The sequence below is a fragment of the Hyperolius riggenbachi genome, chromosome 11 (assembly GCF_040937935.1).
Source record: "Hyperolius riggenbachi isolate aHypRig1 chromosome 11, aHypRig1.pri, whole genome shotgun sequence".
In the NCBI taxonomy this organism is placed as follows: domain Eukaryota; kingdom Metazoa; phylum Chordata; class Amphibia; order Anura; family Hyperoliidae; genus Hyperolius; species Hyperolius riggenbachi.
In genome coordinates this window covers 139,320,120-139,392,208 of record NC_090656.1, presented here as the reverse complement: position 1 = coordinate 139,392,208, position 72,089 = coordinate 139,320,120, and positions in this window count along the sequence as shown.

The following is a 72,089-nucleotide window of genomic DNA, read 5'->3' as shown; positions in this document are numbered from 1 at the left end:
TGACAGAGTACTTTGGCTAATCCAATTGGCTAAAAGTAAATCACATTTTGGCCAATAGGATTGTAAGCCGGCCCACCATGGCAAGGTAGACTCTTAGGGCGGGTTGGGAGAAGGGAGTGTGAGAGGTATTGGGGATGGCGGTTTTGGTGAAGGAAAAAATAAATAGGTGGTCATCATGGGTACCACTCTTAAACCCCCAAGTGAAAAGTCTGGAAACACGATGACCACCTGATAAATAAATGGGATCCATCTGGTTCCCTTTAGGCCTGGTTCAACATTGGGATTGCAAAAGGCAAATCGCAATCGCCTATGGAGTGTGATTGCATTTTTACCAAACAATTGTGGCTCCATGTTGCAGTGATTACGTTTTTCGAGTCTCATTCCACAGAATGACAACGGCACTCTAACTGCCACTGAAATGTTGCACGCAGTGCACCGTTGCGATATAAGCACACTTCAGGCACTGCAAGGATTTACCACAGTGCTTTGCTGAATACCGACTATTAGCAAAGAGCAGAAACGCTCCCCACCAAAAGCACACCAAGTGTGAACTGGCCCTTGAGAGAATTTGATTGGTGCCTAATACAAGATGTCCCTAATTAGTTGATCTCCCTCTAAGATAGTTTATTATATTCTTTTTTGGCAGAGTACTTTGGCTAATTCAATTGGCTAAAAGTAAATCACATTTTGGCCAATAGGATTGTAAGCCGGTCCACCATGGCAAGGTAGACTCTTAGGGCGGGTTGGGGGAAGGGAGTGTGAGAGGTATTGGGGATGGCAGTTTTGAAGAGGGATAAGGGGGATAGGTGGTCATCATGGGTACCACTCTTACACCCCCAAGTGAAAAGTCTGGAAACACGATGACCACCTGATAATTAGTTGGGATCCATCTGGTTCCCCTTAGGCCTGGTTCAACATTGGGATCACAAAAGGCAAATCGCAGTCGCCTATGGAGTGTGATTGCATTTTTACCAAGCAATTGTGGCTCCATGTTGCAGTGATTACGTTTTTCTAGTCTCATTCCACAGAATGAGAACGGCACTCTAACTGCCACTGAAACGTTGCACGCAGTGCACCTTTGTGATATAAGCACACTTCAGGCACTGCAAGGATTTACCACAGTGCTTTGCTGAATACCGACTATCAGCAAAGAGCAGAAACGCTCCCCACCAAAAGCACACCAAGTGTGAATTGGCCCTTGAGAGAATTTGATTGGTGATTACAAATTGTTGCAACCTGCAGTGTAGAACTCAGGGGCATATTTAAAATGATTTAAATATACCCCCAAGTTCTACTTATGGCCTCCTCCTCCCCACAGCCATACCAATCCTCACCAAAAAGTTACAAAGCACAAAAGCGCAAACAAAACAAAAAAGATGCAGGCCGACAATCGTAATTCTGGAAAATACCAATTGCACTAGCAAAAACCCGGCAATGCAATTTACATGTTCATGGCCTTGCTGTTGCTATTGCAAAATGGGCATGATACACTTTTTGAATATAAACATGCCTAATACAAGAGGTCCCTAATTAGTTGATCTCCCTCTAAGATAGTTTTATTATATTATTTTTTGACAGAGTACTTTGGCTAATCCAATTGGCTAAAAGTAAATCACATTTTGGCCAATAGGATTGTAAGCCGGCCCACCATGGCAAGGTAGACTCTTAGGGCGGGTTGGGAGAAGGGAGTGTGAGAGGTATTGGGGATGGCGGTTTTGGTGAAGGAAGAAATAAATAGGTGGTCATCATGGGTACCACTCTTAAACCCCCAAGTGAAAAGTCTGGAAACACGATGACCACCTGATAAATAATTGGGATCCATCTGGTTCCCTTTAGGCCTGGTTCAACATTGGGATCGCAAAAGGCAAATGGCAATCGCCTATGGAGTGTGATTGCATTTTTACCAAGCAATTGTGGCTCCATGTTGCAGTGATTACGTTTTTCTAGTCTCATTCCACAGAATGAGAACGGCACTCTAACTGCCACTGAAATATTCAACGCAGTGCACCTTTGCGATATAAGCACACTTCAGGCACTGCAAGGATTTACCACAGTGCTTTGCTGAATACCGGCTATCAGCAAAGAGCAGAAACGCTCCCCACCAAAAGCACACCAAGTGTGAACTGGCCCTGGAGAGAATATGATTGGTGCCTAATACAAGAGGTCCCTAATTAGTTGATCTCCCTCTAAGATAGTTTATTATATTCTTTTTTGGCAGAGTACTTTGGCTAATCCAATTGGCTAAAAGTAAATCACATTTTCGCCAATAGGATTGTAAGCCGGCCCACCATGGCAAGGTAGACTCTTAGGGCGGGTTGGGGGAAGGTAGTGTGAGAGGTATTGGGGATGGCAGTTTTGAAGAGGGATAAGGGGGATAGGTGGTCATCATGGGTACCACTCTTACACCCCCAAGTGAAAAGTCTGGAAACATGATGACCACCTGATAATTAGTTGGGATCCATCTGGTTCCCCTTAGGCCTGGTTCAACATTGGGATCGCAAAAGGCAAATCCCAATCGCCTATGGAGTGTGATTGCATTTTTACCAAGCAATTGTGGCTCCATGTTGCAGTGATTACGTTTTTCTAGTCTCATTCCACAGAATGAGAACGGCACTCTAACTGCCACTGAAATGTTGCACACAGTGCACCTTTGCGATATAAGCACACTTCAGGCACTGCAAGGATTTACCACAGTGCTTTGCTGAATACCGGCTATCAGCAAAGAGCAGAAACGCTCCCCACCAAAAGCACACCAAGTGTGAACTGGCCCTTGAGAGAATTTGATTGGTGATTACAAATTGTTGCAACCTGCAGTGTAGAACTCAGGGGCATATTTAAAATGATTTAAATATACACCCAAGTTCTACTTATGGCCTCCTCCTCCCCACAGCCATACCAATCCTCACCAAAAAGTTACAAAGCACAAAAGCGCAAACAAAACAAAAAATATGCAGTCCAACAATCGTAATTCTGGAAAATACCAATTGCACTAGCAAAAACCCGGCAATACAATTTACATGTTCATGGCCTTACTGTTGCTATTGCAAAATGGGCATGATACACTTTTTGAATATAAACATGCCTAATACAAGAGGTCCCTAATTAGTTGATCTCCCTCTAAGATAGTTTTATTATATTATTTTTTGGCAGAGTACTTTGGCTAATCCAATTGGCTAAAAGTAAATCACATTTTGGCCAATAGGATTTTAAGCCGGCCCACCATGGCAAGGTAGACTCTTAGGGCGGGTTGGGAGAAGGGAGTGTGAGAAGTATTGGGGATGGCGGTTTTGGTAAAGGAAAAAATAAATAGGTGGTCATCATGGGTACCACTCTTAAACTCCCAAGTGAAAAGTCTGGAAACACGATGACCACCTGATAAATAATTGGGATCCATCTGGTTCCCTTTAGGCCTGGTTCAACATTGGGATCGCAAAAGGCAAATCGCAATCGCCTATGGAGTGTGATTGCATTTTTATCAAGCAATTGTGGCTCCATGTTGCAGTGATTACGTTTTTCTAGTCTCATTCCACAGAATGAGAACGGCACTCTAACTGCCACTGAAATGTTGCACGCAGTGCACCTTTGCGATATAAGCACACTTCAGGCACTGCAAGGATTTACCACAGTGCTTTGCTGAATACCGGCTATCAGCAAAGAGCAGAAACGGTCCCCACCAAAAGCACACCACGTGTGAACTGGCCCTTGAGAGAATATGATTGGTGCCTAATACAAGAGGTCCCTAATTAGTTGATCTCCCTCTAAGATAGTTTATTATATTCTTTTTTGGCAGAGTACTTTAGCTAATCCAATTGGCTAAAAGTAAATCACATTTTGGCCAATAGGATTGTAAGCCGGTCCACCATGGCAAGGTAGACTCTTAGGGCGGGTTGGGGGAAGGGAGTGTGATAGGTATTGGGGATGACGGTTTTGAAGAGGGATAAGGGGGATAGGTGGTCATCATGGGTACCACTCCTACACCCCGAAGTGAAAAGTCTGGAAACACGATGACCACCTGATAAATAATTGGGATTCATCTGGTTCCCTTTAGGCCTGGTTCAACATTGGGATCGCAAAAGGCAAATCGCAATCGCCTATGGAGTGTGATTGCATTTTTACCAAACAATTGTGGCTCCATGTTGCAGTGATTACGTTTTTCGAGTCTCATTCCACAGAATGAGAACGGCACTCTAACTGCCACTGAAATGTTGCACGCAGTGCACCGTTGCGATATAAGCACACTTCAGGCACTGCAAGGATTTACCACAGTGCTTTGCTGAATACCGGCTATCAGCAAAGAGCAGAAACGCTTCCCACCAAAAGCACACCACGTGTGAACTGGCCCTTGAGAGAATTTGATTGGTGATTACAAATTGTTGCAACCTGCAGTGTAGAACTCAGGGGCATATTTAAAATGATTTAAATATACCCCCAAGTTCTACTTATGGCCTCCTCCTCCCCACAGCCATACCAATCCTCACCAAAAAGTTACAAAGCACAAAAGCGCAAACAAAACAAAAAAGATGCAGGCCAACAATCGTAATTCTGGAAAATACCAATTGCACTAGCAAAAACCCGGCAATACAATTTACATGTTCATGGCCTTACTGTTGCTATTGCAAAATGGGCATGATACACTTTTTGAATATAAACATGCCTAATAGAAGAGGTCCCTAATTAGTTGATCTCCCTCTAAGATAGTTTTATTATATTATTTTTTGGCAGAGTACTTTGGCTAATCCAATTGGCTAAAAGTAAATCACATTTTGGCCAATAGGATTGTAAGCCGGCCCACCATGGCAAGGTAGACTGTTAGGGCGGGTTTGGAGAAGGGAGTGTGAGAGGTATTGGGGATGGCTGTTTTGGTGAAGGAAAAATTAAATAGGTGGTCATCATGGGTACCACTCTTGAACCCCCAAGTGAAAAGTCTGGAAACACGATGACCACCTGATAAATAAATGGGATCCATCTGGTTCCCTTTAGGCCTGGTTCAACATTGGGATCGCAAAAGGCAAATCGCAATCGCCTATGGAGTGTGATTGCATTTTTACCAAACAATTGTGGCTCCATGTTGCAGTGATTACGTTTTTCGAGTCTCATTCCACAGAATGACAACGGCACTCTAACTGCCACTGAAATGTTGCACGCAGTGCACCGTTGCGATATAAGCACACTTCAGGCACTGCAAGGATTTACCACAGTGCTTTGCTGAATACCGGCTATCAGCAAAGAGCAGAAACGCTCCCCACCAAAAGCACACCAAGTGTGAACTGGCCCTTGAGAGAATTTGATTGGTGCCTAATACAAGATGTCCCTAATTAGTTGATCTCCCTCTAAGATAGTTTATTATATTCTTTTTTGGCAGAGTACTTTAGCTAATCCAATTGGCTAAAAGTAAATCACATTTTGGCCAATAGGATTGTAAGCCGGTCCACCATGGCAAGGTAGACTCTTAGGGCGGGTTGGGGGAAGGGAGTGTGAGAGGTATTGGGGATGGCAGTTTTGAAGAGGGATAAGGGGGATAGGTGGTCATCATGGGTACCACTCTTACACCCCCAAGTGAAAAGTCTGGAAACACGATGACCACCTGATAATTAGTTGGGATCCATCTGGTTCCCCTTAGGCCTGGTTCAACATTGGGATCACAAAAGGCAAATCGCAGTCGCCTATGGAGTGTGATTGCATTTTTACCAAGCAATTGTGGCTCCATGTTGCAGTGATTACGTTTTTCTAGTCTCATTCCACAGAATGAGAACGGCACTCTAACTGCCACTGAAACGTTGCACGCAGTGCACCTTTGTGATATAAGCACACTTCAGGCACTGCAAGGATTTACCACAGTGCTTTGCTGAATACCGGCTATCAGCAAAGAGCAGAAACGCTCCCCACCAAAAGCACACCAAGTGTGAATTGGCCCTTGAGAGAATTTGATTGGTGATTACAAATTGTTGCAACCTGCAGTGTAGAACTCAGGGGCATATTTAAAATGATTTAAATATACCCCCAAGTTCTACTTATGGCCTCCTCCTCCCCACAGCCATACCAATCCTCACCAAAAAGTTACAAAGCACAAAAGCGCAAACAAAACAAAAAAGATGCAGGCCGACAATCGTAATTCTGGAAAATACCAATTGCACTAGCAAAAACCCGGCAATGCAATTTACATGTTCATGGCCTTGCTGTTGCTATTGCAAAATGGGCATGATACACTTTTTGAATATAAACATGCCTAATACAAGAGGTCCCTAATTAGTTGATCTCCCTCTAAGATAGTTTTATTATATTATTTTTTGACAGAGTACTTTGGCTAATCCAATTGGCTAAAAGTAAATCACATTTTGGCCAATAGGATTGTAAGCCGGCCCACCATGGCAAGGTAGACTCTTAGGGCGGGTTGGGAGAAGGGAGTGTGAGAGGTATTGGGGATGGCGGTTTTGGTGAAGGAAAAAATAAATAGGTGGTCATCATGGGTACCACTCTTAAACCCCCAAGTGAAAAGTCTGGAAACACGATGACCACCTGATAAATAAATGGGATCCATCTGGTTCCCTTTAGGCCTGGTTCAACATTGGGATCGCAAAAGGCAAATCGCAATCGCCTATGGAGTGTGATTGCATTTTTACCAAACAATTGTGGCTCCATGTTGCAGTGATTACGTTTTTCGAGTCTCATTCCACAGAATGACAACGGCACTCTAACTGCCACTGAAATATTCAACGCAGTGCACCTTTGCGATATAAGCACACTTCAGGCACTGCAAGGATTTACCACAGTGCTTTGCTGAATACCGGCTATCAGCAAAGAGCAGAAACGCTCCCCACCAAAAGCACACCAAGTGTGAACTGGCCCTGGAGAGAATTTGATTGGTGCCTAATACAAGATGTCCCTAATTAGTTGATCTCCCTCTAAGATAGTTTATTATATTCTTTTTTGGCAGAGTACTTTGGCTAATTCAATTGGCTAAAAGTAAATCACATTTTGGCCAATAGGATTTTAAGCCGGCCCACCATGGCAAGGTAGACTCTTAGGGCGGGTTGGGAGAAGGGAGTGTGAGAGGTATTGGGGATGGCGGTTTTGGTAAAGGAAAAAATAAATAGGTGGTCATCATGGGTACCACTCTTAAACTCCCAAGTGAAAAGTCTGGAAACACGATGACCACCTGATAAATAATTGGGATCCATCTGGTTCCCTTTAGGCCTGGTTCAACATTGGGATCGCAAAAGGCAAATCGCAATCGCCTATGGAGTGTGATTGCATTTTTATCAAGCAATTGTGGCTCCATGTTGCAGTGATTACGTTTTTCTAGTCTCATTCCACAGAATGAGAACGGCACTCTAACTGCCACTGAAATGTTGCACGCAGTGCACCTTTGCGATATAAGCACACTTCAGGCACTGCAAGGATTTACCACAGTGCTTTGCTGAATACCGGCTATCAGCAAAGAGCAGAAACGGTCCCCACCAAAAGCACACCACGTGTGAACTGGCCCTTGAGAGAATATGATTGGTGCCTAATACAAGAGGTCCCTAATTAGTTGATCTCCCTCTAAGATAGTTTATTATATTCTTTTTTGGCAGAGTACTTTAGCTAATCCAATTGGCTAAAAGTAAATCACATTTTAGCCAATAGGATTGTAAGCCGGTCCACCATGGCAAGGTAGACTCTTAGGGCGGGTTGGGGGAAGGGAGTGTGATAGGTATTGGGGATGACGGTTTTGAAGAGGGATAAGGGGGATAGGTGGTCATCATGGGTACCACTCCTACACCCCGAAGTGAAAAGTCTGGAAACACGATGACCACCTGATAAATAATTGGGATTCATCTGGTTCCCTTTAGGCCTGGTTCAACATTGGGATCGCAAAAGGCAAATCGCAATCGCCTATGGAGTGTGATTGCATTTTTACCAAACAATTGTGGCTCCATGTTGCAGTGATTACGTTTTTCTAGTCTCATTCCACAGAATGAGAACGGCACTCTAACTGCCACTGAAATGTTGCACGCAGTGCACCGTTGCGATATAAGCACACTTCAGGCACTGCAAGGATTTACCACAGTGCTTTGCTGAATACCGGCTATCAGCAAAGAGCAGAAACGCTCCCCACCAAAAGCACACCACGTGTGAACTGGCCCTTGAGAGAATTTGATTGGTGATTACAAATTTTTGCAACCTGCAGTGTAGAACTCAGGGGCATATTTAAAATGATTTAAATATACCCCCAAGTTCTACTTATGGCCTCCTCCTCCCCACAGCCATACCAATCCTCACCAAAAAGTTACAAAGCACAAAAGCGCAAACAAAACAAAAAAGATGCAGGCCAACAATCGTAATTCTGGAAAATACCAATTGCACTAGCAAAAACCCGGCAATACAATTTACATGTTCATGGCCTTACTGTTGCTATTGCAAAATGGGCATGATACACTTTTTGAATATAAACATGCCTAATAGAAGAGGTCCCTAATTAGTTGATCTCCCTCTAAGATAGTTTTATTATATTATTTTTTGGCAGAGTACTTTGGCTAATCCAATTGGCTAAAAGTAAATCACATTTTGGCCAATAGGATTGTAAGCCGGCCCACCATGGCAAGGTAGACTCTTAGGGCGGGTTGGGAGAAGGGAGTGTGAGAGGTATTGGGGATGGCGGTTTTGGTGAAGGAAAAAATAAATAGGTGGTCATCATGGGTACCACTCTTAAACCCCCAAGTGAAAAGTCTGGAAACACGATGACCACCTGATAAATAATTGGGATCCATCTGGTTCCCTTTAGGCCTGGTTCAACATTGGGATCGCAAAAGGCAAATCGCAATCGCCTATGGAGTGTGATTGCATTTTTACCAAGCAATTGTGGCTCCATGTTGCAGTGATTACGTTTTTCTAGTCTCATTCCACAGAATGAGAACGGCACTCTAACTGCCACTGAAATGTTGCACGCAGTGCACCTTTGCGATATAAGCACACTTCAGGCACTGCAAGGATTTACCACAGTGCCTTGCTGAATACCGGCTATCAGCAAAGAGCAGAAACGCTCCCCACCAAAAGCACACCAAGTGTGAACTGGCCCTTGGAGAGAATATGATTGGTGCCTAATACAAGAGGTCCCTAATTAGTTGATCTCCCTCTAAGATAGTTTATTATATTCTTTTTTGGCAGAGTACTTTAGCTAATCCAATTGGCTAAAAGTAAATCACATTTTGGCCAATAGGATTGTAAGCCGGTCCACCATGGCAAGGTAGACTCTTAGGGCGGGTTGGGGGAAGGGAGTGTGAGAGGTATTGGGGATGGCGGTTTTGAAGAGGGATAAGGGGGATAGGTGGTCATCATGGGTACCACTCCTACACCCCCAAGTGAAAAGTCTGGAAACACGATGACCACCTGATAAATAATTGGGATCCATCTGGTTCCCTTTAGGCCTGGTTCAACATTGGGATCGCAAAAGGCAAATCGCAATCACCTATGGAGTGTGATTGCATTTTTACCAAACAATTGTGGCTCCATGTTGCAGTGATTACGTTTTTCTAGTCTCATTCCACAGAATGAGAACGGCACTCTAACTGCCACTGAAACGTTGCACGCAGTGCACCTTTGTGATATAAGCACACTTCAGGCACTGCAAGGATTTACCACAGTGCTTTGCTGAATACCGACTATCAGCAAAGAGCAGAAACGCTCCCCACCAAAAGCACACCAAGTGTGAATTGGCCCTTGAGAGAATTTGATTGGTGATTACAAATTGTTGCAACCTGCAGTGTAGAACTCAGGGGCATATTTAAAATGATTTAAATATACCCCCAAGTTCTACTTATGGCCTCCTCCTCCCCACAGCCATACCAATCCTCACCAAAAAGTTACAAAGCACAAAAGCGCAAACAAAACAAAAAAGATGCAGGCCGACAATCGTAATTCTGGAAAATACCAATTGCACTAGCAAAAACCCGGCAATGCAATTTACATGTTCATGGCCTTGCTGTTGCTATTGCAAAATGGGCATGATACACTTTTTGAATATAAACATGCCTAATACAAGAGGTCCCTAATTAGTTGATCTCCCTCTAAGATAGTTTTATTATATTATTTTTTGACAGAGTACTTTGGCTAATCCAATTGGCTAAAAGTAAATCACATTTTGGCCAATAGGATTGTAAGCCGGCCCACCATGGCAAGGTAGACTCTTAGGGCGGGTTGGGAGAAGGGAGTGTGAGAGGTATTGGGGATGGCGGTTTTGGTGAAGGAAGAAATAAATAGGTGGTCATCATGGGTACCACTCTTAAACCCCCAAGTGAAAAGTCTGGAAACACGATGACCACCTGATAAATAATTGGGATCCATCTGGTTCCCTTTAGGCCTGGTTCAACATTGGGATCGCAAAAGGCAAATGGCAATCGCCTATGGAGTGTGATTGCATTTTTACCAAGCAATTGTGGCTCCATGTTGCAGTGATTACGTTTTTCTAGTCTCATTCCACAGAATGAGAACGGCACTCTAACTGCCACTGAAATATTCAACGCAGTGCACCTTTGCGATATAAGCACACTTCAGGCACTGCAAGGATTTACCACAGTGCTTTGCTGAATACCGGCTATCAGCAAAGAGCAGAAACGCTCCCCACCAAAAGCACACCATGTGTGAACTGGCCCTGGAGAGAATATGATTGGTGCCTAATACAAGAGGTCCCTAATTAGTTGATCTCCCTCTAAGATAGTTTATTATATTCTTTTTTGGCAGAGTACTTTGGCTAATCCAATTGGCTAAAAGTAAATCACATTTTCGCCAATAGGATTGTAAGCCGGCCCACCATGGCAAGGTAGACTCTTAGGGCGGGTTGGGGGAAGGTAGTGTGAGAGGTATTGGGGATGGCAGTTTTGAAGAGGGATAAGGGGGATAGGTGGTCATCATGGGTACCACTCTTACACCCCCAAGTGAAAAGTCTGGAAACATGATGACCACCTGATAATTAGTTGGGATCCATCTGGTTCCCCTTAGGCCTGGTTCAACATTGGGATCGCAAAAGGCAAATCCCAATCGCCTATGGAGTGTGATTGCATTTTTACCAAGCAATTGTGGCTCCATGTTGCAGTGATTACGTTTTTCTAGTCTCATTCCACAGAATGAGAACGGCACTCTAACTGCCACTGAAATGTTGCACACAGTGCACCTTTGCGATATAAGCACACTTCAGGCACTGCAAGGATTTACCACAGTGCTTTGCTGAATACCGGCTATCAGCAAAGAGCAGAAACGCTCCCCACCAAAAGCACACCAAGTGTGAACTGGCCCTTGAGAGAATTTGATTGGTGATTACAAATTGTTGCAACCTGCAGTGTAGAACTCAGGGGCATATTTAAAATGATTTAAATATGCACCCAAGTTCTACTTATGGCCTCCTCCTCCCCACAGCCATACCAATCCTCACCAAAAAGTTACAAAGCACAAAAGCGCAAACAAAACAAAAAATATGCAGGCCAACAATCGTAATTCTGGAAAATACCAATTGCACTAGCAAAAACCCGGCAATACAATTTACATGTTCATGGCCTTACTGTTGCTATTGCAAAATGGGCATGATACACTTTTTGAATATAAACATGCCTAATACAAGAGGTCCCTAATTAGTTGATCTCCCTCTAAGATAGTTTATTATATTCTTTTTTGGCAGAGTACTTTAGCTAATCCAATTGGCTAAAAGTAAATCACATTTTGGCCAATAGGATTGTAAGCCGGTCCACCATGGCAAGGTAGACTCTTAGGGCGGGTTGGGGGAAGGGAGTGTGAGAGGTATTGGGGATGGCGGTTTTGAAGAGGGATAAGGGGGATAGGTGGTCATCATGGGTACCACTCCTACACCCCCAAGTGAAAAGTCTGGAAACACGATGACCACCTGATAAATAATTGGGATCCATCTGGTTCCCTTTAGGCCTGGTTCAACATTGGGATCGCAAAAGGCAAATCGCAATCACCTATGGAGTGTGATTGCATTTTTACCAAACAATTGTGGCTCCATGTTGCAGTGATTACGTTTTTCGAGTCTCATTCCACAGAATGAGAACGGCACTCTAACTGCCACTGAAATGTTGCACGCAGTGCACCGTTGCGATATAAGCACACTTCAGGCACTGCAAGGATTTACCACAGTGCTTTGCTGAATACCGGCTATCAGCAAAGAGCAGAAACGCTCCCCACCAAAAGCACACCAAGTGTGAACTGGCCCTTGAGAGAATTTGATTGGTGATTACAAATTGTTGCAACCTGCAGTGTAGAACTCAGGGGCATATTTAAAATGATTTAAATATATCCCCAAGTTCTACTTATGGCTTCCTCCTCCCCACAGCCATACCAATCCTCACCAAAAAGTTACAAAGCACAAAAGCGCAAACAAAACAAAAAAGATGCAGGCCAACAATCGTAATTCTGGAAAATACCAATTGCACTAGCAAAAACCCGGCAATACAATTTACATGTTCATGGCCTTACTGTTGCTATTGCAAAATGGGCATGATACACTTTTTGAATATAAACATGCCTAATACAAGAGGTCCCTAATTAGTTGATCTCCCTCTAAGATAGTTTTATTATATTATTTTTTGGCAGAGTACTTTGGCTAATCCAATTGGCTAAAAGTAAATCACATTTTGGCCAATAGGATTGTAAGCCGGCCCACCATGGCAAGGTAGACTCTTAGGGCGGGTTGGGAGAAGGGAGTGTGAGCGGTATTGGGGATGGCGGTTTTGGTGAAGGAAAAAATAAATAGGTGGTCATCATGGGTACCACTCTTAAACCCCCAAGAGAAAAGTCTGGAAACACGATGACCACCTGATAAATAATTGGGATCCATCTGGTTCCCTTTAGGCCTGGTTCAACATTGGGATCGCAAAAGGCAAATCGCAATCGCTTATGGAGTGTGATTGCATTTTTACCAAGCAATTGTGGCTCCATGTTGCAGTGATTACGCTTTTCTAGTCTCATTCCACAGAATGAGAACGGCACTCTAACTGCCACTGAAATGTTGCACGCAGTGCACCTTTGCGATATAAGCACACTTCAGGCACTGCAAGGATTTACCACAGTGCCTTGCTGAATACCGGCTATCAGCAAAGAGCAGAAACGCTCCCCACCAAAAGCACACCAAGTGTGAACTGGCCCTTGAGAGAATATGATTGGTGCCTAATACAAGAGGTCCCTAATTAGTTGATCTCCCTCTAAGATAGTTTATTATATTCTTTTTTGGCAGAGTACTTTAGCTAATCCAATTGGCTAAAAGTAAATCACATTTTGGCCAATAGGATTGTAAGCCGGTCCACCATGGCAAGGTAGACTCTTAGGGCGGGTTGGGGGAAGGGAGTGTGAGAGGTATTGGGGATGGCAGTTTTGAAGAGGGCTAAGGGGGATAGGTGGTCATCATGGGTACCACTCTTACACCCCCAAGTGAAAAGTCTGGAAACACGATGACCACCTGATAATTAGTTGGGATCCATCTGGTTCCCCTTAGGCCTGGTTCAACATTGGGATCGCAAAAGGCAAATCCCAATCGCCTATGGAGTGTGATTGCATTTTTACCAAGCAATTGTGGCTCCATGTTGCAGTGATTACGTTTTTCTAGTCTCATTCCACAGAATGAGAACGGCACTCTAACTGCCACTGAAATGTTGCACGCAGTGCACCTTTGCGATATAAGCACACTTCAGGCACTGCAAGGATTTACCACAGTGCTTTGCTGAATACCGGCTATCAGCAAAGAGCAGAAACGCTCCCCACCAAAAGCACACCAAGTGTGAACCGGCCCTTGAGAGAATTTGATTGGTGCCTAATACAAGATGTCCCTAATTAGTTGATCTCCCTCTAAGATAGTTTATTATGATCTTTTTTGGCAGAGTACTTTAGCTAATCCAATTGGCTAAAAGTAAATCACATTTTGGCCAATAGGATTGTAAGCCGGTCCACCATGGCAAGGTAGACTCTTAGGGCGGGTTGGGGGAAGGGAGTGTGAGAGGTATTGGGGATGGCGGTTTTGAAGAGGGATAAGGGGGATAGGTGGTCATCATGGGTACCACTCCTACACCCCCAAGTGAAAAGTCTGGAAACACGATGACCACCTGATAAATAATTGGGATCCATCTGGTTCCCTTTAGGCCTGGTTCAACATTGGGATCGCAAAAGGCAAATCGCAATCGCCTATGGAGTGTGATTGCATTTTTACCAAACAATTGTGGCTCCATGTTGCAGTGATTACGTTTTTCGAGTCTCATTCCACAGAATGAGAACGGCACTCTAACTGCCACTGAAATGTTGCACGCAGTGCACCGTTGCGATATAAGCACACTTCAGGCACTGCAAGGATTTACCACAGTGCTTTGCTGAATACCGGCTATCAGCAAAGAGCAGAAACGCTCCCCACCAAAAGCACACCACGTGTGAACTGGCCCTTGAGAGAATTTGATTGGTGATTACAAATTGTTGCAACCTGCAGTGTAGAACTCAGGGGCATATTTAAAATGATTTAAATATACCCCCAAGTTCTACTTATGGCCTCCTCCTCCCCACAGCCATACCAATCCTCACCAAAAAGTTACAAAGCACAAAAGCGCAAACAAAACAAAAAAGATGCAGGCCAACAATCGTAATTCTGGAAAATACCAATTGCACTAGCAAAAACCCGGCAATACAATTTACATGTTCATGGCCTTACTGTTGCTATTGCAAAATGGGCATGATACACTTTTTGAATATAAACATGCCTAATAGAAGAGGTCCCTAATTAGTTGATCTCCCTCTAAGATAGTTTTATTATATTATTTTTTGGCAGAGTACTTTGGCTAATCCAATTGGCTAAAAGTAAATCACATTTTGGCCAATAGGATTGTAAGCCGGCCCACCATGGCAAGGTAGACTGTTAGGGCGGGTTGGGAGAAGGGAGTGTGAGAGGTATTGGGGATGGCGGTTTTGGTGAAGGAAAAAATAAATAGGTGGTCATCATGGGTACCACTCTTAAACCCCCAAGTGAAAAGTCTGGAAACACGATGACCACCTGATAAATAATTGGGATCCATCTGGTTCCCTTTAGGCCTGGTTCAACATTGGGATCGCAAAAGGCAAATCGCAATCGCCTATGGAGTGTGATTGCATTTTTACCAAGCAATTGTGGCTCCATGTTGCAGTGATTACGTTTTTCTAGTCTCATTCCACAGAATGAGAACGGCACTCTAACTGCCACTGAAATGTTGCACGCAGTGCACCTTTGCGATATAAGCACACTTCAGGCACTGCAAGGATTTACCACAGTGCCTTGCTGAATACCGGCTATCAGCAAAGAGCAGAAACGCTCCCCACCAAAAGCACACCAAGTGTGAACTGGCCCTTGGAGAGAATATGATTGGTGCCTAATACAAGAGGTCCCTAATTAGTTGATCTCCCTCTAAGATAGTTTATTATATTCTTTTTTGGCAGAGTACTTTAGCTAATCCAATTGGCTAAAAGTAAATCACATTTTGGCCAATAGGATTGTAAGCCGGTCCACCATGGCAAGGTAGACTCTTAGGGCGGGTTGGGGGAAGGGAGTGTGAGAGGTATTGGGGATGGCGGTTTTGAAGAGGGATAAGGGGGATAGGTGGTCATCATGGGTACCACTCCTACACCCCCAAGTGAAAAGTCTGGAAACACGATGACCACCTGATAAATAATTGGGATCCATCTGGTTCCCTTTAGGCCTGGTTCAACATTGGGATCGCAAAAGGCAAATCGCAATCACCTATGGAGTGTGATTGCATTTTTACCAAACAATTGTGGCTCCATGTTGCAGTGATTACGTTTTTCTAGTCTCATTCCACAGAATGAGAACGGCACTCTAACTGCCACTGAAACGTTGCACGCAGTGCACCTTTGTGATATAAGCACACTTCAGGCACTGCAAGGGTTTACCACAGTGCTTTGCTGAATACCGACTATCAGCAAAGAGCAGAAACGCTCCCCACCAAAAGCACACCAAGTGTGAATTGGCCCTTGAGAGAATTTGATTGGTGATTACAAATTGTTGCAACCTGCAGTGTAGAACTCAGGGGCATATTTAAAATGATTTAAATATACCCCCAAGTTCTACTTATGGCCTCCTCCTCCCTACAGCCATACCAATCCTCACCAAAAAGTTACAAAGCACAAAAGCGCAAACAAAACAAAAAAGATGCAGGCCGACAATCGTAATTCTGGAAAATACCAATTGCACTAGCAAAAACCCGGCAATGCAATTTACATGTTCATGGCCTTGCTGTTGCTATTGCAAAATGGGCATGATACACTTTTTGAATATAAACATGCCTAATACAAGAGGTCCCTAATTAGTTGATCTCCCTCTAAGATAGTTTTATTATATTATTTTTTGACAGAGTACTTTGGCTAATCCAATTGGCTAAAAGTAAATCACATTTTGGCCAATAGGATTGTAAGCCGGCCCACCATGGCAAGGTAGACTCTTAGGGCGGGTTGGGAGAAGGGAGTGTGAGAGGTATTGGGGATGGCGGTTTTGGTGAAGGAAGAAATAAATAGGTGGTCATCATGGGTACCACTCTTAAACCCCCAAGTGAAAAGTCTGGAAACACGATGACCACCTGATAAATAATTGGGATCCATCTGGTTCCCTTTAGGCCTGGTTCAACATTGGGATCGCAAAAGGCAAATGGCAATCGCCTATGGAGTGTGATTGCATTTTTACCAAGCAATTGTGGCTCCATGTTGCAGTGATTACGTTTTTCTAGTCTCATTCCACAGAATGAGAACGGCACTCTAACTGCCACTGAAATATTCAACGCAGTGCACCTTTGCGATATAAGCACACTTCAGGCACTGCAAGGATTTACCACAGTGCTTTGCTGAATACCGGCTATCAGCAAAGAGCAGAAACGCTCCCCACCAAAAGCACACCAAGTGTGAACTGGCCCTGGAGAGAATATGATTGGTGCCTAATACAAGAGGTCTCTAATTAGTTGATCTCCCTCTAAGATAGTTTATTATATTCTTTTTTGGCAGAGTACTTTGGCTAATCCAATTGGCTAAAAGTAAATCACATTTTCGCCAATAGGATTGTAAGCCGGCCCACCATGGCAAGGTAGACTCTTAGGGCGGGTTGGGGGAAGGTAGTGTGAGAGGTATTGGGGATGGCAGTTTTGAAGAGGGATAAGGGGGATAGGTGGTCATCATGGGTACCACTCTTACACCCCCAAGTGAAAAGTCTGGAAACATGATGACCACCTGATAATTAGTTGGGATCCATCTGGTTCCCCTTAGGCCTGGTTCAACATTGGGATCGCAAAAGGCAAATCCCAATCGCCTATGGAGTGTGATTGCATTTTTACCAAGCAATTGTGGCTCCATGTTGCAGTGATTACGTTTTTCTAGTCTCATTCCACAGAATGAGAACGGCACTCTAACTGCCACTGAAATGTTGCACACAGTGCACCTTTGCGATATAAGCACACTTCAGGCACTGCAAGGATTTACCACAGTGCTTTGCTGAATACCGGCTATCAGCAAAGAGCAGAAACGCTCCCCACCAAAAGCACACCAAGTGTGAACTGGCCCTTGAGAGAATTTGATTGGTGATTACAAATTGTTGCAACCTGCAGTGTAGAACTCAGGGGCATATTTAAAATGATTTAAATATACACCCAAGTTCTACTTATGGCCTCCTCCTCCCCACAGCCATACCAATCCTCACCAAAAAGTTACAAAGCACAAAAGCGCAAACAAAACAAAAAATATGCAGGCCAACAATCGTAATTCTGGAAAATACCAATTGCACTAGCAAAAACCCGGCAATACAATTTACATGTTCATGGCCTTACTGTTGCTATTGCAAAATGGGCATGATACACTTTTTGAATATAAACATGCCTAATACAAGAGGTCCCTAATTAGTTGATCTCCCTCTAAGATAGTTTATTATATTCTTTTTTGGCAGAGTACTTTAGCTAATCCAATTGGCTAAAAGTAAATCACATTTTGGCCAATAGGATTGTAAGCCGGTCCACCATGGCAAGGTAGACTCTTAGGGCGGGTTGGGGGAAGGGAGTGTGAGAGGTATTGGGGATGGCGGTTTTGAAGAGGGATAAGGGGGATAGGTGGTCATCATGGGTACCACTCCTACACCCCCAAGTGAAAAGTCTGGAAACACGATGACCACCTGATAAATAATTGGGATCCATCTGGTTCCCTTTAGGCCTGGTTCAACATTGGGATCGCAAAAGGCAAATCGCAATCACTTATGGAGTGTGATTGCATTTTTACCAAACAATTGTGGCTCCATGTTGCAGTGATTACGTTTTTCGAGTCTCATTCCACAGAATGAGAACGGCACTCTAACTGCCACTGAAATGTTGCACGCAGTGCACCGTTGCGATATAAGCACACTTCAGGCACTGCAAGGATTTACCACAGTGCTTTGCTGAATACCGGCTATCAGCAAAGAGCAGAAACGCTCCCCACCAAAAGCACACCAAGTGTGAACTGGCCCTTGAGAGAATTTGATTGGTGATTACAAATTGTTGCAACCTGCAGTGTAGAACTCAGGGGCATATTTAAAATGATTTAAATATATCCCCAAGTTCTACTTATGGCTTCCTCCTCCCCACAGCCATACCAATCCTCACCAAAAAGTTACAAAGCACAAAAGCGCAAACAAAACAAAAAAGATGCAGGCCAACAATCGTAATTCTGGAAAATACCAATTGCACTAGCAAAAACCCGGCAATACAATTTACATGTTCATGGCCTTACTGTTGCTATTGCAAAATGGGCATGATACACTTTTTGAATATAAACATGCCTAATACAAGAGGTCCCTAATTAGTTGATCTCCCTCTAAGATAGTTTTATTATATTATTTTTTGGCAGAGTACTTTGGCTAATCCAATTGGCTAAAAGTAAATCACATTTTGGCCAATAGGATTGTAAGCCGGCCCACCATGGCAAGGTAGACTCTTAGGGCGGGTTGGGAGAAGGGAGTGTGAGCGGTATTGGGGATGGCGGTTTTGGTGAAGGAAAAAATAAATAGGTGGTCATCATGGGTACCACTCTTAAACCCCCAAGAGAAAAGTCTGGAAACACGATGACCACCTGATAAATAATTGGGATCCATCTGGTTCCCTTTAGGCCTGGTTCAACATTGGGATCGCAAAAGGCAAATCGCAATCGCTTATGGAGTGTGATTGCATTTTTACCAAGCAATTGTGGCTCCATGTTGCAGTGATTACGCTTTTCTAGTCTCATTCCACAGAATGAGAACGGCACTCTAACTGCCACTGAAATGTTGCACGCAGTGCACCTTTGCGATATAAGCACACTTCAGGCACTGCAAGGATTTACCACAGTGCCTTGCTGAATACCGGCTATCAGCAAAGAGCAGAAACGCTCCCCACCAAAAGCACACCAAGTGTGAACTGGCCCTGGAGAGAATATGATTGGTGCCTAATACAAGAGGTCCCTAATTAGTTGATCTCCCTCTAAGATAGTTTATTATATTCTTTTTTGGCAGAGTACTTTAGCTAATCCAATTGGCTAAAAGTAAATCACATTTTGGCCAATAGGATTGTAAGCCGGTCCACCATGGCAAGGTAGACTCTTAGGGCGGGTTGGGGGAAGGGAGTGTGAGAGGTATTGGGGATGGCAGTTTTGAAGAGGGCTAAGGGGGATAGGTGGTCATCATGGGTACCACTCTTACACCCCCAAGTGAAAAGTCTGGAAACACGATGACCACCTGATAATTAGTTGGGATCCATCTGGTTCCCCTTAGGCCTGGTTCAACATTGGGATCGCAAAAGGCAAATCCCAATCGCCTATGGAGTGTGATTGCATTTTTACCAAGCAATTGTGGCTCCATGTTGCAGTGATTACGTTTTTCTAGTCTCATTCCACAGAATGAGAACGGCACTCTAACTGCCACTGAAATGTTGCACGCAGTGCACCTTTGCGATATAAGCACACTTCAGGCACTGCAAGGATTTACCACAGTGCTTTGCTGAATACCGGCTATCAGCAAAGAGCAGAAACGCTCCCCACCAAAAGCACACCAAGTGTGAACCGGCCCTTGAGAGAATTTGATTGGTGCCTAATACAAGATGTCCCTAATTAGTTGATCTCCCTCTAAGATAGTTTATTATGATCTTTTTTGGCAGAGTACTTTAGCTAATCCAATTGGGTAAAAGTAAATCACATTTTGGCCAATAGGATTGTAAGCCGGTCCACCATGGCAAGGTAGACTCTTAGGGCGGGTTGGGGGAAGGGAGTGTGAGAGGTATTGGGGATGGCGGTTTTGAAGAGGGATAAGGGGGATAGGTGGTCATCATGGGTACCACTCCTACACCCCCAAGTGAAAAGTCTGGAAACACGATGACCACCTGATAAATAATTGGGATCCATCTGGTTCCCTTTAGGCCTGGTTCAACATTGGGATCGCAAAAGGCAAATCGCAATCGCCTATGGAGTGTGATTGCATTTTTACCAAACAATTGTGGCTGCATGTTGCAGTGATTACATTTTTCGAGTCTCATTCCACAGAATGAGAACGGCACTCTAACTGCCACTGAAATGTTGCACGCAGTGCACCGTTGCGATATAAGCACACTTCAGGCACTGCAAGGATTTACCACAGTGCTTTGCTGAATACCGGCTATCAGCAAAGAGCAGAAACGCTCCCCACCAAAAGCACACCAAGTGTGAACTGGCCCTTGAGAGAATTTGATTGGTGCCTAATACAAGATGTCCCTAATTAGTTGATCTCCCTCTAAGATAGTTTATTATATTCTTTTTTGGCAGAGTACTTTGGCTAATCCAATTGGCTAAAAGTAAATCACATTTTGGCCAATAGGATTGTAAGCCGGCCCACCATGGCAAGGTAGACTCTTAGGGTGGGTTGGGGGAAGGGAGTGTGAGAGGTATTGGGGATGGCAGTTTTGAAGAGGGATAAGGGGGATAGGTGGTCATCATGGGTACCACTCTTACACCCCCAAGTGAAAAGTCTGGAAACACGATGACCACCTGATAATTAGTTGGGATCCATCTGGTTCCCCTTAGGCCTGGTTCAACATTGGGATCACAAAAGGCAAATCGCAGTCGCCTATGGAGTTTGATTGCATTTTTACCAAGCAATTGTGGCTCCATGTTGCAGTGATTATGTTTTTCTAGTCTCATTCCACAGAATGAGAACGGCACTCTAACTGCCACTGAAATGTTGCACGCAGTGCACCTTTGTGATATAAGCACACTTCAGGCACTGCAAGGATTTACCACAGTGCTTTGCTGAATACCGACTATCAGCAAAGAGCAGAAACGCTCCCCACCAAAAGCACACCAAGTGTGAATTGGCCCTTGAGAGAATTTGATTGGTGATTACAAATTGTTGCAACCTGCAGTGTAGAACTCAGGGGCATATTTAAAATGATTTAAATATACCCCCAAGTTCTACTTATGGCCTCCTCCTCCCCACAGCCATACCAATCCTCACCAAAAAGTTACAAAGCACAAAAGCGCAAACAAAACAAAAAAGATGCAGGCCGACAATCGTAATTCTGGAAAATACCAATTGCACTAGCAAAAACCCGGCAATGCAATTTACATGTTCATGGCCTTGCTGTTGCTATTGCAAAATGGGCATGATACACTTTTTGAATATAAACATGCCTAATACAAGAGGTCCCTAATTAGTTGATCTCCCTCTAAGATAGTTTTATTATATTATTTTTTGACAGAGTACTTTGGCTAATCCAATTGGCTAAAAGTAAATCACATTTTGGCCAATAGGATTGTTAGCCGGCCCACCATGGCAAGGTAGACTCTTAGGGCGGGTTGGGAGAAGGGAGTGTGAGAGGTATTGGGGATGGCGGTTTTGGTGAAGGAAAAAATAAATAGGTGGTCATCATGGGTACCACTCTTAAACCCCCAAGTGAAAAGTCTGGAAACACGATGACCACCTGATAAATAATTGGGATCCATCTGGTTCCCTTTAGGCCTGGTTCAACATTGGGATCGCAAAAGGCAAATCGCAATCGCCTATGGAGTATGATTGCATCTTTACCAAGCAATTGTGGCTCCATGTTGCAGTGATTACGTTTTTCTAGTCTCATTCCACAGAATGAGAACGGCACTCTAACTGCCACTGAAATGTTGCACGCAGTGCACCTTTGCGATATAAGCACACTTCAGGCACTGCAAGGATTTACCACAGTGCCTTGCTGAATACCGGCTATCAGCAAAGAGCAGAAACGCTCCCCACCAAAAGCACACCAAGTGTGAACTGGCCCTGGAGAGAATATGATTGGTGCCTAATACAAGAGGTCCCTAATTAGTTGATCTCCCTCTAAGATAGTTTATTATATTCTTTTTTGGCAGAGTACTTTAGCTAATCCAATTGGCTAAAAGTAAATCACATTTTGGCCAATAGGATTGTAAGCCGGTCCACCATGGCAAGGTAGACTCTTAGGGCGGGTTGGGGGAAGGGAGTGTGAGAGGTATTGGGGATGGCGGTTTTGAAGAGGGATAAGGGGGATAGGTGGTCATCATGGGTACCACTCCTACACCCCCAAGTGAAAAGTCTGGAAACACGATGACCACCTGATAAATAATTGGGATCCATCTGGTTCCCTTTAGGCCTGGTTCAACATTGGGATCGCAAAAGGCAAATCGCAATCGCCTATGGAGTGTGATTGCATTTTTACCAAACAATTGTGGCTCCATGTTGCAGTGATTACGTTTTTCGAGTCTCATTCCACAGAATGAGAACGGCACTCTAACTGCCACTGAAATGTTGCACGCAGTGCACCGTTGCGATATAAGCACACTTCAGGCACTGCAAGGATTTACCACAGTGCTTTGCTGAATACCGGCTATCAGCAAAGAGCAGAAACGCTCCCCACCAAAAGCACACCAAGTGTGAACTGGCCCTTGAGAGAATTTGATTGGTGCCTAATACAAGATGTCCCTAATTAGTTGATCTCCCTCTAAGATAGTTTATTATATTCTTTTTTGGCAGAGTACTTTGGCTAATCCAATTGGCTAAAAGTAAATCACATTTTGGCCAATAGGATTGTAAGCCGGCCCACCATGGCAAGGTAGACTCTTAGGGCGGGTTGGGGGAAGGGAGTGTGAGAGGTATTGGGGATGGCAGTTTTGAAGAGGGATAAGGGGGATAGGTGGTCATCATGGGTACCACTCTTACACCCCCAAGTGAAAAGTCTGGAAACACGATGACCACCTGATAATTAGTTGGGATCCATCTGGTTCCCCTTAGGCCTGGTTCAACATTGGGATCACAAAAGGCAAATCGCAGTCGTCTATGGAGTGTGATTGCATTTTTACCAAGCAATTGTGGCTCCATGTCGCAGTGATTACGTTTTTTGTAGTCTCATTCCACAGAATGAGAACGGCACTCTAACTGCCACTGAAATGTTGCACGCAGTGCACCTTTGTGATATAAGCACACTTCAGGCACTGCAAGGATTTACCACAGTGCTTTGCTGAATACCGACTATCAGCAAAGAGCAGAAACGCTCCCCACCAAAAGCACACCAAGTGTGAATTGGCCCTTGAGAGAATTTGATTGGTGATTACAAATTGTTGCAACCTGCAGTGTAGAACTCAGGGGCATATTTAAAATGATTTAAATATACCCCCAAGTTCTACTTATGGCCTCCTCCTCCCCACAGCCATACCAATCCTCACCAAAAAGTTACAAAGCACAAAAGCGCAAACAAAACAAAAAAGATGCAGGCCGACAATCGTAATTCTGGAAAATACCAATTGCACTAGCAAAAACCCGGCAATGCAATTTACATGTTCATGGCCTTGCTGTTGCTATTGCAAAATGGGCATGATACACTTTTTGAATATAAACATGCCTAATACAAGAGGTCCCTAATTAGATGATCTCCCTCTAAGATAGTTTTATTATATTATTTTTTGACAGAGTACTTTGGCTAATCCAATTGGCTAAAAGTAAATCACATTTTGGCCAATAGGATTGTAAGCCGGCCCACCATGGCAAGGTAGACACTTAGGGCGGGTTGGGAGAAGGGAGTGTGAGAGGTATTGGGGATGGCGGTTTTGGTGAAGGAAAAAATAAATAGGTGGTCATCATGGGTACCACTCTTAAACCCCCAAGTGAAAAGTCTGGAAACACGATGACCACCTGATAAATAATTGGGATCCATCTGGTTCCCTTTAGGCCTGGTTCAACATTGGGATCGCAAAAGGCAAATGGCAATCGCCTATGGAGTGTGATTGCATTTTTACCAAGCAATTGTGGCTCCATGTTGCAGTGATTACGTTTTTCGAGTCTCATTCCACAGAATGAGAACGGCACTCTAACTGCCACTGAAATATTCAACGCAGTGCACCTTTGCGATATAAGCACACTTCAGGCACTGCAAGGATTTACCACAGTGCTTTGCTGAATACCGGCTATCAGCAAAGAGCAGAAACGCTCCCCACCAAAAGCACACCAAGTGTGAACTGGCCCTGGAGAGAATATGATTGGTGCCTAATACAAGAGGTCCCTAATTAGTTGATCTCCCTCTAAGATAGTTTATTATATTCTTTTTTGGCAGAGTACTTTGGCTAATCCAATTGGCTAAAAGTAAATCACATTTTCGCCAATAGGATTGTAAGCCGGCCCACCATGGCAAGGTAGACTCTTAGGGCGGGTTGGGGGAAGGTAGTGTGAGAGGTATTGGGGATGGCAGTTTTGAAGAGGGATAAGGGGGATAGGTGGTCATCATGGGTACCACTCTTACACCCCCAAGTGAAAAGTCTGGAAACATGATGACCACCTGATAATTAGTTGGGATCCATCTGGTTCCCCTTAGGCCTGGTTCAACATTGGGATCGCAAAAGGCAAATCCCAATCGCCTATGGAGTGTGATTGCATTTTTACCAAGCAATTGTGGCTCCATGTTGCAGTGATTACGTTTTTCCAGTCTCATTCCACAGAATGAGAACGGCACTCTAACTGCCACTGAAATGTTGCACACAGTGCACCTTTGCGATATAAGCACACTTCAGGCACTGCAAGGATTTACCACAGTGCTTTGCTGAATACCGGCTATCAGCAAAGAGCAGAAACACTCCCCACCAAAAGCACACCAAGTGTGAACTGGCCCTTGAGAGAATTTGATTGGTGATTACAAATTGTTGCAACCTGCAGTGTAGAACTCAGGGGCATATTTAAAATGATTTAAATATACCCCCAAGTTCTACTTATGGCCTCCTCCTCCCCACAGCCATACCAATCCTCACCAAAAAGTTACAAAGCACAAAAGCGCAAACAAAACAAAAAAGATGCAGGCCAACAATCGTAATTCTGGAAAATACCAATTGCACTAGCAAAAACCCGGCAATACAATTTACATGTTCATGGCCTTACTGTTGCTATTGCAAAATGGGCATGATACACTTTTTGAATATAAACATGCCTAATACAAGAGGTCCCTAATTAGTTGATCTCCCTCTAAGATAGTTTTATTATATTATTTTTTGGCAGAGTACTTTGGCTAATCCAATTGGCTAAAAGTAAATCACATTTTGGCCAATAGGATTTTAAGCCGGCCCACCATGGCAAGGTAGACTCTGAGGGCGGGTTGGGAGAAGGGAGTGTGAGAGGTATTGGGGATGGCGGTTTTGGTAAAGGAAAAAATAAATAGGTGGTCATCATGGGTACCACTCTTAAACCCCCAAGTGAAAAGTCTGGAAACACGATGACCACCTGATAAATAATTGGGATCCATCTGGTTCCCTTTAGGCCTGGTTCAACATTGGGATCGCAAAAGGCAAATCGCAATCGCCTATGGAGTGTGATTGCATTTTTACCAAGCAATTGTGGCTCCATGTTGCAGTGATTACGTTTTTCTAGTCTCATTCCACAGAATGAGAACGGCACTCTAACTGCCACTGAAATGTTGCACGCAGTGCACCTTTGCGATATAAGCACACTTCAGGCACTGCAAGGATTTACCACAGTGCTTTGCTGAATACCGGCTATCAGCAAAGAGCAGAAACGCTCCCCACCAAAAGCACACCAAGTGTGAACTGGCCCTGGAGAGAATATGATTGGTGCCTAATACAAGAGGTCCCTAATTAGTTGATCTCCCTCTAAGATAGTTTATTATATTCTTTTTTGGCAGAGTACTTTAGCTAATCCAATTGGCTAAAAGTAAATCACATTTTGGCCAATAGGATTGTAAGCCGGTCCACCATGGCAAGGTAGACTCTTAGGGCGGGTTGGGGGAAGGGAGTGTGAGAGGTATTGGGGATGGCAGTTTTGAAGAGGGATAAGGGGGATAGGTGGTCATCATGGGTACCACTCTTACACCCCCAAGTGAAAAGTCTGGAAACACGATGACCACCTGATAATTAGTTGGGATCCATCTGGTTCCCCTGAGGCCTGGTTAAACATTGGGATCGCAAAAGGCAAATCGCAATCGCCTATGGAGTGTGATTGCATTTTTACCAAACAATTGTGGCTCCATGTTGCAGTGATTACGTTTTTCGAGTCTCATTCCACAGAATGAGAACGGCACTCTAACTGCCACTGAAATGTTGCACGCAGTGCACCTTTGCGATATAAGCACACTTCAGGCACTGCAAGGATTTACCACAGTGCTTTGCTGAATACCGGCTATCAGCAAAGAGCAGAAACGCTCCCCACCAAAAGCACACCAAGTGTAAATTGGCCCTTGAGAGAATTTGATTGGTGATTACAAATTGTTGCAACCTGCAGTGTAGAACTCAGGGGCATATTTAAAATGATTTAAATATACCCCCAAGTTCTACTTATGGCCTCCTCCTCCCCACAGCCATACCAATCCTCACCAAAAAGTTACAAAGCACAAAAGCGCAAACAAAACAAAAAAGATGCAGGCCGACAATCGTAATTCTGGAAAATACCAATTGCACTAGCAAAAACCCGGCAATGCAATTTACATGTTCATGGCCTTGCTGTTGCTATTGCAAAATGGGCATGATACACTTTTTGAATATAAACATGCCTAATACAAGAGGTCCCTAATTAGTTGATCTCCCTCTAAGATAGTTTTATTATATTATTTTTTGGCAGAGTACTTTGGCTAATCCAATTGGCTAAAAGTAAATCACATTTTGGCCAATAGGATTGTAAGCCGGCCCACCATGGCAAGGTAGACTGTTAGGGCGGGTTGGGAGAAGGGAGTGTGAGAGGTATTGGGGATGGCTGTTTTGGTGAAGGAAAAATTAAATAGGTGGTCATCATGGGTACCACTCTTGAACCCCCAAGTGAAAAGTCTGGAAACACGATGACCACCTGATAAATAATTGGGATCCATCTGGTTCCCTTTAGGCCTGGTTCAACATTGGGATCGCAAAAGGCAAATCGCAATCGCCTATGGAGTGTGATTGCATTTTTACCAAACAATTGTGGCTCCATGTTGCAGTGATTACGTTTTTCGAGTCTCATTCCACAGAATGAGAACGGCACTCTAACTGCCACTGAAATGTTGCACGCAGTGCACCGTTGCGATATAAGCACACTTCAGGCACTGCAAGGATTTACCACAGTGCCTTGCTGAATACCGGCTATCAGCAAAGAGCAGAAACGCTCCCCACCAAAAGCACACCAAGTGTGAACTGGCCCTGGAGAGAATATGATTGGTGCCTAATACAAGAGGTCCCTAATTAGTTGATCTCCCTCTAAGATAGTTTATTATATTCTTTTTTGGCAGAGTACTTTGGCTAATCCAATTGGCTAAAAGTAAATCACATTTTCGCCAATAGGATTGTAAGCCGGCCCACCATGGCAAGGTAGACTCTTAGGGCGGGTTGGGGGAAGGTAGTGTGAGAGGTATTGGGGATGGCAGTTTTGAAGAGGGATAAGGGGGATAGGTGGTCATCATGGGTACCACTCTTACACCCCCAAGTGAAAAGTCTGGAAACATGATGACCACCTGATAATTAGTTGGGATCCATCTGGTTCCCCTTAGGCCTGGTTCAACATTGGGATCGCAAAAGGCAAATCCCAATCGCCTATGGAGTGTGATTGCATTTTTACCAAGCAATTGTGGCTCCATGTTGCAGTGATTACGTTTTTCCAGTCTCATTCCACAGAATGAGAACGGCACTCTAACTGCCACTGAAATGTTGCACACAGTGCACCTTTGCGATATAAGCACACTTCAGGCACTGCAAGGATTTACCACAGTGCTTTGCTGAATACCGGCTATCAGCAAAGAGCAGAAACACTCCCCACCAAAAGCACACCAAGTGTGAACTGGCCCTTGAGAGAATTTGATTGGTGATTACAAATTGTTGCAACCTGCAGTGTAGAACTCAGGGGCATATTTAAAATGATTTAAATATACCCCCAAGTTCTACTTATGGCCTCCTCCTCCCCACAGCCATACCAATCCTCACCAAAAAGTTACAAAGCACAAAAGCGCAAACAAAACAAAAAAGATGCAGGCCAACAATCGTAATTCTGGAAAATACCAATTGCACTAGCAAAAACCCGGCAATACAATTTACATGTTCATGGCCTTACTGTTGCTATTGCAAAATGGGCATGATACACTTTTTGAATATAAACATGCCTAATACAAGAGGTCCCTAATTAGTTGATCTCCCTCTAAGATAGTTTTATTATATTATTTTTTGGCAGAGTACTTTGGCTAAACCAATTGGCTAAAAGTAAATCACATTTTGGCCAATAGGATTTTAAGCCGGCCCACCATGGCAAGGTAGACTCTTAGGGCGGGTTGGGAGAAGGGAGTGTGAGAGGTATTGGGGATGGCGGTTTTGGTATAGGAAAAAATAAATAGGTGGTCATCATGGGTACCACTCTTAAACCCCCAAGTGAAAAGTCTGGAAACACGATGACCACCTGATAAATAATTGGGATCCATCTGGTTCCCTTTAGGCCTGGTTCAACATTGGGATCGCAAAAGGCAAATCGCAATCGCCTATGGAGTGTGATTGCATTTTTACCAAGCAATTGTGGCTCCATGTTGCAGTGATTACGTTTTTCTAGTCTCATTCCACAGAATGAGAACGGCACTCTAACTGCCACTGAAATGTTGCACGCAGTGCACCTTTGCGATATAAGCACACTTCAGGCACTGCAAGGATTTACCACAGTGCTTTGCTGAATACCGGCTATCAGCAAAGAGCAGAAACGCTCCCCACCAAAAGCACACCAAGTGTGAACTGGCCCTGGAGAGAATATGATTGGTGCCTAATACAAGAGGTCCCTAATTAGTTGATCTCCCTCTAAGATAGTTTATTATATTCTTTTTTGGCAGAGTACTTTAGCTAATCCAATTGGCTAAAAGTAAATCACATTTTGGCCAATAGGATTGTAAGCCGGTCCACCATGGCAAGGTAGACTCTTAGGGCGGGTTGGGGGAAGGGAGTGTGAGAGGTATTGGGGATGGCAGTTTTGAAGAGGGATAAGGGGGATAGGTGGTCATCATGGGTACCACTCTTACACCCCCAAGTGAAAAGTCTGGAAACACGATGACCACCTGATAATTAGTTGGGATCCATCTGGTTCCCCTTAGGCCTGGTTCAACATTGGGATCGCAAAAGGCAAATCCCAATCACCTATGGAGTGTGATTGCATTTTTACCAAGCAATTGTGGCTCCATGTTGCAGTGATTACGTTTTTCTAGTCTCATTCCACAGAATGAGAACGGCACTCTAACTGCCACTGAAATGTTGCACGCAGTGCACCTTTGCGATATAAGCACACTTCAGGCACTGCAAGGATTTACCACAGTGCTTTGCTGAATACCGGCTATCAGCAAAGAGCAGAAACGCTCCCCACCAAAAGCACACCAAGTGTGAACCGGCCCTTGAGAGAATTTGATTGGTGCCTAATACAAGATGTCCCTAATTAGTTGATCTCCCTCTAAGATAGTTTATTATGATCTTTTTTGGCAGAGTACTTTAGCTAATCCAATTGGCTAAAAGTAAATCACATTTTGGCCAATAGGATTGTAAGCCGGTCCACCATGGCAAGGTAGACTCTTAGGGCGGGTTGGGGGAAGGGAGTGTGAGAGGTATTGGGGATGGCGGTTTTGAAGAGGGATAAGGGGGATAGGTGGTCATCATGGGTACCACTCCTACACCCCCAAGTGAAAAGTCTGGAAACACGATGACCACCTGATAAATAATTGGGATCCATCTGGTTCCCTTTAGGCCTGGTTCAACATTGGGATCGCAAAAGGCAAATCGCAATCGCCTATGGAGTGTGATTGCATTTTTACCAAACAATTGTGGCTCCATGTTGCAGTGATTACGTTTTTCGAGTCTCATTCCACAGAATGAGAACGGCACTCTAACTGCCACTGAAATGTTGCACGCAGTGCACCTTTGCGATATAAGCACACTTCAGGCACTGCAAGGATTTACCACAGTGCTTTGCTGAATACCGGCTATCAGCAAAGAGCAGAAACGCTCCCCACCAAAAGCACACCAAGTGTAAATTGGCCCTTGAGAGAATTTGATTGGTGATTACAAATTGTTGCAACCTGCAGTGTAGAACTCAGGGGCATATTTAAAATGATTTAAATATACCCCCAAGTTCTACTTATGGCCTCCTCCTCCCCACAGCCATACCAATCCTCACCAAAAAGTTACAAAGCACAAAAGCGCAAACAAAACAAAAAAGATGCAGGCCGACAATCGTAATTCTGGAAAATACTAATTGCACTAGCAAAAACCCGGCAATGCAATTTACATGTTCATGGCCTTGCTGTTGCTATTGCAAAATGGGCATGATACACTTTTTGAATATAAACATGCCTAATACAAGAGGTCCCTAATTAGTTGATCTCCCTCTAAGATAGTTTTATTATATTATTTTTTGGCAGAGTACTTTGGCTAATCCAATTGGCTAAAAGTAAATCACATTTTGGCCAATAGGATTGTAAGCCGGCCCACCATGGCAAGGTAGACTGTTAGGGCGGGTTGGGAGAAGGGAGTGTGAGAGGTATTGGGGATGGCTGTTTTGGTGAAGGAAAAATTAAATAGGTGGTCATCATGGGTACCACTCTTGAACCCCCAAGTGAAAAGTCTGGAAACACGATGACCACCTGATAAATAATTGGGATCCATCTGGTTCCCTTTAGGCCTGGTTCAACATTGGGATCGCAAAAGGCAAATCGCAATCGCCTATGGAGTGTGATTGCATTTTTACCAAACAATTGTGGCTCCATGTTGCAGTGATTACGTTTTTCGAGTCTCATTCCACAGAATGAGAACGGCACTCTAACTGCCACTGAAATGTTGCACGCAGTGCACCGTTGCGATATAAGCACACTTCAGGCACTGCAAGGATTTACCACAGTGCCTTGCTGAATACCGGCTATCAGCAAAGAGCAGAAACGCTCCCCACCAAAAGCACACCAAGTGTGAACTGGCCCTGGAGAGAATATGATTGGTGCCTAATACAAGAGGTCCCTAATTAGTTGATCTCCCTCTAAGATAGTTTATTATATTCTTTTTTGGCAGAGTACTTTAGCTAATCCAATTGGCTAAAAGTAAATCACATTTTGGCCAATAGGATTGTAAGCCGGTCCACCATGGCAAGGTAGACTCTTAGGGCGGGTTGGGGGAAGGGAGTGTGAGAGGTATTGGGGATGGCGGTTTTGAAGAGGGATAAGGGGGATAGGTGGTCATCATGGGTACCACTCCTACACCCCCAAGTGAAAAGTCTGGAAACACGATGACCACCTGATAAATAATTGGGATCCATCTGGTTCCCTTTAGGCCTGGTTCAACATTGGGATCGCAAAAGGCAAATCGCAATCGCCTATGGAGTGTGATTGCATTTTTACCAAACAATTGTGGCTCCATGTTGCAGTGATTACGTTTTTCGAGTCTCATTCCACAGAATGAGAACGGCACTCTAACTGCCACTGTAATGTTGCACGCAGTGCACCGTTGCGATATAAGCACACTTCAGGCACTGCAAGGATTTACCACAGTGCTTTGCTGAATACCGGCTATCAGCAAAGAGCAGAAACGCTCCCCACCAAAAGCACACCAAGTGTGAACTGGCCCTTGAGAGAATTTGATTGGTGATTACAAATTGTTGCAACCTGCAGTGTAGAACTCAGGGGCATATTTAAAATGATTTAAATATACCCCCAAGTTCTACTTATGGCTTCCTCCTCCCCACAGCCATACCAATCCTCACCAAAAAGTTACAAAGCACAAAAGCGCAAACAAAACAAAAAAGATGCAGGCCAACAATCGTAATTCTGGAAAATACCAATTGCACTAGCAAAAACCCGGCAATACAATTTACATGTTCATGGCCTTACTGTTGCTATTGCAAAATGGGCATGAAACACTTTTTGAATATAAACATGCCTAATACAAGAGGTCCCTAATTAGTTGATCTCCCTCTAAGATAGTTTTATTATATTATTTTTTGGCAGAGTACTTTGGCTAATCCAATTGGCTAAAAGTAAATCACATTTTGGCCAATAGGATTGTAAGTCGGCCCACCATGGCAAGGTAGACTCTTAGGGCGGGTTGGGAGAAGGGAGTGTGAGAGGTATTGGGGATGGCGGTTTTGGTGAAGGAAAAAATAAATAGGTGGTCATCATGGGTACCACTCTTAAACCCCCAAGTGAAAAGTCTGGAAACACGATGACCACCTGATAAATAATTGGGATCCATCTGGTTCCCTTTAGGCCTGGTTCAACATTGGGATCGCAAAAGGCAAATCGCAATCGCCTATGGAGTGTGATTGCATTTTTACCAAGCAATTGTGGCTCCATGTTGCAGTGATTACGTTTTTCTAGTCTCATTCCACAGAATGAGAACGGCACTCTAACTGCCACTGAAATGTTGCACGCAGTGCACCTTTGCGATATAAGCACACTTCAGGCACTGCAAGGATTTACCACAGTGCCTTGCTGAATACCGGCTATCAGCAAAGAGCAGAAACGCTCCCCACCAAAAGCACACCAAGTGTGAACTGGCCCTGGAGAGAATATGATTGGTGCCTAACACAAGAGGTCCCTAATTAGTTGATCTCCCTCTAAGATAGTTTATTATATTCTTTTTTGGCAGAGTACTTTAGCTAATCCAATTGGCTAAAAGTAAATCACATTTTGGCCAATAGGATTGTAAGCCGGTCCACCATGGCAAGGTAGACTCTTAGGGCGGGTTGGGGGAAGGGAGTGTGAGAGGTATTGGGGATGGCAGTTTTGAAGAGGGATAAGGGGGATAGGTGGTCATCATGGGTACCACTCCTACACCCCCAAGTGAAAAGTCTGGAAACACGATGACCACCTGATAAATAATTGGGATCCATCTGGTTCCCTTTAGGCCTGGTTCAACATTGGGATCGCAAAAGGCAAATCGCAATCGCCTATGGAGTGTGATTGCATTTTTACCAAACAATTGTGGCTCCATGTTGCAGTGATTACGTTTTTCGAGTCTCATTCCACAGAATGAGAACGGCACTCTAACTGCCACTGAAATGTTGCACGCAGTGCACCGTTGCGATATAAGCACACTTCAGGCACTGCAAGGATTTACCACAGTGCTTTGCTGAATACCGCCTATCAGCAAAGAGCAGAAACGCTCCCCACCAAAAGCACACCAAGTGTGAACTGGCCCTTGAGAGAATTTGATTGGTGCCTAATACAAGATGTCCCTAATTAGTTGATCTCCCTCTAAGATAGTTTATTATATTCTTTTTTGGCAGAGTACTTTGGCTAATCCAATTGGCTAAAAGTAAATCACATTTTCGCCAATAGGATTGTAAGCCGGCCCACCATGGCAAGGTAGACTCTTAGGGCGGGTTGGGGGAAGGGAGTGTGAGAGGTATTGGGGATGGCAGTTTTGAAGAGGGATAAGGGGGATAGGTGGTCATCATGGGTACCACTCTTACACCCCCAAGTGAAAAGTCTGGAAACATGATGACCACCTGATAATTAGTTGGGATCCATCTGTTTCCCCTTAGGCCTGGTTCAACATTGGGATCGCAAAAGGCAAATCCCAATGGCCTATGGAGTGTGATTGCATTTTTACCAAGCAATTGTGGCTCCATGTTGCAGTGATTACGTTTTTCTAGTCTCATTCCACAGAATGAGAACGGCACTCTAACTGCCACTGAAATGTTGCACACAGTGCACCTTTGCGATATAAGCACACTTCAGGCACTGCAAGGATTTACCACAGTGCTTTGCTGAATACCGGCTATCAGCAAAGAGCAGAAACACTCCCCACCAAAAGCACACCAAGTGTGAACTGGCCCTTGAGAGAATTTGATTGGTGATTACAAATTGTTGCAACCTGCAGTGTAGAACTCAGGGGCATATTTAAAATGATTTAAATATACCCCCAAGTTCTACTTATGGCCTCCTCCTCCCCACAGCCATACCAATCCTCACCAAAAAGTTACAAAGCACAAAAGCGCAAACAAAACAAAAAAGATGCAGGCCAACAATCGTAATTCTGGAAAATACCAATTGCACTAGCAAAAACCCGGCAATACAATTTACATGTTCATGGCCTTACTGTTGCTATTGCAAAATGGGCATGATACACTTTTTGAATATAAACATGCCTAATACAAGAGGTCCCTAATTAGTTGATCTCCCTCTAAGATAGTTTATTATATTCTTTTTTGGCAGAGTACTTTAGCTAATCCAATTGGCTAAAAGTAAATCACATTTTGGCCAATAGGATTGTAAGCCGGTCCACCATTGCAAGGTAGACTCTTAGGGCGGGTTGGGGGAAGGGAGTGTGAGAGGTATTGGGGATGGCAGTTTTGAAGAGGGATAAGGGGGATAGGTGGTCATCATGGGTACCACTCTTACACCCCCAAGTGAAAAGTCTGGAAACACGATGACCACCTGATAATTAGTTGGGATCCATCTGGTTCCCCTTAGGCCTGGTTCAACATTGGGATCGCAAAAGGCAAATCCCAATCGCCTATGGAGTGTGATTGCATTTTTACCAAGCAATTGTGGCTCCATGTTGCAGTGATTACGTTTTTCTAGTCTCATTCCACAGAATGAGAACGGCACTCTAACTGCCACTGAAATGTTGCACGCAGTGCACCTTTGCGATATAAGCACACTTCAGGCACTGCAAGGATTTACCACAGTGCTTTGCTGAATACCGGCTATCAGCAAAGAGCAGAAACGCTCCCCACCAAAAGCACACCAAGTGTGAACTGGCCCTTGAGAGAATTTGATTGGTGCCTAATACAAGATGTCCCTAATTAGTTGATCTCCCTCTAAGATAGTTTATTATATTCTTTTTTGGCAGAGTACTTTGGCTAATCCAATTGGCTAAAAGTAAATCACATTTTGGCCAATAGGATTGTAAGCCGGCCCACCATGGCAAGGTAGACTCTTAGGGCGGGTTGGGGGAAGGGAGTGTGAGAGGTATTGGGGATGGCGGTTTTGAAGAGGGATAAGGGGGATAGGTGGTCATCATGGGTACCACTCTTACACCCCCAAGTGAAAAGTCTGGAAACACGATGACCACCTGATAATTAGTTGGGATCCATCTGGTTCCCCTTAGGCCTGGTTCAACATTGGGATCGCAAAAGGCAAATCCCAATCGCCTATGGAGTATGATTGCATTTTTACCAAGCAATTGTGGCTCCATGTTGCAGTGATTACGTTTTTCTAGTCTCATTCCACAGAATGAGAACGGCACTCTAACTGCCACTGAAATGTTGCACGCAGTGCACCTTTGCGATATAAGCACACTTCAGGCACTGCAAGGATTTACCACAGTGCTTTGCTGAATACCGGCTATCAGCAAAGAGCAGAAACGCTCCCCACCAAAAGCACACCAAGTGTGAACCGGCCCTTGAGAGAATTTGATTGGTGCCTAATACAAGATGTCCCTAATTAGTTGATCTCCCTCTAAGATAGTTTATTATGATCTTTTTTGGCAGAGTACTTTAGCTAATCCAATTGGCTAAAGGTAAATCACATTTTGGCCAATAGGATTGTAAGCCGGTCCACCATGGCAAGGTAGACTCTTAGGGCGGGTTGGGGGAAGGGAGTGTGAGAGGTATTGGGGATGGCGGTTTTCAAGAGGGATAAGGGGGATAGGTGGTCATCATGGGTACCACTCCTACACCCCCATGTGAAAAGTCTGGAAACACGATGACCACCTGATAAATAATTGGGATCCATCTGGTTCCCTTTAGGCCTGGTTCAACATTGGGATCGCAAAAGGCAAATCGCAATCGCCTATGGAGTGTGATTGCATTTTTACCAAACAATTGTGGCTCCATGTTGCAGTGATTACGTTTTTCGAGTCTCATTCCACAGAATGAGAACGGCACTCTAACTGCCACTGAAATGTTGCACGCAGTGCACCGTTGCGATATAAGCACACTTCAGGCACTGCAAGGATTTACCACAGTGCTTTGCTGAATTCCGGCTATTAGCAAAGAGCAGAAACGCTCCCCACCAAAAGCACACCAAGTGTGAACTGGCCCTTGAGAGAATTTGATTGGTGCCTAATACAAGATGTCCCTAATTAGTTGATCTCCCTCTAAGATAGTTTATTATATTCTTTTTTGGCAGAGTACTTTGGCTAATCCAATTGGCTAAAAGTAAATCACATTTTGGCCAATACGATTGTAAGCCGGCCCACCATGGCAAGGTAGACTCTTAGGGCGGGTTGGGAGAAGGGAGTGTGAGAGGTATTGGGGATGGCGGTTTTGGTGAAGGAAAAAATAAATAGGTGGTCATCATGGGTACCACTCTTAAACCCCCAAGTGAAAAGTCTGGAAATACGATGACCACCTGATAAATAATTGGGATCCATCTGGTTCCCTTTAGGCCTGGTTCAACATTGGGATCGCAAAAGGCAAATGGCAATCGCCTATGGAGTGTAATTGCATTTTTACCAAGCAATTGTGGCTCCATGTTGCAGTGATTACGTTTTTCTAGTCTCATTCCACAGAATGAGAACGGCACTCTAACTGCCACTGAAATATTCAACGCAGTGCACCTTTGCGATATAAGCACACTTCAGGCACTGCAAGGATTTACCACAGTGCTTTGCTGAATACCGGCTATCAGCAAAAAGCAGAAACGCTCCCCACCAAAAGCACACCAAGTGTGAACTGGCCCTGGAGAGAATATGATTGGTGCCTGATACAAGAGGTCCCTAATTAGTTGATCTCCCTCTAAGATAGTTTATTATATTCTTTTTTGGCAGAGTACTTTAGCTAATCCAATTGGCTAAAAGTAAATCACATTTTGGCCAATAGGATTGTAAGCCGGTCCACCATGGCAAGGTAGACTCTTAGGGCGGGTTGGGGGAAGGGAGTGTGAGAGGTATTGGGGATGGCGGTTTTGAAGAGGGATAAGGGGGATAGGTGGTCATCATGGGTACCACTCCTACACCCCCAAGTGAAAAGTCTGGAAACACGATGACCACCTGATAAATAATTGGGATCTATCTGGTTCCCTTTAGGCCTGGTTCCACATTGGGATCGCAAAAGGCAAATCGCAATCGCCTATGGAGTGTGATTGCATTTTTACCAAACAATTGTGGCTCCATGTTGCAGTGATTACGTTTTTCGAGTCTCATTCCACAGAATGAGAACGGCACTCTGCCACTGAAATGTTGCACGCAGTGCACCTTTGCGATATAAGCACACTTCAGGCACTGCAAGGATTTACCACAGTGCTTTGCTGAATACCGGCTATCAGCAAAAAGCAGAAACGCTCCCCACCAAAAGCACACCAAGTGTGAACTGGCCCTTGAGAGAATTTGATTGGTGCCTAATACAAGATGTCCCTAATTAATTGATCTCCCTCTAAGATAGTGTATTATATTCTTTTTTGGTAGAGTACTTTGGCTAAGCCAATTGGCAAAAAGTAAATCACATTTTGGCCAATAAGGATTGTAAGCCGGCCCACCATGGCAAGGTAGACTCTTAGGGCGGGTTGGGGGAAGGGAGTGTGAGAGGTATTGGGGATGGCAGTTTTGAAGAGGGATAAGGGGGATAGGTGGTCATCATGGGTACCACTCTTACACCCCCAAGTGAAAAGTCTGGAAACACGATGACCACCTGATAATTAGTTGGGATCCATCTGGTTCCCTTTAGGCCTGGTTCAACATTGGGATCGCAAAAGGCAAATCGCAATCGCCTATGGAGTGTGATTGCATTTTTACCAAGCAATTGTGGCTCCATGTTGCAGTGATTACGTTTTTCGAGTCTCATTCCACAGAATGAGAACGGCACTCTAACTGCCACTGAAATGTTGCACGCAGTGCACCTTTGCGATATAAGCACACTTCAGGCACTGCAAGGATTTACCACAGTGCTTTGCTGAATACCGGCTATCAGCAAAGAGCAGAAACGCTCCCCACCAAAAGCACACCAAGTGTGAACTGGCCCTGGAGAGAATATGATTGGTGCCTAATACAAGAGGTCCCTAATTAGTTGATCTCCCTCTAAGATAGTTTATTATATTCTTTTTTGGCAGAGTACTTTGGCTAATCCAATTGGCTAAAAGTAAATCACATTTTGGCCAATAGGATTGTAAGCCAGCCCACCATGGCAAGGTAGACTCTTAGGGCGGGTTGGGGGAAGGTAGTGTGAGAGGTATTGGGGATGGCAGTTTTGAAGAGGGATAAGGGGGATAGGTGGTCATCATGGGTACCACTCTTACACCCCCAAGTGAAAAGTCTGGAAACACGATGACCACCTGATAATTAGTTGGGATCCATCTGGTTCCCCTTAGGCCTGGTTCAACATTGGGATCGCAAAAGATAAATCGCAATCGCCTATGGAGTGTGATTGCATTTTTACCAAACAATTGTGGCTCCATGTTGCAGTGATTACGTTTTTCGAGTCTCATTCCACAGAATGAGAACGGCACTCTAACTGCCACTGAAATGTTGCACGCAGTGCACCGTTGCGATATAAGCACACTTCAGGCACTGCAAGGATTTACCACAGTGCTTTGCTGAATACCGGCTATCAGCAAAGAGCAGAAACGCTCCCCACCAAAAGCACACCAAGTGTGAACTGGCCCTTGAGAGAATTTGATTGGTGCCTAATACAAGATGTCCCTAATTAGTTGATCTCCCTCTAAGATAGTTTATTATATTCTTTTTTGGCAGAGTACTTTGGCTAATCCAATTGGCTAAAAGTAAATCACATTTTGGCCAATAGGATTGTAAGCCGGCCCACCATGGCAAGATAGACTCTTAGGGCGGGTTGGGGGAAGGGAGTGTGAGAGGTATTGGGGATGGCAGTTTTGAAGAGGGATAAGGGGGATAGGTGGTCATCATGGGTACCACTCTTACACCCCCAAGTGAAAAGTCTGGAAACACGATGACCACCTTATAATTAGTTGGGATCCATCTGGTTCCCCTTAGGCCTGGTTCAACATTGGGATCACAAAAGGCAAATCGCAATCGCCTATGGAGTGTGATTGCATTTTTACCAAGCAATTGTGGCTCCATGTTGCAGTGATTACGTTTTTCTAGTCTCATTCCACAGAATGAGAACGGCACTCTAACTGCCACTGAAGTGTTGCACGCAGTGCACCTTTGTGATATAAGCACACTTCAGGCACTGCAAGGATTTACCACAGTGCTTTGCTGAATACCGGCTATCAGCAAAGAGCAGAAACGCTCCCCACCAAAAGCACACCAAGTGTGAACTGGCCCTTGAGAGAATTTGATTGGTGATTACAAATTGTTGCAACCTGCAGTGTAGAACTCAGGGGCATATTTAAACTGATTTAAATATACCCCAAGTTCTACTTATGGCCTCCTCCTCCCCACAGCCATACCAATCCTCACCAAAAAGTTATAAAGCACAGAAGCGCAAACAAAACAAAAAAAAAATGCAGGCCGACAATTGTAATTCTGGAAAATATCAATTGCACTAGCAAAAACCCGGCAATGCAATTTACATGTTCATGGCCTTGCTGTTGCTATTGCAAAATGGGCATGATACACTTTTTGAATATAAACATGCCTAATACAAGAGGTCCCTAATTAGTTGATCTCCCTCTTAGATAGTTTTATTATATTATTTTTTGGCAGAGTACTTTGGCTAATCCAATTGGCTAAAAGTAAATCACATTTTGGCCAATAGGATTGTAAGCCGGCCCACCATGGCAAGGTAGACTCTTAGGGCGGGTTGGGAGAAGGGAGTGTGAGAGGTATTGGGATGGCGGTTTTGGTGAAGGAAAAAATAAATAGGTGGTCATCATGGGTACCACTCTTAAACCCCCAAGTGAAAAGTCTGGAAACACGATGACCACCTGATAAATAATTGGGATCCATCTGGTTCCCTTTAGGCCTGGTTCAACATTGGGATCGCAAAAGGCAAATCGCAATCGCCTATGGAGTGTGATTGCATTTTTACCAAGCAATTGTGGCTCCATGTTGCAGTAATTACGTTTTTCTAGTCTCATTCCACAGAATGAGAACGGCACTCTAACTGCCACTGAAATGTTGCACGCAGTGCACCTTTGCGATATAAGCACACTTCAGGCACTGCAAGGATTTACCACAGTGCTTTGCTGAATACCGGCTATCAGCAAAGAGCAGAAACGCTCCCCACCAAAAGCACACCAAGTGTGAACTGGCCCTTGAGAGAATTTGATTGGTGCCTAATACAAGATGTCCCTAATTAGTTGATCTCCCTCTAAGATAGTTTATTATATTCTTTTTTGGCAGAGTACTTTGGCTAATCCAATTGGCTAAAAGTAAATCACATTTTGGCCAATAGGATTGTAAGCCGGTCCACCATGGCAAGGTAGACTCTTAGGGCGGGTTGGGGGAAGGGAGTGTGAGAGGTATTGGGGATGGCGGTTTTGAAGTGGGATAAGGGGGATAGGTGGTCATCATGGGTACCACTCCTACACCCCCAAGTGAAAAGTCTGGAAACACGATGACCACCTGATAAATAATTGGGATCCATCTGGTTCCCTTTAGGCCTGGTTCAACATTGGGATCGCAAAAGGCAAATCGCAATCGCCTATGGAGTGTGATTGCATTTTTACCAAGCAATTGTGGCTCCATGTTGCAGTGATTACGTTTTTCAAGCCTCATTCCACAGAATGAGAATGGCACTCTAACTGCCACTGAAATGTTGCACGCAGTGCACCTTTGCGATATAAGCACACTTCAGGCACTGCAAGGATTTACCACAGTGCTTTGCTGAATACCGGCTATCAGCAAAGAGCAGAAACGCTCCCCACCAAAAGCACACCAAGTGTGAACTGGCCCTTGAGAGAATTTGATTGGTGATTACAAATTCTTGCAACCTGCAGTGTAGAACTCAGGGGCATATTTAAAATGATTTAAATATACCCCCAAGTTCTACTTATGGCCTCCTCCTCCCCACAGCCATACCAATCCTCACCAAAAAGTTACAAAGCACAAAAGCGCAAACAAAACAAAAAAGATGCAGGCCAACAATCGTAATTCTGGAAAATACCAATTGCACTAGCAAAAACCCGGCAATGCAATTTACATGTTCATGGCCTTGCTGTTGCTATTGCAAAATGGGCATGATACACTTTTTGAATATAAACATGCCTAATACAAGAGGTCCCTAATTAGTTGATCTCCCTCTAAGATAGTTTTATTATATTATTTTTTGACAGAGTACTTTGGCTAATCCAATTGGCTAAAAGTAAATCACATTTTGGCCAATAGGATTGTAAGCCGGCCCACCATGGCAAGGTAGACTCTTAGGGCGGGTTGGGAGAAGGGAGTGTGAGAGGTATTGGGGATGGCGGTTTTGGTGAAGGAAAAAATAAATAGGTGGTCATCATGGGTACCACTCTTAAACCCCTAAGTGAAAAGTCTGGAAACACGATGACCACCTGATAAATAATTGGGATCCATCTGGTTCCCTTTAGGCCTGGTTCAACATTGGGATCGCAAAAGGCAAATGGCAATCGCCTATGGAGTGTAATTGCATTTTTACCAAGCAATTGTGGCTCCATGTTGCAGTGATTACGTTTTTCTAGTCTCATTCCACAGAATGAGAACGGCACTCTAACTGCCACTGAAATATTCAACGCAGTGCACCTTTGCGATATAAGCACACTTCAGGCACTGCAAGGATTTACCACAGTGCTTTGCTGAATACCGGCTATCAGCAAAGAGCAGAAACGCTCCCCACCAAAAGCACACCAAGTGTGAACTGGCCCTGGAGAGAATATGATTGGTGCCTAATACAAGAGGTCCCTAATTAGTTGATCTCCCTCTAAGATAGTTTATTATATTCTTTTTTGGCAGAGTACTTTGGCTAATCCAATTGGCTAAAAGTAAATCACATTTTGGCCAATAGGATTGTAAGCCGGCCCACCATGGCAAGGTAGACTCTTAGGGCGGGTTGGGGGAAGGTAGTGTGAGAGGTATTGGGGATGGCAGTTTTGAAGAAGGATAAGGGGGATAGGTGGTCATCATGGGTACCACTCTTACACCCCCAAGTGAAAAGTCTGGAAACATGATGACCACCTGATAATTAGTTGGGATCCATCTGGTTCCCCTTAGGCCTGGTTCAACATTGGGATCGCAAAAGGCAAATCCCAATCGCCTATGGAGTGTGATTGCATTTTTACCAAGCAATTGTGGCTCCATGTTGCAGTGATTACGTTTTTCTAGTCTCATTCCACAGAATGAGAACGGCACTCTAGCTGCCACTGAAATGTTGCACACAGTGCACCTTTGCGATATAAGCACACTTCAGGCACTGCAAGGATTTACCACAGTGCTTTGCTGAATACCGGCTATCAGCAAAGAGCAGAAACGCTCCCCACCAAAAGCACACCAAGTGTGAACTGGCCCTTGAGAGAATTTGATTGGTGATTACAAATTGTTGCAACCTGCAGTGTAGAACTCAGGGGCATATTTAAAATGATTTAAATATACCCCCAAGTTCTACTTATGGCCTCCTCCTCCCCACAGCCATACCAATCCTCACCAAAAAGTTACAAAGCACAAAAGCGCAAACAAAACAAAAAAGATGCAGGCCAACAATCGTAATTCTGGAAAATACCAATTGCGCTAGCAAAAACCCGGCAATACAATTTACATGTTCATGGCCTTACTGTTGCTATTGCAAAATGGGCATGATACACTTTTTGAATATAAACATGCCTAATACAAGAGGTCCCTAATTAGTTGATCTCCCTCTAAGATAGTTTTATTATATTATTTTTTGGCAGAGTACTTTGGCTAATCCAATTGGCTAAAAGTAAATCACATTTTGGCCAATAGGATTGTAAGCCGGTCCACCATGGCAAGGTAGACTCTTAGGGCGGGTTGGGGGAAGGGAGTGTGAGAGGTATTGGGGATGGCAGTTTTGAAGAGGGATAAGGGGGATAGGTGGTCATCATGGGTACCACTCTTACACCCCCAAGTGAAAAGTCTGGAAACACGATGACCACCTGATAATTAGTTGGGATCCATCTGGTTCCCCTTAGGCCTGGTTCAACATTGGGATCGCAAAAGGCAAATCCCAATCGCCTATGGAGTGTGATTGCATTTTTACCAAGCAATTGTGGCTCCATGTTGCAGTGATTACGTTTTTCTAGTCTCATTCCACAGAATGAGAACGGCACTCTAACTGCCACTGAAATGTTGCACGCAGTGCACCTTTGCGATATAAGCACACTTCAGGCACTGCAAGGATTTACCACAGTGCTTTGCTGAATACCGGCTATCAGCAAAAAGCAGAAACGCTCCCCACCAAAAGCACACCAAGTGTGAACTGGCCCTGGAGAGAATATGATTGGTGCCTAATACAAGAGGTCCCTAATTAGTTGATCTCCCTCTAAGATAGCATTGATGAATGAAGAAGACGGACTCCGGCACTCCAAAAGCAAGAGGTAGTTTATTTAAGCACGGTTACAAAAGCAACGAGTACAAGCCGCCTATGTCCCTCTAAGATAGTTTATTATATCCTTTTTTGGCAGAGTACTTTAGCTAATCCAATTGGCTAAAAGTAAATCACATTTTGGCCAATAGGATTGTAAGCCGGCCCACCATGGCAAGGTAGACTCTTAGGGCGGGTTGGGGGAAGGGAGTGTGAGAGGTATTGGGGATGGCGGTTTTGAAGAGGCATAAGGGGGATAGGTGGTCATCATGGGTACCACTCTTACACCCCCAAGTGAAAAGTCTGGAAACCGGATGACCACCTGATAATTAATTGGGATCCATCTGGTTCCCTTTAGGCCTGGTTCAACATTGGGATCGCAAAAGGCAAATCGCAATCGCCTATGGAGTGTGATTGCATTTTTACCAAACAATTGTGGCTCCATGTTGCAGTGATTACGTTTTTCGAGTCTCATTCCACAGAATGAGAACGGCACTCTGCCACTGAAATGTTGCACGCAGTGCACCTTTGCGATATAAGCACACTTCAGGCACTGCAAGGATTTACCACAGTGCTTTGCTGAATACCGGCTATCAGCAAAAAGCAGAAACGCTCCCCACCAAAAGCACACCAAGTGTGAACTGGCCCTTGAGAGAATTTGATTGGTGCCTAATACAAGATGTCCCTAATTAATTGATCTCCCTCTAAGATATTGTATTATATTCTTTTTTGGTAGAGTACTTTGGCTAAGCCAATTGGCAAAAAGTAAATCACATTTTGGCCAATAGGATTGTAAGCCGGCCCACCATGGCAAGGTAGACTCTTAGGGCGGGTTGGGGGAAGGGAGTGTGAGAGGTATTGGGGATGGCAGTTTTGAAGAGGGATAAGGGGGATAGGTGGTCATCATGGGTACCACTCTTACACCCCCAAGTGAAAAGTCTGGAAACACGATGACCACCTGATAATTAGTTGGGATCCATCTGGTTCCCTTTAGGCCTGGTTCAACATTGGGATCGCAAAAGGCAAATCGCAATCGCCTATGGAGTGTGATTGCATTTTTACCAAGCAATTGTGGCTCCATGTTGCAGTGATTACGTTTTTCGAGTCTCATTCCACAGAATGAGAACGGCACTCTAACTGCCACTGAAATGTTGCACGCAGTGCACCTTTGCGATATAAGCACACTTCAGGCACTGCAAGGATTTACCACAGTGCTTTGCTGAATACCGGCTATCTGCAAAGAGCAGAAACGCTCCCCACCAAAAGCACACCAAGTGTGAACTGGCCCTGGAGAGAATATGATTGGTGCCTAATACAAGAGGTCCCTAATTAGTTGATCTCCCTCTAAGATAGCATTGATGAATGAAGAAGACGGACTTCGGCACTCCAAAAGCAAGAGGTAGTTTATTTAAGCACGGTTACAAAAGCAACGAGTACAAGCCGCCTATGTCCCTCTAAGATAGTTTATTATATCCTTTTTTGGCAGAGTACTTTAGCTAATCCAATTGGCTAAAAGTAAATCACATTTTGGCCAAAAGGATTGTAAGCCGGCCCACCATGGCAAGGTAGACTCTTAGGGCGGGTTGGGGGAAGGGAGTGTGGGAAGTATTGGGGATGGCGGTTTTGAAGAGGGATAAGGGGGATAGGTGGTCATCATGGGTACCACTCTTACACCCCCACGTGAAAAGTCTGGAAACACGATGACCACCTGATAATTAGTTGGGATCCATCTGGTTCCCTTTAGGCCTGGTTCAACATTGGGATCGCAAAAGGCAAATCGCAATCGCCTATGGAGTGTGATTGCATTTTTACCAAGCAATTGTGGCTCCATGTTGCAGTGATTACGTTTTTCAAGTCTCATTCCACAGAATGAGAACGGCACTCTAACTGCCACTGAAATGTTGCACGCAGTGCACCTTTGCGATATAAGCACACTTCAGGCACTGCAAGGATTTACCACAGTGCTTTGCTAAATACTGGCTATCAGCAAAGAGCAGAAACGCTCCCCACCAAAAGCACACCAAGTGTGAACTGGCCCTTGAGAGAATTTGATTGGTAGCTACTACAAGATGTCCCTAATTAATTGATCTCCCTCTAAGATAGTTTATTATATTCTTTTTTGGTAGAGTACTTTGTCTAATCCAATTGGCTAAAAGTAAATCACATTTTGGCCAATAGGATTGTAAGCCGGCCCACCATGGCAAGGTAGACTCTTAGGGCGGGTTGGGGGAAGGGAGTGTGAGAGGTATTGGGGATGGCAGTTTTGAAGAGGGATAAGGGGGATAGGTGGTCATCATGGGTACCACTCTTACACCCCCAAGTGAAAAGTCTGGAAACACGATGACCACCTGATAATTAGTTGGGATCCATCTGGTTCCCTTTAGGCCTGGTTCAACATTGGGATCGCAAAAGGCAAATCGCAATCGCCTATGGAGTGTGATTGCATTTTTACCAAGCAATTGTGGCTCCATGTTGCAGTGATTACGTTTTTCGAGTCTCATTCCACAGAATGAGAACGGCACTCTAACTGCCACTGAAATGTTGCACGCAGTGCACCTTTGCGATATAAGCACACTTCAGGCACTGCAAGGATTTACCACAGTGCTTTGCTGAATACCGGCTATCAGCAAAGAGCAGAACCGCTCCCCACCAAAAGCACACCAAGTGTGAACTGGCCCTGGAGAGAATATGATTGGTGCCTAATACAAGAGGTCCCTAATTAGTTGATCTCCCTCTAAGATAGCATTGATGAATGAAGAAGAGGGACTCCGGCACTCCAAAAGCAAGAGGTAGTTTATTTAAGCACGGTTACAAAAGCAACGAGTACAAGCCGCCTATGTCCCTCTAAGATAGTTTATTATATCCTTTTTTGGCAGAGTACTTTAGCTAATCCAATTGGCTAAAAGTAAATCACATTTTGGCCAATAGGATTGTAAGCCGGCCCACCATGGCAAGGTAGACTCTTAGGGCGGGTTGGGGGAAGGGAGTGTGAGAGGTATTGGGGATGGCGGTTTTGAAGAGGGATAAGGGGGATAGGTGGTCATCATGGGTACCACTCTTACACCCCCAAGTGAAAAGTCTGGAAACAGGATGACCACCTAATAATTAATTGGGATCCATCTGGTTCCCTTTAGGCCTGGTTCAACATTGGGATCGCAAAAGGCAAATCGCAATCGCCTATGGAGTGTGATTGCACTTTTACCGAGCAATTGTGGCTCCATGTTGCAGTGATTACGTTTTTCTAGTCTCATTCCACAGAATGAGAACGGCACTCTAACTGCCACTGAAATGTTGCACGCAGTGCACCTTTGCGATATAAGCACACTTCAGGCACTGCAAGGATTTACCACAGTGCTTTGCTGAATACCGGCTATCAGCAAAAAGCAGAAACGCTCCCCACCAAAAGCACACCAAGTGTGAACTGGCCCTGGAGAGAATATGATTGGTGCCTGATACAAGAGGTCCCTAATTAGTTGATCTCCCTCTAAGATAGTTTATTATATTCTTTTTTGGCAGAGTTCTTTAGCTAATCCAATTGGCTAAAAGTAAATCACATTTTGGCCAATAGGATTGTAAGCCGGTCCACCATGGCAAGGTAGACTCTTATGGCGGGTTGGGGGAAGGGAGTGTGAGAGGTATTGGGGATGGCGGTTTTGAAGAGGGATAAGGGGGATAGGTGGTCATCATGGGTACCAATCCTACACCCCCAAGTGAAAAGTCTGGAAACACGATGACCACCTGATAAATAATTGGGATCCATCTGGTTCCCTTTAGGCCTGGTTCCACATTGGGATCGCAAAAGGCAAATCGCAATCGCCTATGGAGTGTGATTGCATTTTTACCAAACAATTGTGTCTCCATGTTGCAGTGATTACGTTTTTCGAGTCTCATTCCACAGAATGAGAACGGCACTCTGCCACTGAAATGTTGCACGCAGTGCACCTTTGCGATATAAGCACACTTCAGGCACTGCAAGGATTTACCACAGTGCTTTGCTGAATACCGGCTATCAGCAAAGAGCAGAAACGCTCCCCACCAAAAGCACACCAAGTGTGAACTGGCCCTTGAGAGAATTTGATTGGTGCCTAATACAAGATGTCCCTAATTAATTGATCTCCCTCTAAGATAGTGTATTATATTCTTTTTTGGTAGAATACTTTGGCTAAGCCAATTGGCAAAAAGTAAATCACATTTTGGCCAATAGGATTGTAAGCCGGCCCACCATGGCAAGGTAGACTCTTAGGGCGGGTTGGGGGAAGGGAGTGTGAGAGGTATTGGGGATGGCAGTTTTGAAGAGGGATAAGGGGGATAGGTGGTCATCATGGGTACCACTCTTACACCCCCAAGTGAAAAGTCTGGAAACACGATGACCACCTGATAATTAGTTGGGATCCATCTGGTTCCCTTTAGGCCTGGTTCAACATTGGGATCGCAAAAGGCAAATCGCAATCGCCTATGGAGTGTGATTGCATTTTTACCAAGCAATTGTGGCTCCATGTTGCAGTGATTACGTTTTTCGAGTCTCATTCCACAGAATGAGTACGGCATTCTAACTGCCACTGAAATGTTGCACGCAGTGCACCTTTGCGATATAAGCACACTTCAGGCACTGCAAGGATTTACCACAGTGCTTTGCTGAATACCGGCTATCAGCAAAAAGCAGAAACGCTCCCCACCAAAAGCACACCAAGTGTGAACTGGCCCTTGAGAGAATTTGATTGGTGCCTAATACAAGATGTACCTAATTAATTGATCTCCCTCTAAGATAGTTTATTATATTCTTTTTTGGTAGAGTACTTTGGCTAATCCAATTGGCTAAAAGTAAATCACATTTTGGCCAATAGGATTGTAAGCCGGCCCACCATGGCAAGGTAGACTCTTAGGGCGGGTTGGGGGAAGGGAGTGTGAGAGGTATTGGGGATGGCAGTTTTGAAGAGGGATAAGGGGGATAGGTGGTAATCATGGGTACCACTCTTACACCCCCAAGTGAAAAGTCTGGAAACACGATGACCACCTGATAATTAGTTGGGATCCATCTGGTTCCCTTTAGGCCTTGTTCAACATTGGGATCGCAAAAGGCAAATCGCAATCGCCTATGGAGTGTGATTGCATTTTTACCAAGCAATTGTGGCTCCATGTTGCAGTGATTACGTTTTTCGAGTCTCATTCCACAGAATGAGAACGGCACTCTAACTGCCACTGAAATGTTGCATGCAGTGCACCTTTGCGATATCAGCACACTTCAGGCACTGCAAGGATTTACCACAGTGCTTTGCTGAATACCGGCTATCAGCAAAGAGCAGAAATGCTCCCCACCAAAAGCACACCAAGTGTGAACTGGCCCTTGAGAGAATTTGATTGGTGCCTAATACAAGAGGTCCCTAATTAGTTGATCTCCCTCTAAGATAGTTTATTATATTCTTTTTTGGCAGAGTACTTTAGCTAATCCAATTGGCTAAAAGTAAATCACATTTTGGCCAATAGGATTGTAAGCCGGTCCACCATGGCAAGGTAGACTCATAGGGCGGGTTGGGGGAAGGGAGTGTGAGAGGTATTGGGGATGGCGGTTTTGATGAGGGATAAGGGGGATAGGTGGTCATCATGGGTACCACTCTTACACCCCCAAGTGAAAAGTCTGGAAACAGGATGACCACCTGACAATTAATTGGGATCCATCTGGTTCCCTTTAGGCCTGGTTCAACATTGGGATCGCAAAAGGCAAATCGCAATCGCCTATGGAGTGTGATTGCATTTTTACCAAGCAATTGTGGCTCCATGTTGCAGTGATTACGTTTTTCAAGCCTCATTCCACAGAATGAGAACGGCACTCTAACTGCCACTGAAATGTTGCACGCAGTGCACCTTTGCGATATAAGCACACTTCAGGCACTTCAAGGATTTACCACAGTGCTTTGCTGAATACCGGCTATCAGCAAAGAGCAGAAACGCTCCCCACCATAAGCACACCAAGTGTGAACTGGCCCTTGAGAGAATTTGATTGGTGATTACAAATTCTTGCAACCTGCAGTGTAGAACTCAGGGGCATATTTAAAATGATTTAAATATACCCCCAAGTTCTACTTATGGCCTCCTCCTCCCCACAGCCACACCAATCCTCACCAAAAAGTTACAAAGCACAGAAGAGCAAACAAAACAAAAACAATGCAGGCCGACAATCGTAATTCAGGAAAATACCAATTGCACTAGCAAAAACCTGGCAATGCAATCTACATGTTCATGGCCTTGCTGTTGCTATTGCAAAATGGGCATGATAAACTTTTTGAATATAAACATGCCTAATACAAGAGGTCCCTAATTACTTGATCTCCCTCTAAGATAGTTTTATTATATTATTTTTTGGCAGAGTACTTTGGCTAATCCAATTGGCTAAAAGTAAATCACATTTTGGCCAATAGGATTGTAAGCCGGCCCACCATGGCAAGGTATACTCTTAGGGCGGGTTGGGGGAAGGGAGTGTGAGAGGTATTGGGGATGGCGGTTTTGAAGAGGGATAAGGGGGATAGGTGGTCATCATGGGTACCACTCTTACACCCCCAAGTGAAAAGTCTGGAAACAGGATGACCACCTGATAATTAATTGGGATCCATCTGGTTCCCTTTAGGCCTGGTTCAACATTGGGATCGCAAAAGGCAAATCGCAATCGCCTATGGAGTGTGATTGCACTTTTACCGAGCAATTGTGGCTCCATGTTGCAGTGATTACGTTTTTCTAGTCTCATTCCACAGAATGAGAACGGCACTCTAACTGCCACTGAAATGTTGCACGCAGTGCACCTTTGCGATATAAGCACACTTCAGGCACTGCAAGGATTTACCACAGTGCTTTGCTGAATACCGGCTATCAGCAAAAAGCAGAAACGCTCCCCACCAAAAGCACACCAAGTGTGAACTGGCCCTGGAGAGAATATGATTGGTGCCTGATACAAGAGGTCCCTAATTAGTTGATCTCCCTCTAAGATAGTTTATTATATTCTTTTTTGGCAGAGTACTTTAGCTAATCCAATTGGCTAAAAGTAAATCACATTTTGGCCAATAGGATTGTAAGCCGGTCCACCATGGCAAGGTAGACTCTTATGGCGGGTTGGGGGAAGGGAGTGTGAGAGGTATTGGGGATGGCGGTTTTGAAGAGGGATAAGGGGGATAGGTGGTCATCATGGGTACCACTCCTACACCCCCAAGTGAAAAGTCTGGAAACACGATGACCACCTGATAAATAATTGGGATCCATGTGGTTCCCTTTAGGCCTGGTTCAACATTGGGATCGCAAAAGGCAAATCGCAATCGCCTATGGAGTGTGATTGCATTTTTACCAAGCAATTGTGGCTCCATGTTGCAGTGATTACGTTTTTCGAGTCTCATTCCACAGAATGAGAACGGCACTCTAACTGCCACTGAAATGTTGCACGCAGTGCACCTTTGCGATATAAGCACACTTCAGACACTGCAAGGATTTACCACAGTGCTTTGCTGAATACCGGCTATCAGCAAAGAGCAGAAACGCTCCCCACCAAAAGCACACCAAGTGTGAACTGGCCCTGGAGAGAATATGATTAGGGCCTAATACAAGAGGTCCCTAATTAGTTGATCTCCCTCTAAGATAGCATTGATGAATGAAGAAGACGGACTCCGGCACTCCAAAAGCAAGAGGTAGTTTATTTAAGCACGGTTACAAAAGCAACGAGTACAAGCCGCCTATGTCCCTCTAAGATAGTTTATTATATCTTTTTTTGGCAGAGTACTTTAGCTAATCCAATTGGCTAAAAGTAAATCACATTTTGGCCAATAGGATTGTAAGCCGGCCCACCATGGCAAGGTAGACTCTTAGGGCGGGTTGGGGGAAGGGAGTGTGGGAAGTATTGGGGATGGCGGTTTTGAAGAGGGATAAGGGGGATAGGTGGTCATCATGGGTACCACTCTTACACCCCCAAGTGAAAAGTCTGGAAACAGGATGACCACCTGACAATTAATTGGGATCCATCTGGTTCCCTTTAGGCCTGGTTCAACATTGGGATCGCAAAAGGCAAATCACAATCGCCTATGGAGTGTGATTGCATTTTTACCAAGCAATTGTGGCTCCATGTTGCAGTGATTACGTTTTTCAAGTCTCATTCCACAGAATGAGAACGGCACTCTAACTGCCACTGAAATGTTGCACGCAGTGCACCTTTGCGATATAAGCACACTTCAGGCACTTCAAGGATTTACCACAGTGCTTTGCTGAATACCGGCTATCAGCAAAGAGCAGAAACGCTCCCCACCATAAGCACACCAAGTGTGAACTGGCCCTTGAGAGAATTTGATTGGTGATTACAAATTCTTGCAACCTGCAGTGTAGAACTCAGGGGCATATTTAAAATGATTTAAATATACCCCCAAGTTCTACTTATGGCCTCCTCCTCCCCACAGCCACACCAATCCTCACCAAAAAGTTACAAAGCACAGAAGAGCAAACAAAACAAAAACAATGCAGGCCGACAATCGAAATTCAGGAAAATACCAATTGCACTAGCAAACACCTGGCAATGCAATCTACATGTTCATGGCCTTGCTGTTGCTATTGCAAAATGGGCATGATACACTTTTTGAATATAAACATGCCTAATACAAGAGGTCCCTAATTACTTGATCTCCCTCTAAGATAGTTTTATTATATTATTTTTTGGAAGAGTACTTTGGCTAATCCAATTGGCTAAAAGTAAATCACATTTTGGCCAATAGGATTGTAAGCCGGCCCACCATGGCAAGGTATACTCTTAGGGCGGGTTGGGGGAAGGGAGTGTGAGAGGTATTGGGGATGGCGGTTTTGAAGAGGGATAAGGGGGATAGGTGGTCATCATGGGTACCACTCTTACACCCCCAAGTGAAAAGTCTGGAAACAGGATGACCACCTGATAATTAATTGGGATCCATCTGGTTCCCTTTAGGCCTGGTTCAACATTGGGATCGCAAAAGGCAAATCGCAATCGTCTATGGAGTGTGATTGCATTTTTACCAAGTAATAGTGGCTCCATGTTGCAGTGATTACGTTTTTCAAGTCTCATTCCACAGAATGAGAACGGCACTCTAACTGCCACTGAAATGTTGCACGCAGTGCACCTTTGCGATATAAGCACACTTCAGGCACTGCAAGGATTTACCACAGTGCTTTGCTGAATACCGGCTATCAGCAAAGAGCAGAAACGCTCCCCACCAAAAGCACACCAAGTGTGAACTGGCCCTTGAGAGAATTTGATTGGTGCCTAATACAAGATGTACCTAATTAATTGATCTCCCTCTAAGATAGTTTATTATATTCTTTTTTGGTAGAGTACTTTGGCTAATCCAATTGGCTAAAAGTAAATCACATTTTGGCCAATAGGATTGTAAGCCGGCCCACCATGGCAAGGTAGACTCTTAGGGCGGGTTGGGGGAAGGGAGTGTGAGAGGTATTGGGGATGGCAGTTTTGAAGAGGGATAAGGGGGATAGGTGGTCATCATGGGTACCACTCTTACACCCCCAAGTGAAAAGTCTGGAAACACGATGACCACCTGATAATTAATTGGGATCCATCTGGTTCCCTTTAGGCCTGGTTCAACATTGGGATCGCAAAAGGCAAATCGCAATCGCCTATGGAGTGTGATTGCAATTTTACCGAGCAATTGTGGCTCCATGTTGCAGTGATTACGTTTTTCTAGTCTCATTCCACAGAATGAGAACGGCACTCTAACTGCCACTGAAATGTTGCACGCAGTGCACCTTTGCGATATAAGCACACTTCAGGCACTGCAAGGATTTACCACAGTGCTTTGCTGAATACCGGCTATCAGCAAAAAGCAGAAACGCTCCCCACCAAAAGCACACCAAGTGTGAACTGGCCCTGGAGAGAATATGATTGGTGCCTGATACAAGAGGTCCCTAATTAGTTGATCTCCCTCTAAGATAGTTTATTATATTCTTTTTTGGCAGAGTACTTTAGCTAATCCAATTGGCTAAAAGTAAATCACATTTTGGCCAATAGGATTGTAAGCCGGTCCACCATGGCAAGGTAGACTCTTATGGCGGGTTGGGGGAAGGGAGTGTGAGAGGTATTGGGGATGGCGGTTTTGAAGAGGGATAAGGGGGATAGGTGGTCATCATGGGTACCACTCCTACACCCCCAAGTGAAAAGTCTGGAAACACGATGACCACCTGATAAATAATTGGGATCCATCTGGTTCCCTTTAGGCCTGGTTCCACATTGGTATCGCAAAAGGCAAATCGCAATCGCCTATGGAGTGTGATTGCATTTTTACCAAACAATTGTGGCTCCATGTTGCAGTGATTACGTTTTTCGAGTCTCATTCCACAGAATGAGAATGGCACTCTGCCACTGAAATGTTGCACGCAGTGCACCTTTGCGATATAAGCACACTTCAGGCACTGCAAGGATTTACCACAGTGCTTTGCTGAATACCGGCTATCAGCAAAAAGCAGAAACGCTCCCCACCAAAAGCACACCAAGTGTGAACTGGCCCTTGAGAGAATTTGATTGGTGCCTAATACAAGATGTCCCTAATTAATTGATCTCCCTCTAAGATAGTGTATTATATTCTTTTTTGGTAGAGTACTTTGGCTAAGCCAATTGGCTAAAAGTAAATCACATTTTGGCCAATAGGATTGTAAGCCGGCCCACCATGGCAAGGTAGACTCTTAGGGCGGGTTGGGGGAAGGGAGTGTGAGAGGTATTGGGGATGGCAGTTTTGAAGAGGGATAAGGGGGATAGGTGGTCATCATGGGTACCACTCTTACACCCCCAAGTGAAAAGTCTGGAAACACGATGACCACCTGATAATTAGTTGGGATCCATCTGGTTCCCTTTAGGCCTGGTTCAACATTGGGATCGCAAAAGGCAAATCGCAATCGCCTATGGAGTGTGATTGCATTTTTACCAAGCAATTGTGGCTCCATGTTGCAGTGATTACGTTTTTCGAGTCTCATTCCACAGAATGAGAACGGCACTCTAACTGCCACTGAAATGTTGCACGCAGTGCACCTTTGCGATATAAGCACACTTCAGGCACTGCAAGGATTTACCACAGTGCTTTGCTGAATACCGGCTATCAGCAAAGAGCAGAAACGCTCCCCACCAAAAGCACACCAAGTGTGAACTGGCCCTGGAGAGAATATGATTGGTGCCTAATACAAGAGGTCCCTAATTAGTTGATCTCCCTCTAAGATAGCATTGATGAATGAAGAAGACGGACTCCGGCACTCCAAAAGCAAGAGGTAGTTTATTTAAGCACGGTTACAAAAGCAACGAGTACAAGCCGCCTATGTCCCTCTAAGATAGTTTATTATATCCTTTTTTGGCAGAGTACTTTAGCTAATCCAATTGGCTAAAAGTAAATCACATTTTGGCCAATAGGATTGTAAGCCGGCCCACCATGGCAAGGTAGACTCTTAGGGCGGGTTGGGGGAAGGGAGTGTGAGAGGTATTGGGGATGGCGGTTTTGAAGAGGGATAAGGGGGATAGGTGGTCATCATGGGTACCACTCTTACACCCCCAAGTGAAAAGTCTGGAAACAGGATGACCACCTGATAATTAATTGGGATCCATCTGGTTCCCTTTAGGCCTGGTTCAACATTGGGATCGCAAAAGGCAAATCGCAATCGCCTATGGAGTGTGATTGCACTTTTACCGAGCAATTGTGGCTCCATGTTGCAGTGATTACGTTTTTCTAGTCTCATTCCACAGAATGAGAACGGCACTCTAACTGCCACTGAAATGTTGCACGCAGTGCACCTTTGCGATATAAGCACACTTCAGGCACTGCAAGGATTTACCACAGTGCTTTGCTGAATACCGGCTATCAGCAAAAAGCAGAAACGCTCCCCACCAAAAGCACACCAAGTGTGAACTGGCCCTGGAGAGAATATGATTGGTGCCTGATACAAGAGGTCCCTAATTAGTTGATCTCCCTCTAAGATAGTTTATTATATTCTTTTTTGGCAGAGTACTTTAGCTAATCCAATTGGCTAAAAGTAAATCACATTTTGGCCAATAGGATTGTAAGCCGGTCCACCATGGCAAGGTAGACTCTTATGGCGGGTTGGGGGAAGGGAGTGTGAGAGGTATTGGGGATGGCGGTTTTGAAGAGGGATAAGGGGGATAGGTGGTCATCATGGGTACCACTCCTACACCCCCAAGTGAAAAGTCTGGAAACACGATGACCACCTGATAAATAATTGGGATCCATCTGGTTCCCTTTAGGCCTGGTTCCACATTGGGATCGCAAAAGGCAAATCGCAATCGCCTATGGAGTGTGATTGCATTTTTACCAAACAATTGTGGCTCCATGTTGCAGTGATTACGTTTTTCGAGTCTCATTCCACAGAATGAGAACGGCACTCTGCCACTGAAATGTTGCACGCAGTGCACCTTTGCGATATAAGCACACTTCAGGCACTGCAAGGATTTACCACAGTGCTTTGCTGAATACCGGCTATCAGCAAAAAGCAGAAACGCTCCCCACCAAAAGCACACCAAGTGTGAACTGGCCCTTGAGAGAATTTGATTGGTGCCTAATACAAGATGTCCCTAATTAATTGATCTCCCTCTAAGATAGTGTATTATATTCTTTTTTGGTAGAGTACTTTGGCTAATCCAATTGGCTAAAAGTAAATCACATTTTGGCCAATAGGATTGTAAGCCGGCCCACCATGGCAAGGTAGACTCTTAGGGCGGGTTGGGGGAAGGGAGTGTGAGAGGTATTGGGGATGGCAGTTTTGAAGAGGGATAAGGGGGATAGGTGGTCATCATGGGTACCACTCTTACACCCCCAAGTGAAAAGTCTGGAAACACGATGACCACCTGATAATTAGTTGGGATCCATCTGGTTCCCTTTAGGCCTGGTTCAACATTGGGATCGCAAAAGGCAAATCGCAATCGCCTATGGAGTGTGATTGCATTTTTACCAAGCAATTGTGGCTCCATGTTGCAGTGATTACGTTTTTCGAGTCTCATTCCACAGAATGAGAACGGCACTCTAACTGCCACTGAAATGTTGCACGCAGTGCACCTTTGCGATATAAGCACACTTCAGGCACTGCAAGGATTTACCACAGTGCTTTGCTGAATACCGGCTATCAGCAAAGAGCAGAAACGCTCCCCACCAAAAGCACACCAAGTGTGAACTGGCCCTGGAGAGAATATGATTGGTGCCTAATACAAGAGGTCCCTAATTAGTTGATCTCCCTCTAAGATAGCATTGATGAATGAAGAAGACGGACTCCGGCACTCCAAAAGCAAGAGGTAGTTTATTTAAGCACGGTTACAAAAGCAACGAGTACAAGCCGCCTATGTCCCTCTAAGATAGTTTATTATATCCTTTTTTGGCAGAGTACTTTAGCTAATCCAATTGGCTAAAAGTAAATCACATTTTGGCCAATAGGATTGTAAGCCGGCCCACCATGGCAAGGTAGACTCTTAGGGCGGGTTGGGGGAAGGGAGTGTGGGAAGTATTGGGGATGGCGGTTTTGAAGAGGGATAAGGGGGATAGGTGGTCATCATGGGTACCACTCTTACACCCCCAAGTGAAAAGTCTGGAAACACGATGACCACCTGATAATTAGTTGGGATCCATCTGGTTCTCTTCAGGCCTGGTTCAACATTGGGATCGCAAAAGGCAAATCGCAATCGCCTATGGAGTGTGATTGCATTTTTACCAAGCAATTGTGGCTCCATGTTGCAGTGATTACGTTTTTCAAGTCTCATTCCACAGAATGAGAACGGCACTCTAACTGCCACTGAAATGTTGCACGCAGTGCACCTTTGCGATATAAGCACACTTCAGGCACTGCAAGGATTTACCACAGTGCTTTGCTAAATACCGGCTATCAGCAGAGAGCAGAAACGCTCCCCACCAAAAGCACACCAAGTGTGAACTGGCCCTTGAGAGAATTTGATTGGTGCCTACTACAAGATGTCCCTAATTAATTGATCTCCCTCTAAGATAGTTTATTATATTCTTTTTTGGTAGAGTACTTTGGCTAATCCAATTGGCTAAAAGTAAATCACATTTTGGCCAATAGGATTGTAAGCCGGCCCACCATGGCAAGGTAGACTCTTAGGGCGGGTTGGGGGAAGGGAGTGTGAGAGGTATTGGGGATGGCAGTTTTGAAGAGGGATAAGGGGGATAGGTGGTCATCATGGGTACCACTCTTACACCCCCAAGTGAAAAGTCTGGAAACACGATGACCACCTGATAATTAGTTGGGATCCATCTGGTTCCCTTTAGGCCTGGTTCAACATTGGGATCGCAAAAGGCAAATCGCAATCGCCTATGGAGTGTGATTGCATTTTTACCAAGCAATTGTGGCTCCATGTTGCAGTGATTACGTTTTTCGAGTCTCATTCCACAGAATGAGAACGGCACTCTAACTGCCACTGAAATGTTGCACGCAGTGCACCTTTGCGATATAAGCACACTTCAGGCACTGCAAGGATTTACCACAGTGCTTTGCTGAATACCGGCTATCAGCAAAGAGCAGAAACGCTCCCCACCAAAAGCACACCAAGTGTGAACTGGCCCTGGAGAGAATATGATTGGTGCCTAATACAAGAGGTCCCTAATTAGTTGATCTCCCTCTAAGATAGCATTGATGAATGAAGAAGACGGACTCCGGCACTCCAAAAGCAAGAGGTAGTTTATTTAAGCACGGTTACAAAAGCAACGAGTACAAGCCGCCTATGTCCCTCTAAGATAGTTTATTATATCCTTTTTTGGCAGAGTACTTTAGCTAATCCAATTGGCTAAAAGTAAATCACATTTTGGCCAATAGGATTGTAAGCCGGCCCACCATGGCAAGGTAGACTCTTAGGGCGGGTTGGGGGAAGGGAGTGTGAGAGGTATTGGGGATGGCGGTTTTGAAGAGGGATAAGGGGGATAGGTGGTCATCATGGGTACCACTCTTACACCCCCAAGTGAAAAGTCTGGAAACAGGATGACCACCTGATAATTAATTGGGATCCATCTGGTTCCCTTTAGGCCTGGTTCAACATTGGGATCGCAAAAGGCAAATCGCAATCGCCTATGGAGTGTGATTGCACTTTTACCGAGCAATTGTGGCTCCATGTTGCAGTGATTACGTTTTTCTAGTCTCATTCCACAGAATGAGAACGGCACTCTAACTGCCACTGAAATGTTGGACGCAGTGCACCTTTGCGATATAAGCACACTTCAGGCACTGCAAGGATTTACCACAGTGCTTTGCTGAATACCGGCTATCAGCAAAAAGCAGAAACGCTCCCCACCAAAAGCACACCAAGTGTGAACTGGCCCTGGAGAGAATATGATTGGTGCCTGATACAAGAGGTCCCTAATTAGTTGATCTCCCTCTAAGATAGTTTATTATATTCTTTTTTGGCAGAGTACTTTAGCTAATCCAATTGGCTAAAAGTAAATCACATTTTGGCCAATAGGATTGTAAGCCGGTCCACCATGGCAAGGTAGACTCTTAGGGCGGGTTGGGGGAAGGGAGTGTGAGAGGTATTGGGGATGGCGGTTTTGAAGAGGGATAAGGGGGATAGGTGGTCATCATGGGTACCACTCCTACACCCCCAAGTGAAAAGTCTGGAAACACGATGACCACCTGATAAATAATTGGGATCTATCTGGTTCCCTTTAGGCCTGGTTCCACATTGGGATCGCAAAAGGCAAATCGCAATCGCCTATGGAGTGTGATTGCATTTTTACCAAACAATTGTGGCTCCATGTTGCAGTGATTACGTTTTTCGAGTCTCATTCCACAGAATGAGAACGGCACTCTGCCACTGAAATGTTGCACGCAGTGCACCTTTGCGATATAAGCACACTTCAGGCACTGCAAGGATTTACCACAGTGCTTTGCTGAATACCGGCTATCAGCAAAAAGCAGAAACGCTCCCCACCAAAAGCACACCAAGTGTGAACTGGCCCTTGAGAGAATTTGATTGGTGCCTAATACAAGATGTCCCTAATTAATTGATCTCCCTCTAAGATAGTGTATTATATTCTTTTTTGGTAGAGTACTTTGGCTAAGCCAATTGGCAAAAAGTAAATCACATTTTGGCCAATAAGGATTGTAAGCCGGCCCACCATGGCAAGGTAGACTCTTAGGGCGGGTTGGGGGAAGGGAGTGTGAGAGGTATTGGGGATGGCAGTTTTGAAGAGGGATAAGGGGGATAGGTGGTCATCATGGGTACCACTCTTACACCCCCAAGTGAAAAGTCTGGAAACACGATGACCACCTGATAATTAGTTGGGATCCATCTGGTTCTCTTTAGGCCTGGTTCAACATTGGGATCGCAAAAGGCAAATCGCAATCGCCTATGGAGTGTGATTGCATTTTTACCAAGCAATTGTGGCTCCATGTTGCAGTGATTACGTTTTTCGAGTCTCATTCCACAGAATGAGAACGGCACTCTAACTGCCACTGAAATGTTGCACGCAGTGCACCTTTGCGATATAAGCACACTTCAGGCACTGCAAGGATTTACCACAGTGCTTTGCTGAATACCGGCTATCAGCAAAGAGCAGAAACGCTCCCCACCAAAAGCACACCAAGTGTGAACTGGCCCTGGAGAGAATATGATTGGTGCCTAATACAAGAGGTCCCTAATTAGTTGATCTCCCTCTAAGATAGCATTGATGAATGAAGAAGACGGACTCCGGCACTCCAAAAGCAAGAGGTAGTTTATTTAAGCACGGTTACAAAAGCAACGAGTACAAGCCGCCTATGTCCCTCTAAGATAGTTTATTATATCCTTTTTTGGCAGAGTACTTTAGCTAATCCAATTGGCTAAAAGTAAATCACATTTTGGCCAATAGGATTGTAAGCCGGCCCACCATGGCAAGGTAGACTCTTAGGGCGGGTTGGGGGAAGGGAGTGTGGGAAGTATTGGGGATGGCGGTTTTGAAGAGGGATAAGGGGGATAGGTGGTCATCATGGGTACCACTCTTACACCCCCAAGTGAAAAGTCTGGAAACACGATGACCACCTGATAATTAGTTGGGATCCATCTGGTTCCCTTCAGGCCTGGTTCAACATTGGGATCGCAAAAGGCAAATCGCAATCGCCTATGGAGTGTGATTGCATTTTTACCAAGCAATTGTGGCTCCATGTTGCAGTGATTACGTTTTTCAAGTCTCATTCCACAGAATGAGAACGGCACTCTAACTGCCACTGAAATGTTGCACGCAGTGCACCTTTGCGATATAAGCACACTTCAGGCACTGCAAGGATTTACCACAGTGCTTTGCTAAATACCGGCTATCAGCAAAGAGCAGAAACGCTCCCCACCAAAAGCACACCAAGTGTGAACTGGCCCTTGAGAGAATTTGATTGGTGCCTACTACAAGATGTCCCTAATTAATTGATCTCCCTCTAAGATAGTTTATTATATTCTTTTTTGGTAGAGTACTTTGGCTAATCCAATTGGCTAAAAGTAAATCACATTTTGGCCAATAGGATTGTAAGCCGGCCCACCATGGCAAGGTAGACTCTTAGGGCGGGTTGGGGGAAGGGAGTGTGAGAGGTATTGGGGATGGCAGTTTTGAAGAGGGATAAGGGGGATAGGTGGTCATCATGGGTACCACTCTTACACCCCCAAGTGAAAAGTCTGGAAACACGATGACCACCTGATAATTAGTTGGGATCCATCTGGTTCCCTTTAGGCCTGGTTCAACATTGGGATCGCAAAAGGCAAATCGCAATCGCCTATGGAGTGTGATTGCATTTTTACCAAGCAATTGTGGCTCCATGTTGCAGTGATTACGTTTTTCGAGTCTCATTCCACAGAATGAGAACGGCACTCTAACTGCCACTGAAATGTTGCACGCAGTGCACCTTTGCGATATAAGCACACTTCAGGCACTGCAAGGATTTACCACAGTGCTTTGCTGAATACCGGCTATCAGCAAAGAGCAGAAACGCTCCCCACCAAAAGCACACCATGTGTGAACTGGCCCTGGAGAGAATATGATTGGTGCCTAATACAAGAGGTCCCTAATTAGTTGATCTCCCTCTAAGATAGCATTGATGAATTAAGAAGACGGACTCCGGCACTCCAAAAGCAAGAGGTAGTTTATTTAAGCACGGTTACAAAAGCAACGAGTACAAGCCGCCTATGTCCCTCTAAGATAGTTTATTATATCCTTTTTTGGCAGAGTACTTTAGCTAATCCAATTGGCTAAAAGTAAATCACATTTTGGCCAATAGGATTGTAAGCCGGCCCACCATGGCAAGGTAGACTCTTAGGGCGGGTTGGGGGAAGGGAGTGTGGGAAGTATTGGGGATGGCGGTTTTGAAGAGGGATAAGGGGGATAGGTGGTCATCATGGGTACCACTCTTACACCCCCAAGTGAAAAGTCTGGAAACACGATGACCACCTGATAATTAGTTGGGATCCATCTGGTTCCCTTCAGGCCTGGTTCAACATTGGGATCGCAAAAGGCAAATCGCAATCGCCTATGGAGTGTGATTGCATTTTTACCAAGCAATTGTGGCTCCATGTTGCAGTGATTACGTTTTTCAAGTCTCATTCCACAGAATGAGAACGGCACTCTAACTGCCACTGAAATGTTGCACGCAGTGCACCTTTGCGATATAAGCACACTTCAGGCACTGCAAGGATTTACCACAGTGCTTTGCTAAATACCGGCTATCAGCAAAGAGCAGAAACGCTCCCCACCAAAAGCACACCAAGTGTGAACTGGCCCTTGAGAGAATTTGATTGGTGCCTACTACAAGATGTCCCTAATTAATTGATCTCCCTCTAAGATAGTTTATTATATTCTTTTTTGGTAGAGTACTTTGGCTAATCCAATTGGCTAAAAGTAAATCACATTTTGGCCAATAGGATTGTAAGCCGGCCCACCATGGCAAGGTAGACTCTTAGGGCGGGTTGGGGGAAGGGAGTGTGAGAGGTATTGGGGATGGCAGTTTTGAAGAGGGATAAGGGGGATAGGTGGTCATCATGGGTACCACTCTTACACCCCCAAGTGAAAAGTCTGGAAACACGATGACCACCTGATAATTAGTTGGGATCCATCTGGTTCCCTTTAGGCCTGGTTCAACATTGGGATCGCAAAAGGCAAATCGCAATCGCCTATGGAGTGTGATTGCATTTTTACCAAGCAATTGTGGCTCCATGTTGCAGTGATTACGTTTTTCGAGTCTCATTCCACAGAATGAGAACGGCACTCTAACTGCCACTGAAATGTTGCACGCAGTGCACCTTTGCGATATAAGCACACTTCAGGCACTGCAAGGATTTACCACAGTGCTTTGCTGAATACCGGCTATCAGCAAAGAGCAGAAACGCTCCCCACCAAAAGCACACCAAGTGTGAACTGGCCCTGGAGAGAATATGATTGGTGCCTAATACAAGAGGTCCCTAATTAGTTGATCTCCCTCTAAGATAGCATTGATGAATGAAGAAGACGGACTCCGGCACTCCAAAAGCAAGAGGTAGTTTATTTAAGCACGGTTACAAAAGCAACGAGTACAAGCCGCCTATGTCCCTCTAAGATAGTTTATTATATCCTTTTTTGGCAGAGTACTTTAGCTAATCCAATTGGCTAAAAGTAAATCACATTTTGGCCAATAGGATTGTAAGCCGGCCCACCATGGCAAGGTAGACTCTTAGGGCGGGTTGGGGGAAGGGAGTGTGAGAGGTATTGGGGATGGCGGTTTTGAAGAGGGATAAGGGGGATAGGTGGTCATCATGGGTACCACTCTTACACCCCCAAGTGAAAAGTCTGGAAACAGGATGACCACCTGATAATTAATTGGGATCCATCTGGTTCCCTTTAGGCCTGGTTCAACATTGGGATCGCAAAAGGCAAATCGCAATCGCCTATGGAGTGTGATTGCACTTTTACCGAGCAATTGTGGCTCCATGTTGCAGTGATTACGTTTTTCTAGTCTCATTCCACAGAATGAGAACGGCACTCTAACTGCCACTGAAATGTTGCACGCAGTGCACCTTTGCGATATAAGCACACTTCAGGCACTGCAAGGATTTACCACAGTGCTTTGCTGAATACCGGCTATCAGCAAAAAGCAGAAACGCTCCCCACCAAAAGCACACCAAGTGTGAACTGGCCCTGGAGAGAATATGATTGGTGCCTGATACAAGAGGTCCCTAATTAGTTGATCTCCCTCTAAGATAGTTTATTATATTCTTTTTTGGCAGAGTACTTTGGCTAATCCAATTGGCTAAAAGTAAATCACATTTTGGCCAATAGGATTGTAAGCCGGTCCACCATGGCAAGGTAGACTCTTAGGGCGGGTTGGGGGAAGGGAGTGTGAGAGGTATTGGGGATGGCGGTTTTGAAGAGGGATAAGGGGGATAGGTGGTCATCATGGGTACCACTCCTACACCCCCAAGTGAAAAGTCTGGAAACACGATGACCACCTGATAAATAATTGGGATCCATCTGGTTCCCTTTAGGCCTGGTTCCACATTGGGATCGCAAAAGGCAAATCGCAATCGCCTATGGAGTGTGATTGCATTTTTACCAAACAATTGTGGCTCCATGTTGCAGTGATTACGTTTTTCGAGTCTCATTCCACAGAATGAGAACGGCACTCTGCCACTGAAATGTTGCACGCAGTGCACCTTTGCGATATAAGCACACTTCAGGCACTGCAAGGATTTACCATAGTGCTTTGCTGAATACCAGCTATCAGCAAAAAGCAGAAACGCTCCCCACCAAAAGCACACCAAGTGTGAACTGGCCCTTGAGAGAATTTGATTGGTGCCTAATACAAGATGTCCCTAATTAATTGATCTCCCTCTAAGATAGTGTATTATATTCTTTTTTGGTAGAGTACTTTGGCTAAGCCAATTGGCAAAAATTAAATCACATTTTGGCCAATAGGATTGTAAGCCGGCCCACCATGGCAAGGTAGACTCTTAGGGCGGGTTGGGGAAGGGAGTGTGAGAGGTATTGGGGATGGCAGTTTTGAAGAGGGATAAGGGGGATAGGTGGTCATCATGGGTACCACTCTTACACCCCCAAGTGAAAAGTCTGGAAACACGATGACCACCTGATAATTAGTTGGGATCCATCTGGTTCCCTTTAGGCCTGGTTCAACATTGGGATCGCAAAAGGCAAATCGCAATCGCCTATGGAGTGTGATTGCATTTTTACCAAGCAATTGTGGCTCCATGTTGCAGTGATTACGTTTTTCAAGTCTCATTCCACAGAATGAGAACGGCACTCTAACTGCCACTGAAATGTTGCACGCAGTGCACCTTTGCGATATAAGCACACTTCAGGCACTGCAAGGATTTACCACAGTGCTTTGCTAAATACCGGCTATCAGCAAAGAGCAGAAACGCTCCCCACCAAAACCACACCAAGTGTGAACTGGCCCTTGAGAGAATTTGATTGGTGCCTACTACAAGATGTCCCTAATTAATTGATCTCCCTCTAAGATAGTTTATTATATTCTTTTTTGGTAGAGTACTTTGGCTAATCCAATTGGCTAAAAGTAAATCACATTTTGGCCAATAGGATTGTAAGCCGGCCCACCATGGCAAGGTAGACTCTTAGGGCGGGTTGGGGGAAGGGAGTGTGAGAGGTATTGGGGATGGCAGTTTTGAAGAGGGATAAGGGGGATAGGTGGTCATCATGGGTACCACTCTTACACCCCCAAGTGAAAAGTCTGGAAACAAAATGATCACCTGATAATTAGTTGGGATCCATCTGGTTCCCTTTAGGCCTGGTTCAACATTGGGATCGCAAAAGGCAAATCGCAATCGCCTATGGAGTGTGATTGCATTTTTACCAAGCAATTGTGGCTCCATGTTGCAGTGATTACGTTTTTCGAGTCTCATTCCACAGAATGAGAACGGCACTCTAACTGCCACTGAAATGTTGCACGCAGTGCACCTTTGCGATATAAGCACACTTCAGGCACTGCAAGGATTTACCACAGTGCTTTGCTGAATACCGGCTATCAGCAAAGAGCAGAAACGCTCCCCACCAAAAGCACACCATGTGTGAACTGGCCCTGGAGAGAATATGATTGGTGCCTAATACAAGAGGTCCCTAATTAGTTGATCTCCCTCTAAGATAGCATTGATGAATTAAGAAGACGGACTCCGGCACTCCAAAAGCAAGAGGTAGTTTATTTAAGCACGGTTACAAAAGCAACGAGTACAAGCCGCCTATGTCCCTCTAAGATAGTTTCTTATATCCTTTTTTGGCAGAGTACTTTAGCTAATCCAATTGGCTAAAAGTAAATCACATTTTGGCCAATAGGATTGTAAGCCGGCCCACCATGGCAAGGTAGACTCTTAGGGCGGGTTGGGGGAAGGGAGTGTGGGAAGTATTGGGGATGGCGGTTTTGAAGAGGGATAAGGGGGATAGGTGGTCATCATGGGTACCACTCTTACACCCCCAAGTGAAAAGTCTGGAAACACGATGACCACCTGATAATTAGTTGGGATCCATCTGGTTCCCTTCAGGCCTGGTTCAACATTGGGATCGCAAAAGGCAAATCGCAATCGCCTATGGAGTGTGATTGCATTTTTACCAAGCAATTGTGGCTCCATGTTGCAGTGATTACGTTTTTCAAGTCTCATTCCACAGAATGAGAACGGCACTCTAACTGCCACTGAAATGTTGCACGGAGTGCACCTTTGCGATATAAGCACACTTCAGGCACTGCAAGGATTTACCACAGTGCTTTGCTAAATACCGGCTATCAGCAAAGAGCAGAAACGCTCCCCACCAAAAGCACACCAAGTGTGAACTGGCCCTTGAGAGAATTTGATTGGTGCCTACTACAAGATGTCCCTAATTAATTGATCTCCCTCTAAGATAGTTTATTATATTCTTTTTTGGTAGAGTACTTTGGCTAATCCAATTGGCTAAAAGTAAATCACATTTTGGCCAATAGGATTGTAAGCCGGCCCACCATGGCAAGGTAGACTCTTAGGGCGGGTTGGGGGAAGGGAGTGTGAGAGGTATTGGGGATGGCAGTTTTGAAGAGGGATAAGGGGGATAGGTGGTCATCATGGGTACCACTCTTACACCCCCAAGTGAAAAGTCTGGAAACACGATGACCACCTGATAATTAGTTGGGATCCATCTGGTTCCCTTTAGGCCTGGTTCAACATTGGGATCGCAAAAGGCAAATCGCAATCGCCTATGGAGTGTGATTGCATTTTTACCAAGCAATTGTGGCTCCATGTTGCAGTGATTACGTTTTTCGAGTCTCATTCCACAGAATGAGAACGGCACTCTAACTGCCACTGAAATGTTGCACGCAGTGCACCTTTGCGATATAAGCACACTTCAGGCACTGCAAGGATTTACCACAGTGCTTTGCTGAATACCAGCTATCAGCAAAGAGCAGAAACGCTCCCCACCAAAAGCACACCAAGTGTGAACTGGCCCTGGAGAGAATATGATTGGTGCCTAATACAAGAGGTCCCTAATTAGTTGATCTCCCTCTAAGATAGCATTGATGAATGAAGAAGACGGACTCCGGCACTCCAAAAGCAAGAGGTAGTTTATTTAAGCACGGTTACAAAAGCAACGAGTACAAGCCGCCTATGTCCCTCTAAGATAGTTTATTATATCCTTTTTTGGCAGAGTACTTTAGCTAATCCAATTGGCTAAAAGTAAATCACATTTTGGCCAATAGGATTGTAAGCCGGCCCACCATGGCAAGGTAGACTCTTAGGGCGGGTTGGGGGAAGGGAGTGTGAGAGGTATTGGGGATGGCGGTTTTGAAGAGGGATAAGGGGGATAGGTGGTCATCATGGGTACCACTCTTACACCCCCAAGTGAAAAGTCTGGAAACAGGATGACCACCTGATAATTAATTGGGATCCATCTGGTTCCCTTTAGGCCTGGTTCAACATTGGGATCGCAAAAGGCAAATCGCAATCGCCTATGGAGTGTGATTGCACTTTTACCGAGCAATTGTGGCTCCATGTTGCAGTGATTACGTTTTTCTAGTCTCATTCCACAGAATGAGAACGGCACTCTAACTGCCACTGAAATGTTGCACGCAGTGCACCTTTGCGATATAAGCACACTTCAGGCACTGCAAGGATTTACCACAGTGCTTTGCTGAATACCGGCTATCAGCAAAAAGCAGAAACGCTCCCCACCAAAAGCACACCAAGTGTGAACTGGCCCTGGAGAGAATATGATTGGTGCCTGATACAAGAGGTCCCTAATTAGTTGATCTCCCTCTAAGATAGTTTATTATATTCTTTTTTGGCAGAGTACTTTGGCTAATCCAATTGGCTAAAAGTAAATCACATTTTGGCCAATAGGATTGTAAGCCGGCCCACCATGGCAAGGTAGACTCTTAGGGCGGGTTGGGGGAAGGGAGTGTGAGAGGTATTGGGGATGGCGGTTTTGAAGAGGGATAAGGGGGATAGGTGGTCATCATGGGTACCACTCTTACACCCCCAAGTGAAAAGTCTGGAAACAGGATGACCACCTGATAATTAATTGGGATCCATCTGGTTCCCTTTAGGCCTGGTTCAACATTGGGATCGCAAAAGGCAAATCGCAATCGCCTATGGAGTGTGATTGCACTTTTACCGAGCAATTGTGGCTCCATGTTGCAGTGATTACGTTTTTCTAGTCTCATTCCACAGAATGAGAACGGCACTCTAACTGCCACTGAAATGTTGCACGCAGTGCACCTTTGCGATATAAGCACACTTCAGGCACTGCAAGGATTTACCACAGTGCTTTGCTGAATACCGGCTATCAGCAAAAAGCAGAAACGCTCCCCACCAAAAGCACACCAAGTGTGAACTGGCCCTGGAGAGAATATGATTGGTGCCTGATACAAGAGGTCCCTAATTAGTTGATCTCCCTCTAAGATAGTTTATTATATTCTTTTTTGGCAGAGTACTTTGGCTAATCCAATTGGCTAAAAGTAAATCACATTTTGGCCAATAGGATTGTAAGCCGGTCCACCATGGCAAGGTAGACTCTTAGGGCGGGTTGGGGGAAGGGAGTGTGAGAGGTATTGGGGATGGCGGTTTTGAAGAGGGATAAGGGGGATAGGTGGTCATCATGGGTACCACTCCTACACCCCCAAGTGAAAAGTCTGGAAACACGATGACCACCTGATAAATAATTGGGATCCATCTGGTTCCCTTTAGGCCTGGTTCCACATTGGGATCGCAAAAGGCAAATCGCAATCGCCTATGGAGTGTGATTGCATTTTTACCAAACAATTGTGGCTCCATGTTGCAGTGATTACGTTTTTCGAGTCTCATTCCACAGAATGAGAACGGCACTCTGCCACTGAAATGTTGCACGCAGTGCACCTTTGCGATATAAGCACACTTCAGGCACTGCAAGGATTTACCATAGTGCTTTGCTGAATACCGGCTATCAGCAAAAAGCAGAAACGCTCCCCACCAAAAGCACACCAAGTGTGAACTGGCCCTTGAGAGAATTTGATTGGTGCCTAATACAAGATGTCCCTAATTAATTGATCTCCCTCTAAGATAGTGTATTATATTCTTTTTTGGTAGAGTACTTTGGCTAAGCCAATTGGCAAAAATTAAATCACATTTTGGCCAATAGGATTGTAAGCCGGCCCACCATGGCAAGGTAGACTCTTAGGGCGGGTTGGGGAAGGGAGTGTGAGAGGTATTGGGGATGGCAGTTTTGAAGAGGGATAAGGGGGATAGGTGGTCATCATGGGTACCACTCTTACACCCCCAAGTGAAAAGTCTGGAAACACGATGACCACCTGATAATTAGTTGGGATCCATCTGGTTCCCTTTAGGCCTGGTTCAACATTGGGATCGCAAAAGGCAAATCGCAATCGCCTATGGAGTGTGATTGCATTTTTACCAAGCAATTGTGGCTCCATGTTGCAGTGATTACGTTTTTCAAGACTCATTCCACAGAATGAGAACGGCACTCTAACTGCCACTGAAATGTTGCACGCAGTGCACCTTTGCGATATAAGCACACTTCAGGCACTGCAAGGATTTACCACAGTGCTTTGCTAAATACCGGCTATCAGCAAAGAGCAGAAACGCTCCCCACCAAAACCACACCAAGTGTGAACTGGCCCTTGAGAGAATTTGATTGGTGCCTACTACAAGATGTCCCTAATTAATTGATCTCCCTCTAAGATAGTTTATTATATTCTTTTTTGGTAGAGTACTTTGGCTAATCCAATTGGCTAAAAGTAAATCACATTTTGGCCAATAGGATTGTAAGCCGGCCCACCATGGCAAGGTAGACTCTTAGGGCGGGTTGGGGGAAGGGAGTGTGAGAGGTATTGGGGATGGCAGTTTTGAAGAGGGATAAGGGGGATAGGTGGTCATCATGGGTACCACTCTTACACCCCCAAGTGAAAAGTCTGGAAACACGATGACCACCTGATAATTAGTTGGGATCCATCTGGTTCCCTTTAGGCCTGGTTCAACATTGGGATCGCAAAAGGCAAATCGCAATCGCCTATGGAGTGTGATTGCATTTTTACCAAGCAAATGTGGCTCCATGTTGCAGTGATTACGTTTTTCGAGTCTCATTCCACAGAATGAGAACGGCACTCTAACTGCCACTGAAATGTTGCACGCAGTGCACCTTTGCGATATAAGCACACTTCAGGCACTGCAAGGATTTACCACAGTGCTTTGCTGAATACCGGCTATCAGCAAAGAGCAGAAACGCTCCCCACCAAAAGCACACCATGTGTGAACTGGCCCTGGAGAGAATATGATTGGTGCCTAATACAAGAGGTCCCTAATTAGTTGATCTCCCTCTAAGATAGCATTGATGAATTAAGAAGACGGACTCCGGCACTCCAAAAGCAAGAGGTAGTTTATTTAAGCACGGTTACAAAAGCAACGAGTACAAGCCGCCTATGTCCCTCTAAGATAGTTTCTTATATCCTTTTTTGGCAGAGTACTTTAGCTAATCCAATTGGCTAAAAGTAAATCACATTTTGGCCAATAGGATTGTAAGCCGGCCCACCATGGCAAGGTAGACTCTTAGGGCGGGTTGGGGGAAGGGAGTGTGGGAAGTATTGGGGATGGCGGTTTTGAAGAGGAATAAGGGGGATAGGTGGTCATCATGGGTACCACTCTTACACCCCCAAGTGAAAAGTCTGGAAACACGATGACCACCTGATAATTAGTTGGGATCCATCTGGTTCCCTTCAGGCCTGGTTCAACATTGGGATCGCAAAAGGCAAATCGCAATCGCCTATGGAGTGTGATTGCATTTTTACCAAGCAATTGTGGCTCCATGTTGCAGTGATTACGTTTTTCAAGTCTCATTCCACAGAATGAGAACGGCACTCTAACTGCCACTGAAATGTTGCACGCAGTGCACCTTTGCGATATAAGCACACTTCAGGCACTGCAAGGATTTACCACAGTGCTTTGCTAAATACCGGCTATCAGCAAAGAGCAGAAACGCTCCCCACCAAAAGCACACCAAGTGTGAACTGGCCCTTGAGAGAATTTGATTGGTGCCTACTACAAGATGTCCCTAATTAATTGATCTCCCTCTAAGATAGTGTATTATATTCTTTTTTGGTAGAGTACTTTGGCTAAGCCAATTGGCAAAAATTAAATCACATTTTGGCCAATAGGATTGTAAGCCGGTCCACCATGGCAAGGTAGACTCTTAGGGCGGGTTGGGGGAAGGGAGTGTGAGAGGTATTGGGGATGGCGGTTTTGAAGAGGGATAAGGGGGATAGGTGGTCATCATGGGTACCACTCCTACACCCCCAAGTGAAAAGTCTGGAAACACGATGACCACCTGATAAATAATTGGGATCCATCTGGTTCCCTTTAGGCCTGGTTCCACATTGGGATCGCAAAAGGCAAATCGCAATCGCCTATGGAGTGTGATTGCATTTTTACCAAACAATTGTGGCTCCATGTTGCAGTGATTACGTTTTTCGAGTCTCATTCCACAGAATGAGAACGGCACTCTGCCACTGAAATGTTGCACGCAGTGCACCTTTGCGATATAAGCACACTTCAGGCACTGCAAGGATTTACCATAGTGCTTTGCTGAATACCGGCTATCAGCAAAAAGCAGAAACGCTCCCCACCAAAAGCACACCAAGTGTGAACTGGCCCTTGAGAGAATTTGATTGGTGCCTAATACAAGATGTCCCTAATTAATTGATCTCCCTCTAAGATAGTGTATTATATTCTTTTTTGGTAGAGTACTTTGGCTAAGCCAATTGGCAAAAA